Below are 69270 nucleotides of genomic sequence, written 5' to 3' on the forward strand. Positions count from 1 at the left end.
CTCCTCAGAGCCACCTCTCTCTCCCATTAGCACAGCTCTCCTCAGAGCCACCTCTCTCTGCCCTCAGCACAGCTCTACTCAGAGCCGCCTCTATCTCTCCCCTCAGCACAGCTCTCCTCTGAGCCGCCTCTATCTCTCCCCTCAGCACAGCTCTCCTCAGAGCCGCCTCTCTCTCCCCTCAGCACAGCTCTCCGCAGAGCCGCCTCTCTCTCTCCCCTCAGCACAGCTCTCCTCAGAGCCGCCTCTCTCTCTCCCCTCAGCACAGCTCTCCTCAGAGCCGCCTCTCTCTGCCCTCAGCACAGCTCTCTTCTGAGCCGCCTCTCTCTGCCCTCAGTACAGCTCTCCTCAGAGCCGCCTCTCTCTCTCCCCTCAGCACAGCTCTCCTCAGAGCCGCCTCTCTCTCTCCCCTCAGCACAGCTCTCCTCAGAGCCGCCTCTCTCTCTCACATCAGCACAGCTCTCCTCAGAGCCGCCTCTCTCTCTCACATCAGCACAGCTCTCCTCAGAGCCGCCTCTCTCTCTCCCCTCAGCACAGCTCTCCGCAGAGCCTCCTCTCTCTCTCCCCTCAGCACAGCTCTCCACAGAGCCGCCACTCTCTCTCCCCTCAGCACAGCTCTCCTCTGAGCCGTCTCTCTCTCTCTGCCCTCAGCACAGCTCTCCTCAGAGCCGCCTCTCTCTGCCCTCAGCACAGCTCTCCTCAGAGCCGCCTCTCTCTGCCCTCAGCACAACTCTCCTCTGAGCCGCCTCTCTCTGCCTTCAGCACAGCTCTCCTCAGAGCCGCCTCTCTCTCTCACCTCAGCACAGCTCTCCTCAGAGCCGCCTCTCTCTCCCCTCAGCACAGCTCTCCTCAGAGCCGTCTCTCTCTGCCCTCAGCACAGCTCTCCTCAGAGCCGCCTCTCTCTGCCCTCAGCACAGCTCTCCTCAGAGCCGCCTCTCTCTGCCCTCAGCACAGCTCTCCTCAGAGCCGCCTCTCTCTCTCCCCTCAGCACAGCTCTCCTCTGAGCCGCCTCTCTCTGCCTTCAGCACAGCTCTCCTCAGAGCCGCCTCTCTCTGCCTTCAGCACAGCTCTCCTCAGAGCCGCCTCTCTCTGCCTTCAGCACAGCTCTCCGCAGAGCTGCCTCTATCTCTCCCCTCAGCACAGCTCTCCTATGAACCGCCTCTCTCTGCCCTCAGCACCGCTCTCCTCAGAGCCCCTGCTCTCTCTCTCCCCTCAGCACAGCTCTCCTCAGAGCCCCTGCTCTCTCTCCCCTCACGTGACATCAGCTCGGGTTCTCGCCACGGCGGAGCTCCGCCCCTCTAGTGAGTGATCACATGACGCTGACGTCACACAGGTCCTTCAGCCCCAGGAGCGAGTGGCTACAAATCAGGTCCTGCTCGGTATGTATGTTCTCACTATTGTGCAGCTGTCTGCACTGCTGCTGAAGGTTTGCGGCTGCAGTGCGGTTTAGCAATGTCATGCTGGGGCCCCTAGGGGCCAAACAGTAAAATTCCCTCTGGGTCCCCCTGTGCAGCTACATGCAAATATTATGGTTTTTGCAGTTTTCACATTTCCAGCTGCTATATTCTCTATACATGTCAATGGGAAGGTGGCTGCGTCTGTATGTGGCCGCTCCGCAGCGGAGTAGATGGGGGCGAGCCGAGTCGTAAACCGTCAGCGGTGACCTGTATGGCATCCCCTGCGGTGACCTGTATGGCATCCCCTGCGGTGACCTGTATGGCATCCCCTGCGGTGCCATGAATGGCATCCCCTGCGGTGCCATGTACGGCATCCCCTGCGGTGCCATGTACGGCATCCCCTGCGGTGACCTGTACGGCATCCCCTGCGGTGCCATGTACGGCATCCCCTGCGGTGCCATGTACGGCATCCCCTGCGGTGACCTGTACGGCATCCCCTGCGGTGCCATGAACGGCATCCCCTGCGGTGCCATGTACGGCATCCCCTGGGGTGCCATGTACGGCATCCCCTGCGGTGCCATGTACGGCATCCCCTGCGGTGACCTGTACGGCATCCTCTGCGGTGACCTGTACGGCATCCCCTGCGGTGACCTGTACGGCATCCCCTGCGGTGACCTGTACGGCATCTCCTGCGGTGACCTGTACGGCATCTCCAGTCACACGTAACGGTCACGTTATGGCCGACACGCAGCTTTATGGTATAATGTCACCGGTTATAACTCGAGTTTTCATGGCTGCACGGTTTTACAAGTGAGCAGCAGTTTTGCGCATGAAGTGGGATGACGACAGACCATAACCGTACCGTACCGGTCTACGGTAAAACCCATCAGCGCAGTGATCACACCCATAAGGTCTCTTTCACACCGGCGACAGCGATATCACCAGGAGGAAATTGCAGTGATATCACATCTGTGCGATATTGCTGCGTTTACTCGCGGTGATAGCGCATTTTGTAGCGCTCCTTTGCTGAGATTTTCAGGGGATGGGGGAGCTTGAAATATAAGCCCTACCCCGAAAATAAGCCATAGCTGCATTCTAAAAATAACAATACATCATCTGAGAGGCCCTGTCCGCTCCGTCGCCTGTCTGCAGTCTTCAGCCAGCGGTTCCTGGTCAGATGTTTCAAAAACCCTGCCTCCGGGAAACGCTGGCTCTCATTGGTGCTCAAGCGCCGCAGCTCAGCCAATCACTACAGCGCTCAATGAACCAATCACTACAGCGCTCAATGAACCAATCACTACAGCGCTCAATGAACCAATCACAGCCATCGCCTCTTAGAGATATATTGTTTTTTTTATGCATCTAGGGCTTATTTTAGGGCGAAAACAATAGGACTTCCCACTGCAAAAGTTGTATCACTCTGCATGAAAACTGGAAGGAATGGTATATAGGGAAACTTGGGCTACAAAACATCGCAAATCGCGGCTGTATGGAGCATGGCGCAATTTTGTATTCTCGCAATGTAGCAGCCTACAAAACATTGGACCCATAGAAAAGCATGGGCTTCATATACATGCGATTTGTAGCACTGCCGCATCGCAAGAAAAAACTAGATAAAGTAATCAGCAAAAAAGGGCCGCATCCTTAAAGGGGTTAAAAAATCATTTTGCCATATTTCTAATAAAAAAAAATCTTAACTAAAAATCCTACTACATCCATAAAAGTCCGATCTATCAGAGTGACACATTATTTACCCCGCACAGTCAACGTTGTCAGAAATAAAAATATCAGAATTGCACTTTTTTGGTCACCCTGTCTGCAGGAAAAATGTAACGAAAAGTAGTATGTACTTCAAAAATATAGAAACTACAGGACGTCCCACAAAAATTAAGGCCCCACACAACTTAAATAAAAAAGTTATGTTGGCATAAAATGTTTTATTTTATTTTTTTTCGCTCATTCCATTTAAAGATAGAAATTTTTGACAAAAAAAGCAAAATATATTCATGTTAATATTTTTCGATGATTTATGTTTTTATGATTCTTAGAGAGTATATTTTACTATTCTCAAACATTCCTTCTAACACAATCATATCTAATACCGCACTCAGACTTGGCCATGCAAGCTTCCACATGTTTTCACAAGTTTTGACAGATTGAAAATAAATATTTATTCAGTCCACATTTCAGTATAGAAGTGAATAGATGTTTTTAATGAACATATGTGACCAAAAGTAAGCCAGTGAGGTAAAGTAACTTATTATATTGTTATATTATGTAATTTATAGTAGAATCAATAGCCCACCAACTAGATGTCCGGTCTGTTACCAAGAAAGTGTAATTAATCGTTCTGTTATTTAATGGTCATTATAATTTACAACAAAAGTTCATAATTTAAGTCTTATAAGGTTCATATATATTGCAGTTACCTGTTACTGAATAAAACATCTAAAAAAAAGGATTATTCTTATTTTTAGTAAGTTTACATTCAAACACGTCCTGTCTGTTACCATATGGAAAAATAAATTAGGGGTGTTTATAACTAACAGATCAGAACAAATACAAAACAGACAATCTTTTAAGAGTATACTAGAGTTGAGCGAACGTACTCTGCCGAGTATTAGCGTACTCGATGGTGCTCATTACTCGAACAAGCATCACGCTGTGTTCGACCCGGCCCCAGTTTTTGGCTCCTCCCTGCTGTGACGTGCCTGTTTTGGCCTCGCCGCGATGCAGTGCGCGTGTCAATGGCAAATGTTTTGGCAGGCAGGCAGGGGGAGAGAGAGAGAGAGAGAGAGAGACAGACAAGAAAAAAAAAAAGCTCAGCACCCGGCGTCCCACATACAAAAATGCTCGAGTCTCCCATTGTAGTCAATGGGGTTCGTTACTCGAGTAGAGCTCTCAAATTTTACGAAAAGCTCGACTCGAATAACGCGGACTCGAGCATTTAGGTGCTCGCTCATCTCTAGAGTATACTGAAAATAATGCGAAAGAGTCTTGATTATATATTATCTAGGAGAACAGAAATTTTGGAAAAAACAAGCATTCTGCAATTGCTAATCATTTGCATGTCCTGTCTGTTACTAAAAGTAACATGTCATTTACTAAGAGTTGATAGAAAGTTAGGAGGTAGGTATGACATAGATACATTTGTCCCAGTGCATAGTTTAACTACCTATAACTATTTTTAAAGTTTCAGACAAAAATATATTTAAATAAAAAATGTGAAAAAATTTGCGTTTGCGTGTCCTGTCCGTTACCATGGAATGCACCTTTTCCAGATATTTTATATTTTAAAAGTAGTACAGAAAAAAAAATATATATATAAATTTGGTATCGTCATAATCGTACTTACAGAATAAAGTTATCATGTCATTTTTGCTGCAGTGTAGAAACAAGATCCCCCCCCCCCCCCAAAGATGGCAGAATTTCCTTTTTTTTCCATTTCACTCCACTAAGAATTTTAAAAAGTTTTCCAGTACATTATATGGTACATTATATAGTATAAAAAAATACAACTCATCCTGTCCTCAGACATCTCTGTCGATGGATAAATAAAAGAGTTCAGATTTTTTTTACAGTGGGCAGGAAAAAAAAAAGGGCAGCGTACGTAAGGCGTTAAAGGGGTTGTACCAGAATATCAAGTTATACCCTATCCACAACATATTTACAGATAGGGGATAACTGGCTGATGGGTGGGGTCCTTTATCCCCATCCTCCCCATTGTGGGGTTACTGCACCCCATGCGGTGCAGAGGAGACTGAATGGAGTACTGATCACGCACACTCGGCCAGCGATCCAATCAGAGTGCCATCACTGCGGGGAAGAAGCGAACCGCACATTGACAGGAGAGAGGGACGCAAGAGTCCTGTTCTCTAAATCTGAGACCAGTGGTGAGACCCCGACGATCAGGTTATCCCCTGTCCCTGTGGCTTACAGATAGGAAATTAGTGATTAAAATACAGCCATGTGAATGGCATCTTATAGTTCGAGTTCAGCGCATGTTTCCCGGTATCTTGAGACGAATCTGGAATCTGTGACGGAGGTCCCAACGTAGATGGGAAACGGCCTACCACCAATCTCTTCTTCGCTTTCGGGCTGTTTCATACAGCTGTATTGATTATTTCAGTCCATGAATTCGCAGCATATTCACGGACCAAAATACACCAATTCCTTGTGTGTTGCTTCCTATAGGCAGTTTTTTATGTGCGTAGAAAAAAACCCATCAAATCCCATTCATTTTTGTGCGCAAATATGCAGGTTTCCTTGATTTTAACCTCTTTCCAATATAGGGCGTACATTTACATCCTCCAGGGTCGTGGTATGTATGAGCGGAGATCACAGAGCTGTTTATTACAGCTGACCCCCGGTGGCAACAGACCCACTTAGCTGTGCGGCAGAGTGGAGCTATTAACCCAATGTCTGGGAGATCCGCAAATCATGCCACCCATAAGAAGCATGGGCATCCGCAAATTAATTAAAGCGTGCAGATTTGTTTTGTGGACCATTTGGTCCGGAAAACATTTGCACCATGCTCCATTTCTGCGCAGTTTTCGCACGGACGGCTTCCATTGAAGTCAATAGAAGCCGTCTGATGCACAGGCCGCGGATCCGCGAGAAATTGGAAAAAAAAAACGGACTGCTCATGTCTAATGGTGGGCTGTGCGGATCATCCACATTACAGAAAACCCAGAAGTAGAGAGGTCCTCGTGGACTCCACTGCCTACCAGCACAGGTATGCAATGTCCTTGGTCGCGGGCAGGATGGGGTTCTGCTGCGGGCTCCCGCACAGAGAATCCAACCCACCAGCGGACATGAGGCCTCAGGCTGGTTTGACATCTGCATCAGACACTTCAGCCGGATGTTTCATTGCAGATTTGGTTGAAAAAAACAGAAGAAAAAGCTACACGGAAAGCGGACGGACCCCATTATAGTGAAGAGATGGAACCTTTCGGCTGTGGGGATTCCCATTTCCTGCCCCCTGAACAGTGCAGGAAAGCGGAATCCACAATGTAGATGTGAAAGGAGCCTTAGTTGTGGATTATGTTCAGTAGAAGCTTGTGCTGAGCCATCGGACTTCAAGAAATAGATATGCATGTTTTATTTTTTTTTTTTGTAAAGGACAGAGTATAACTGATGCACTAAACGAGGCTGAAGCGTCCTGCACTGTAGTAGTAGTAATGTAACCTAAGAACGAATACTGACTTTTTCTCTATGTTCTATGCATGCTCCAATTAATGCAAAACAAATCTAAAATATTCAATTTAGGGAGAAAATACCCTTCGGCATGGAATGCATCTCTTTATTTATGTTCCTACGTCCCTGCTTAGGTCTTTTCCATATGACCAGTGCCTCCTCCTCTACTGACCTCCTGAAGATGGACAAGGACACAGATGAGAAGGCCAAGAGAATATTAAAGCTTACCCTGGAGATCATCTACCTGTTAACGGGAGAGGTGAGGAATTCTGAAAATTGGGATGTGACCTTTATGTGATGTAACAGGGATAAGAATGGATAGTTGATGGAGTCTGGGAATGTTTATGGCGATTACCGGCCCCTCTCTCAATACGCAGGATTACACAGTAGTAAAGAAGACATCTGAAGACTTTGTGATCCCCAGCAGTTGCTATATCACCGAGTCTCCACCTAACTTCATACATGAGGGGGAAAATGAGCACAAAATCCTAGAAATTACTCAGAAGATCAACGAGCTGCTAGCTGGAGAGGTGAGCGTTTGTCCAATGGATCCGTGTGATTGTGTCGGTTACTAGAACTGAAGGTTGCGGGTTCAATCCCCGTGTGGTTCATGTAGCTGGTCGACCTCAGAAGGATGGAAGGCTCAAGGTTGACTTAGCCTTCCATCCTTCTTAGGTCGGTAAAATGAGTACCCAGCTTGCTGGGGGGGGGGGGGGGGGGGGTAAAAGATGACTGGGTAAGGCAATGCCAAACCACCCTGCAAAAAAACGGCACAATGTGACGTCAGCTGAGGAGTCAGTCATGACTCGGTGCTTGCACCAGGAAGCTTTACCTTTACGAGAAGATTCCTAGAAGTTGTTTACATGTGAATACTTTTTTATGCAGGAAACATCAGACTGTTTAGGAATAGACACAGAAGTCCTGATGAAGTCCAGCAAGCCTTGCAAATCATCAGGTAAGAGGCTTTCCTTGGTTGTAGAGATACGTTTTGAGAATCACTTAAACACCTGAGTCTTAACTCATATGTACGTCTCCTGCAGATAGGCCACTCAAGAGCGCTTCACCAGATAGCTGTCCTAGCCCTTGTCTTATTGAAGATTGTGTAAAGAAGACTCGCAATGGCCCACAGGTCGGTGTAGTTGAAGTCTCTTCGAATGTCAAAGTATATCTACCCCTTGCAGATGAACTGGATAAATCTCATTTTCTCTAACGTATCATTCATTAGGTTATCATTACCACTTCGTTAGACATTATCAAATGGTATTTTTCTGTTTTCTTTTCTCTTAGGAAAATGACCTCTTCATTATTAAAGTTGAAGCTCTGGAGTCAGATGATATGTATCTGAAAGAAGGACAAAGATGCAAGCAGGAGAGCATTACTACTGATAGCAACACAGGTAAGATAAGTGTGCCCAGTAGGTGAGTCAGAGAACATTGGTCCCTACTATGTCTATGGTACACAGGAAGTTGCTGTTGGCGATCTTGCAGAAGGCTGATATCTACTATTCCGTAGCATGTTTCTACAAAGCAAAAGATGTACCAGGCGCCACATTGTGGTGATTCTTTGGCCTGCACAGATGAATGAAGAAAATAAGTCCCTGTTGACATTATGTTGCTCCTAACATACACAACATGCAATTGTACATAAATGGTCCTCACTATGAGGTGGTAGCTAGTTGTGATCTCCCCCCCCCCCCCAAAAAAAAACACCAAACAAGTCTAAATTCCAAGTCCAGTACTCGCTCCAAACTTTTTACAACAGAGCGGTGTTTACAGCTATGGCTGTTTGTGGCTCCAGGAGAGCAAGTGCACATTTCCTCTTCCCTTTTTACATCCACCCACCAGAGCCATTAATCAGTTATCCAGCAGGTGAGCCTGGGAGAATTATACCTTGCATCCCCATCATCCTATCATGGTATTCACATGTGCGCGCCCCTCGTGGATGTCCGTGACATCACCAAGTCAGATATGGAAGCCTTCCGAGCCCAAAACACAGATGTGTTTCGGGAGAAATATGTTTCCCTTCTTCAGGGAAAGTTATAGTCCACAGGGATGCCAATACCCTCTCCCTACTCTCTTGTCCCACTTTTTTATTCTTTCCTCCTTCACTACAGTCCTAACCTTTGAAAGTAACCATATCTAACTGGTGACATGATTCTAACCCTTTCACACCAACCTCCATTTCTGCACCAATCTGTGCTCACACCAATATGCAATTTTTGTCATATGCAAATTTATATAAAACAAGAATTTGTTTATCTATATCTAGCTAGAAGAATAGAATCAGCAGGATATTTATAAACACACAGTGACTTGTTCCGTCATCCCACAACTCTATACAGTCATGGGTTCAAATCCAAATAAATACATTAGTAAAATAAACACACTTCTATAAAAACTCACATTTTATGTACACTTATTGTCAGCACCAATCCCTTCTTTAGGAGTTGTCGGACGGGGGGAAACTTTCTCTGATTGTAATGTTGATATAAGTAACTGATTACAATGTCAGAGCAAAAGGATCATTTATTGTGGAAAACTGACCCCTTGTAGGGAGGCTCTAGTACCCTGTTGTACCGCCTCTAGCTTGGATACAAGATGTGATACAGACAGGCATGGAGGCTCTAGTACCCTGTTGTACCGCCTCTAGCTTGGATATAAGATGTGATACGGGCGGGCATGGAGGCTCTAGTACCCTGTTGTACCGCTCCTAGCTTGGATACAAGATGTGATACAGGCAGGCATGGAGGCTCTAGTACCCTGTTGTACCACCTCTAGCTTGGATACAAGATGTGATACGGGCGGGCATGGAGGCTCTAGTACCCTGTTGTACCACCCCTAGCTTGGATACAAGATGTGATACGAGCGGGCATGGAGGCTCTAGTACCCTGTTGTACCACCTCTAGCTTGGATACAAGATGTGATACGGGCGGGCATGGAGGCTCTAGTACCCTGTTGTACCGCCTCTAGCTTGGATGCAAAATGTGATACAGGTGGGCATGGAGGCTCTAGTACCCTGTTTTACCGCCTCTAGCTTGGATGCAAGATGTGATACAGGTAGGCATAGAGACTCTAGTTCCCTGTTACACCACCTCTAGCTTGGATACAAGAATTGATACGAGCATTCATGGAGGTTCCGTATCGCTCCATATTTGCTTTAACTGAGCCTCTAGATTGTGCAAACGCATAAGATGAAGTTGGCTTCTCAGATGGTCCCATACATGTTCTATTGGTGATAAATCTGGCAACCGGGCAGCCAGGGAAATGTGACAATGTTGTGGGGGCTCCTGTGACCCCCTTGTGTGTGCAGCCGAGCATTATCTTGCTGGAAAATGCCTCTTGGAAGCCGCCATGAGAGGAACACATGTGGCTGCAGGATGTCCTGAACATATCGCTGAGCTGTCATTGTCCCTCGTACCACTACTAGGAGTCACCGACTGTTGTATGCGATGGCCCCCCCAGACAATCACACCAGCAGGGGGCAGTGTGACGCTCCACAGCAAAGGCAGGATTGAGGCGCTGACCCCGAGGTCGCAAGACACGAACACGGCTGTCGTCAGCGCCCAAACTAAATCTGGATTCGTCGCTGAAGACAACTCTTTTCCACTCCGTAGCAGTCCAATTTTGTCATTCATGACACCACTGCAAACTGAGGCAACGGTGGTGTCGAAGGCAGTACACGTAATGGATGCCATGATGTCCTTCAGTCAAGCGCCTGGAAATAGTTCCAAAAGACGCAGGGATGTAACAATGGTGCTATCAGTCTCTGGATGGCAGACAACAAAGCACTTGAAGCTGCTCGTGCTTGTCGAACGATCCTCTCTATTGGTGGCCCTGAACCCAGTCTCCTTGTGTGCCCTCATGCATCCACTGGTCTCAACACCTCCTAACAATCTGGTCAGAATGGGCCGGTGGGGGGCAATTCATTGATACGACCATCCAGCTTCTCCCATCCCAATAATGCGCCCCTCTCAGACTTTGGTAACGGGGTGAAATCTCTTCTCTGCGCCGTAGAGGCGTCTAGTGGTCAACAAGCTCTACGCAAGCGGAAGAGGTCACTACACACAAGGGGCCTCCGAGAGCCTTTTATAGGCCAAGGAGGAACCACTTTTAGGACCTCCGGTGACAAGACTGTTCATCTAATCACCACAACTCTCATCATTTACAGATCTGCCTGAGATGGAACTGCATGCCGAGTTTTGCAGCAAAACAGCAACTTCTGGGAGCGGGACTTTTGTTTTTGACAAAGGATGTAAATGAAGCATTATTATAAACCAGTTTTTTAAAATAAAAAATCATTATTTCCTTTATTATTTGAAAGCACATAATTCCTTCCTTTTGGGGCTAACGTATCCAAATAAAGAAAATCCATCTTACTTCCGTTTGGACTTTTTTTTAAAATAAAGTCGCCACGTCTAGTTCTCATTTGATCTTTTCTATAGCACATGCATGCGTCCCTTCAAGGTGACCTCCCTGTTTCTCAGCAAAGTGCTTGTCCCAGTGGATGCCTCAAGAAGTTTCTTTTAACCCCTTAGTGACTAAGCCTGTTAGCGCCTTAATGACCAGGCCAAATTTTGGAAATCTGACATGTGTCACTGTAACATAGAAAAACTCTGTAAAGGTTTTGCATATCCAAGTGATTCTCACATAGTTTTTTTCACCACATATTGTACTTCATTTAGGTGGTAGAAATAGACAGAATTTGTGTATATTTATTAAAAGTGCCAAAATGCGGAAAATTTTGACATCGACGTGTCATCACATAAACCTGTTTGAGCCATAGCCAGTATTTCTGTATAGTTCTGCTGAAAGCACCTACCTGTTTGTAAGATTCCAAATATTACACAACATAATAGCTACCTTGCTCCTGTTCAATTGATTACCAAAGTACAGAATTCTGATGAACTAGATCATTTAAAATCAAGGATTTTTAAAAAATCTATGTAAAAAGTAAATGTATATAGCGCGAACTAAAATATCTTTTAGGACGACAGTAGGTGAGCAGTGTAATATTTTCTAAAATCCTTGGAACATCCAGTATCAAAATACTTAAGAAAAATGAGGGTCACCTGGGTACGTACCTGTGTTATAGAGAAGATGTATAAGAGCACTAGACGTTGGAACTTCACCTCGCCTCCGCTAAGGACATCTTTTAATGGATTTTTTTAATTTGCATATCTTATTCCCGAGGGGATTGATTTGGGGGATTAAATTGTTTCCTTTCAATTAACATAGGGAAAAAAATATAAAGATTGGTTTATGTAAAGAATAACACAAGACAGGACACAAGGTGGTTGCAAGAGGACCTGGATAAATTGGGGACTTGGGAAGAAAAGAGGCAAATGAGGTTTAACAGTGATAAATGTAAGGTTCTGCACATGGGCAGAGGAGATACATGTCACCATTACACACTAAATGGGAAACCACTGGGGAACATTGACAAGGAAAAGGACTTGGGGATTTAACTGTAAACTTAACTGGAGCAACCAGTGTCAGGCAGCTGCTGCCAAGGCAAATAGAATCATCAGGGTGCATCAGAAGAGGTCTAGGGGCTGATAACGAGAACATTGTTTTTCCTCTTTACAAGTCACTGGTCAGACCACAGATGGACTATTGTGGACAGTTTTGGGCATCGATAATCAAGAAGGACATATCAGAGCTTGAGCGGGTATAAAGGCGGGCAACTGCAAAAATAAACGGAATGGGTGGACAATACAGAGATCGCTCTCATCCTCTATTTATACCCAGGACTATAACAAGGGGGCGCTCTAATAAATGTGTGTGTGTATATATATATATATATCAGGGGACAGTATAGAGATTTCTCCCATCATCTATTTATACCCAGGACTGTGATTCTAAGCAGGGGGTGCCCTCTGTGTCTAGAGGAAAGAAGGTTTCTACACCAACATAGACTATTAGCTGCTTACTGGGACACTGTAGATGTGTACAGAGCCATAAGCTAATTACTGATGATATTTTATCACTAGCTAAGAAGTGGGCGGCCTCTTTAACCCTTTGCAATCCAATTTTGGATTCAAGGTTTCCTAGGCGGCTTTCTCTTTCTGCCATTATACAATGGTGCCATCTGCTGGCAAGAGCCAGTACTACGGTATGGGACATGCTGGAGAGGCCCCAACAACAGAGCGGCCAGTAATATACAGTAAGAATACCCTGCCGGATGTCTTCCAACATCAGAGCTGTACAGTCTTCAATCAGAATGTTTTCAGACGTCAGACAGTGGATTGGAAAGGGTTAAGTTGATTTGTTGGAAGCAGGAAAGAATATCCGATTTAGCCCAGTGATTTCTTGTTTTTAAAATGGAAAAGGCAAAAGCGCACTTCAGGTCGTTTTACATGTGTCATTCTCAACCCAATGGCAAGCGCTGATCAATGAGATTTGCACTCATTTACCTGACCTTCACATAGGCCGATACAGAATGTATGGGGACGAATGTCTGTGAATACGATCATACGTCCCCCATATAGCTTCATAGTGGTCGGCAGCATTCAGGTCTTTCAGTTGGAATAGTATAAAATGAGATCTCTATAAAATAAGCAGAAAATAATAATCCCTTTTAATTTTAGAAGAAAGATGCTGTGAGAGCCCAGAAGAACAGCTTGTAACTCCAGATTCGGAAGCGGAAGATGTTGATATCACGCATGATTCTCCAGGAAAAACACTCTATAACCCCAACACACGTCAAGGACTTTCCAGTCGAGATCTGCCTTTTGATCCTTCTGATTACGAGGAACCTCCTGATAAATGTATTCGAAAAAGTAAAAGTCACAAGGGGGTTGAAATTCTTCCATGTTGCCAATGTGGCAGGTTCTCCTCCTTTTCTTGTTCCAATTGCGGTACACAAGGAGCAACGATTATTACACACGAGGAAATAAAGAAAAAAAAACGTTCATTTTCATGTAATGAATGCAGTAAAACTTATACTCATAAATCCCATCTTGTACAACATCAGAGAGTTCACACGGGGGAGAAGCCATATTCGTGCAATGAATGTGATAAGTGTTTCTCAAGGAAATCGCATCTCATTGAACATCAGAGAATTCACACAGGGAAGAAGCCATTTTCATGTTTGGAATGCGGAAAATGTTTTAGCAAAAAATCTAATCTAATTCAACATAAGAGAAGTCACACAGGGGAGAAGCCATTTTCATGCTCGGAGTGTGGGAGATGTTTCACAGTTAAAGGAAACCTCGAGAGGCATCAAAGAACTCATAGAGACGAGAGGTTGTTTTCATGTTCGGAATGTGGAAAGTTCTTTTCCCAGAAATCACATCTTCTTGAACATCAGCGACTTCACACAGGGGAGAAGCCATTTCCATGTCTGGATTGTGGGAAATGTTTTAATGACAAATCAGATCTTGTTAAACATCAGAGAATTCACATAGGGGAGCAGGTTTTCCAGCATCCCTCTGATGGGATCCTATCCCACCGTTTGCAATAAGTGTTTGCTCCTCACATGGACTATTAACGTGGAGGTAGGAATGCATCCAAAAGTTTAAAGGGAATCGAACAGCTACTTTTGAGCCCTATAAGCTAACCTCATGGGACCAAAGTAGCTGAGCCGCTGGGTCTGGATATGTAAGTTTAATACTTACCTTTCCCACTTTTTCCTCTGTTGTCAGTGTGCAAACTCACCGCTGAATGCATTGAGCGTTCCACTAAATAGTCCTAGTCTACGCATAGAATGGGAGGACTACTTAGTGCATACCTCAATGCACTGCAGTGGGGGGTTGAGTGCTGACAACGAGGGAACAGCGAGGAAGGTGAGTATAAAACGTACATCCCTGGACTCAGCGGCTCAGCTACTCTGATCCCAATGTTCCATCCACAGAGCATTTCTTATTAACCCATTAACGACCACTGTATAGTGTTTTACGACATCTGTTCAGAGTACTTTTTCTGATGTGCTGCCTTTTTACGTCGGCACTTCATAAGACATTAGCAGCACTATCCGTACTGCTGTCCCAGTTTCTAACAGCCTAGGCATCAGGAAGCGATTAGAGACCAATAACGTTGAGCTCCTGTCACTTTAACCACTTAGATGCTGCGGTCAATGCTGAGAATAATTACAGCTATATCTAATACCCTGCACTACAAAAGTCCCCATTTCGGGACAAATAAATATAGTTTTTAAAAAATTATTTCACCTAAAAAAGTGAAAAGAAAAAATGTTACTTTTCTGCTACAAAACAATTTATTACGGCAGAAAGATCCCTTACAAAATTGGTATCTCCGTGTTTGTAACCACCTGTACTGCAAAGTTATGTTATCTATCCCACATGGTGCGCGCTGTAAAAGGAAAAACCATGCAAGAATAGCTGATTTTGTTCATTCCACATCTGATGAAACTGAATAAAAGGAGATCAAAAAGTTGTACAGACCCCAATAAGGTAGTAATGAAAACGTGAATTATTCCAGAAAAGAGAAGGCCTCCTACAACTCCATAGATGAAAAAATACAAAAAGTTATGGCTCATCATTACATATATGTAGAGATGAGCGAGTATACTCGCTAAAGACAATTTCTCGAGCGAGCATTGCCTTTAGCGAGTATCTCCTCCGCTCAAGACTGCAGGTTCGGGTGCCGGCACGGGGGAGCAGTGAGTAGCGGCTGTCAGCAGCAGGGAGCGGGGGGGGGAGAGAGGGAGAGAGAGATCTCCCCTCCGTTCCGCCCCGCTCTCCCCCGCAGCTCCCTGCCCGCTGCCGGCACCCGAACCTGCAGTCTCGAGCTGGGAGATACTCGCTAAAGGCAATGCTCGCTCGAGAAATTGCCTTTAGCGAGTATACTCGCTCATCTATACATATATGTAATGATATAAAAAATATTTTTTTCTATGAAAAAATGCTTTTGCTGTACAAAAGCAGCAAAATCTAAAAAAAACTTTATAAATTTGGTATTGCCCTAATCCTGCCGCCTCACAGAATGAGGTTAACGTGTCGTTTATGACACACAGTAAACGGAGTATTAAAAAAGTCATAGTTGTATTATCATGACACCTCAACTTCCAAAACACTTCATAAAAGCGATCAAAAATCGTATGTACCCCTGGGAGGTACCAATGAAAAACATAAGCTCATCCCACGAAAAACTAAGCCCCACACAGCTTCATAGATGGAAACTAAAAAATAAATGGCTCTTTTAACCCCTTAATGACACGGCCTATTTTGGCATTGAGGACCAAACGATTTTTGGTATTTTTTCTTCTCCATTTTTCAACAGCCATAACTTTTTTATTTTTCCGTCGACACGGCCGTATAAGGGCTTGTTTTTTGTGTGGTGATCTGTACATAGATTACATTGTAAAACTTTTATTATTTTTTTTATGATCGTAGGGAGAGAAAACGCATCAATTCTGCCATAGATTTTTTTTTTTTTTTTTTAAGCGTTAATTATGCAGCATAAATGATACAACACATTTTTTGGGGGGGTTCGGTATGGTTACAACGATACCAAAATTCTTTTTTCTTTGTTTTTCCACTTTTCCACAATAAAACCCCTTTTTTGTGGAAATTATTATTTTTTTCTAAACTCACTGCATTCAAAGTGCTATAACTTTTTATTTTTTCTATGGGCGGAGCTCTGTGAGGGCTTATTTTTTGCAATACAAGCTGTAGTTTTTATTGGTACCATTCTGGGGTACACACGTTCTTTTTTATCACTTTTATTGCGTTTTTTGGGAGGCAAAATTAGCATTTTGCCTCAGTTTTTTAGCATTTTTTTAAACGCTTTTTGCCGTGCAGGATAAAAAGCATGTTCAATTTATTGTACACGTCGTTACGGACGCGTCGATATCAAATATGTGGAATTTTAATTTTTTTTAATGATAATATAAGAAAAAGCATTTTTAAAAAAAAGTTTTTTTTAAACTTTTTTTTAATATTTTTATTTTTTGTACTTTATTTTTCTCTTTTTTTTTTATACCATCTGTGTCCCTCTGAGGGACTTACACTGCATGACTGCAGATCGCTACGATAAGGCATGGCAGGACTTCTCTCCTGCCATACCTTATCGCTTATTACAGCAATCTTAGGCAATGGCATTACAGGACGCCGGTATCTGGCATCCTGTTGCCATAGCAACCAGCGCGCTCCCTCTGTGAACCCTTTTCCTGCCGCGATCTACTTAGATCGCGACAGGGAAGGGGTTAACAGGCGTTAACTGCCTCAGCAGACTGCCAGGCAGCCCTGGAGCCTTTTAGAAGCCCCCCGACTGCCATAACACCTGCACGGCTCCCCCGATCTTTCCGTGGGGGGGGGGGGGCCGTACGGGACCCCCGAACATCGTTCGGGGGATTTAAACGCCGCTGTCAGAATTGATAGCGGTGCTATCTCCCTCCATACACGTCCTGCAACAGCAGCATGTAAAAACACTATTGGGCCGTCATTAAGGGGTTAACAGACTTCTAAAATGCAGCTCTGCATATTTTGAGGGGTTTCGTTTTTAAAATGCGGTAATTTATGGGGGGTTTGTAATATAAAGAAACCTCAAAGCCACTTAAAAACTGAAAAGGTTCCTAAAAAAATACATTTTCGAAATGCTATTGAAAATGTTAAAAAATAGCTTCTAAAGCCTTGTAACAGCCTGCAAAAATAAGGGATCGCTTACAAAATGATGCAGACACAAAGCAGACATATGGTAAATGTTATTTATTAACTATTTTGTGTAATATGACACAGAAGCAGAAAATTTAAATTTTCAAAAATTTTATTTTTTCCCCCCAAAATTCTACATTTTGGACTTTTTATTTTAATAAATAAATTCAAAACATATCAACCAAAATGAACCACTAAGGCTGCTTTCACACCTGCGTTAGGGTCAGTTCAGGGTTTACATCTTTCTGGAGGAGAAAAACAAAAAAGGGATGGGTTTTTTTTCCATTGATTTTAATTGGGTTTCCAAAAACCGGAGAGCCTTCTATTCGCTTCCATTCCGTAAGGTTTTCGGTTTTTTAGACTGAAAAATCACATTGCTGACTGTGCTATTTTTCCGTCCCCCCAAAAATGGGATCGAAAGCAAAACGGAGGTCTCTCCGTTTGCTATCCTTTTTTTTGGAAATTCCATTGAAATCAATGGGTGGGGGGGGGGGCTGGATGTGGGGAAAACTGATCCGTTTTTATTATACTTTATTTCAGTTTCTCTCCTCCAAAAATGGAGCAGAGAGATGAGAACCCTGAACTGACCCTAACGCCGGTGTGAAAACAGCCTCCTTACTTGGATTAGTAAAAGCATTCCAAAGTTCTTACCACATAAAGTGAGACGTCGGAAGGTCAAAAATGCCCGCGGTGTTAATGGGTTAAGCAGAGAGTATGCGTGCAACTGTGATACAAAATATGCAATTATGGCCCTTCCCTCCTTACCGAGGGAAACCTGTATAAAATTGTATTGTGTTTTCCCTTCAGTTTCTTCCCATGCAAGATGTTTGCCATGGTGTGTTTGCAATGACTGGTAAATGTCGTTTTGATGATGCCTATCTCATGTATTTTATATATTATATATTTATCTTGTATTTTGAGGATATGTTTTTAAATATTAAAGGAGAAATACCAAAAGATTTCTAATATATGTATCTTACTGAGCAGGTTTCCTGGTGCTTGTGGTACTTCCAGTTCTAGAAACTCTTTTTACAACTACCACGTCTCCCTGAAAGTAAGACCTGCCCTGATAATACGCCCGACACTGATTTTGGTGGGTAGGCTTGAAATATAAGCCCTACCCCCAAAATAAGCCCTAGCTACACAACATTAAAAAAAAAGCAATACTTACCTAGCAGGTGCCGTCCTGGACCGCTGGGCTCCGGTGCTCTTGCTTCAGTCCTCAGCAGCCGATAGAATATCGCTTCCTGGTGATGGAATTCGCAAATCTCGCCTCCAGCAAGCGATGGTTCTGATTGACTTAGCCGCGGTGCTTGAGAACCAATCAATGCAGTGCTCAATGAACCAATCACAGCAATCACATTGAATGGCTGTGATTGGCTGAGCTGCGGCACTCGAGAACCAATCAGAACCATTGCTTGCTGGAGGTGGGGTTTACGAACTATGTTACCAGGAAGCGATGTTCTGTCAGCTGCTGAGGACTGAATCAAGAGCACCGGAGACCAGCGGGAGGGACCCAGACGGAGCCTGCTTGGTAAGTATAAGACATCCCCTGAAAAGAAGACCCTGTGCCTCTTTTGGGGCAAAAATTAATATAAGACGGGGTCTTATTTTTGGGGAAATACGGTAGCTGTGACTTTTTAGGAAAAATGTTTCCTCATGTACACAAGTAATGCATGGATGAAAGTAGTACCCCAGAATGGACCCCACAATATCTCCATATGCCCTAATGGTTCATACAGAAAACTCCTTTATGTCCCTATGACAGCACTTCCTAACCCTGTGATCTTGTTATCATCAGAGTAAGCCTTGTAGTAATGTAGCGATGTATTTTTTCATTTTACATGTGCTAGAAGAAAATAAAACTATATTATTAGTTGTTGTAATTTTTATAATTTCCTAATTTATTAACTAGCGCAGTACTAACAAGGCGGCCTTCGGCATACCACTATATGCAAAATGAAAATGGTTATCTCAAAAATTTACCGAAAAGCTACCATAAACCTAAAATGTAATATATCTTAATAAAACTTGTATTTCAAATCAAAAGTCCAAAAAGAATCTTGACCACCAATGGAATCTCCCCTCCAATTCCCCCATACATGTGAGCTCCTGCCTATAATGGGACTATCACCGTGATAAGGATGATCCCATGCTCGAGCCTGTGGAAAATAATCTTACCCTAAGGGCTTAGTCACACGGGCGTTTTATCGCACACTTTTTTTGTGCGTATAACTGATGCGCACAAAAAATCGCGTGACCTAAGCAGGCGGCACAGCAGAAAAAAACGCTGTTAGCAGCGTTTATCTGCCCAAAGGGCTCGGTCACACGGGCACTTGTACGCTCAAAAAGAGCGCTGCCCGCTATCCTCTCCCACACCTGTCACAGAGGAACGTAATGTTCTCCCATTGAATTCAATGGAGCCGGCAAGCGCTGTATTAATTTTCGGGGAAGGGCTTCAAATATAAGCCCTTCCCTGAAAACCATCCTTAAAAAGTGTAAAAAATAAAAAAAAATCTATACTTACCTCTCTGCAGCTGCCGGATTTCAGCCGCATCCAGTTGGCTCTTTTCCTGAACTGCTTTCAGTAGTTTTCAGCAGGCGGGGATTTAAAATCTCCGCCTGCTGAATGGGCTGCCTCTGATTGGCTGAGCACTGTAACCAATCAGAGGCAGCTCTCAGCTATTGAATGACAGCAGAGAGCTGCCTCTGATTGGCTGAGCACTGTGACCAATCAGAGGAAGCACTCACCTATTCATGCATTCATTCTAGTTTATTATTAAAGGGGCCGCATCAGATTAGGAAAACATAGTCACTTTCTTCTAGAAATGTAACCACTCATCTGTGAATGGGATTAAGCTGCAGTACTGAAGTCCATGGACAGCAGTGGGGCAGTTCTTGTTAGAAAGTGGCCATGTATTTCTAATCTGATACAGCCCCTCTAACGACATTGCCATTAGGTACAGTCTAATTGTAATTTGTTATGCTACTCTATATTATACTGTGATAGGGCACAGCAAGGTTCCAACATGGGATCACCCTGATCAGGGTGATGGTCCCATTATAAGCAGGTTTCCACATATATAGGCGAATTGAGGGTAGTATTTTATTGCTGCCCTAGGATTCATTTTGGACTTTTGATTATACTTTTGTGAAAGAGTATAAGATATTAAAAAGTTTATGTGCTATTGTAGCTTTTCTGTGAATTCTACTATTTTTTTAGCCTGTCCGTTTACAGAAAATGTCACAGGCTTATAGTGAAGAATAAAGGGACCTTTACAAGGGTTGTTACAGCAACTGTTGCTCCTGCGCTTTCACACAGGAGCAATGGTGGTTCAGAGAATGGAGGCGGAGCTTGGCGGAGAGCTCTTCCTGCCACCCGCCTCTATTCACTGCAAACAGGAAGTCGATCAGAGATTGAGTGACTCCTGTTTACACCGAGTCGTTATTCCGTTTCAGCTCACTGAGCGATTATTCGAGCGACTATCGGCCTATGGAACGGGACCTTAAGACTTATCACACTTGTAAAGCAAACTGAGGGAACTTTAACCTACATCTTTTGGTAGTTCTCCTTTACTGTTTGGGCTTACGTTTTAGTTAACACTTCCATTATAAACAGGAGTGTTCTAATAACACAGATGCTACGCAGGTTATTCAGATTTCACACTGTTGACTGCAAAGACTACAGACTGCCCGTAGTCCATTGTTTGACGCCAGACTACAGGTAGTTATATTTATTGTTATTAATGTATGCCACTAGCTTCATGCATTCTTAGATGAATACTAACACCTAGATTAGTTAGTCTTTCAATACTTTGTATTAGTTCTGCTTTTTACTAGTTGTTTCAGTTGGAGAAACTAGAGCACTGAATGTATATGCTATTTGATGGTCCTCACATTCATAGTACCGTATTTTCCAGCGTATAAGACGGCCTTTTAACCCTGAAAAATCTGCTCTGCAGCCGGGGGTCGTCTTATACGCCGGGTATACAGATAATGAGGTGCTGTTCCAAAAAAAAAAAATCAATACTCACCTCTCGCAGCGCTGCTGCAGGCTTTCGCGCACTCGTGCACGCCGGCAGAGCATTGCTTTGTGCAAGTGGGGCTTGAATGCCCCGCCTCCAGAAAGCTAATGCTCTGATTGGCTAACTTAGTCTGGCGTTAGCCAATCACAGCCATTCATGACGTCATTGAATGGTTGTGATTGGCTAACGCCAGACTAAGTTAGCCAATCAGAGCTTTAGCTTTCTGGAGGCGGGGCATTCAAGCCCCACTTGCACAAAGCAATGCTCTGCCGGCGTGCACGAGTGCGCGGAAGCCTGCAGCAGCGCTGCGAGAGGTGAGTATTGATTATTTTTTTTTCACACTGCATTCCTGGCATATAGGACGAAAAGTCGGGGGTCGTCTTATACGCCCCGTCATCTTATATGCCGGAAAATACGGTACATTAGGGTAGGGCTGGACTAGTCCCAGGCTCAGCAGGAAGCCATCTGCTACTGGCACCTACATTTTTGGCTAATTTTCTATTTATCTGTATGAAAAGTACTTTTTTTCCAGGTGACCAGAGAAGTGCGCTTCTGGAATGATCTAACGCAGGGGTCCCCAACCGCCGGTCCGCGGACCGGGGCCGGGCCGTTGGGTGTTTAGCGCCGGTCCGCGGCACCGCCGGGAACTTTTACTCTAAACACAAGGCCCGCGGGCCGAATCCGGCCCGCTGCCTTGTGCTATGTGGTCCGCGGCGTGCCGACGCCGCTGACCACCGAAGCGATTACCAGCGAGGGCGCCGCAGCTCCCCGCTGGTAATCGCGCTGATGCCGGCGCACACTGACGTCTGTGCAGCCAGGATACTCTTCCCCGAGTCCCCTGCTCATTAGTTCCGCAGGAGAGGACTCGGGGAGGAAGCGTTCCGGGCTGACGTCAGGGCAAGCAGACAGAGAGCGACAGCAGGGAGGAGGTAAGTATATGGGTTGGGGAGCTGCCTATTACTGGGGGGGCTACTTATTACAGGGGAAGGGGCTGCCAATTACTGGGAGGGCTGGTTATTACTGGGGGCTACTTATTACAGGGGAAGGGGCTGCCTATTACTGGGGGGCTGGTTATCACTGGGGGGTGGGGGCTACTTATTACAGGGGAAGGGGCTGCCTATTACTGGGGGGGCTACTTACTACTGGGGGACCTGCTTATTACAGGGGGGACCTGCTTATTACTGGGGGGTTGCTTACTGGGGGGGGGGTGTGCTTATTACTGGGGGGGAGGACTACTTATTACAGGGGAAGGGGCTGCTTATTACTGGGGGGGGGCTGGTTATTACTGGGGGGGGCTACTTATTACAGGGGAAGGGGCTGCCTATTACTGGGGGGGGCTGCCTATTACGGGGGGGCTGCCTATTACTGGGGGGGGACCTGCTTATTTCTGGAGGGGTTGCTTACTGGGGGGGCTGCTTATTACTGGGGGGGGCTACTTATTACAGGGGAAGGGGCTGCCTATTACTGGGGGGGGGTGCCTATTACTGGCTGGGGGGACCTGCTTATTACTGGGGGGAACCTGCTTATTACTGGGGGGGCTGCTTATTACTGGGGGGGGTGTTCTTATTACAGGGGAATGGGGTTGCTTATTACTGGGGGGGCTGGTTATTACTAGGGGGGACCTGCTTATTACTGGGGGGGACCTGCTTATTACTGGGGGGGATTGCTTACTGGGGGGCTGCTTATTACTGGGGTGGGCTGGGGGCTACTTATTACAGGGGAAGGGGCTGCCTATTACTGGGGAGGCTGCCTATTACTGGGGAGGCTGCCTATTACTGGGGAGGCTGCCTATTACTGGGGGGGCTGCTGCCTATTACTTGGGGGGGGCGCTGCCTATTACTGGGGGTGGGGCGCTGCCTATTACTAGGGGGGGGGACCTGCTTATTACTGGGGGGGGGGGGACCTGCTTATTACTGGGGGGGGACCTGCTTATTACAGGGGGAGGGGCTGCTAATTACTGAGAGGTGGGGGCTGTCTATTACTGAGGGATGGGGGCTGTCTATTACTGGGGGGGGGAGATAAATTATATGCTGCCCTATGTGTGTGCTGGGGGGGGGGGAGATTATACACTGCCCTATGTGTGTACTGCCAGGACATTCTAATGTCATAACTAAATAAGAATGCACTAAACTCCAACCCCCTTCATAACCCCGCCCCCTATAACCAAAACCCCGCCCATGTCCCGCCCAACCCTGACGGGTCTTGTAAAAATGGTCTTGCTTGAAGCCGGTCCCTGGTGCCAAAAAGGTTGGGGACCACTGATCTAACGGACTCCTAAGCTAACCTGTCCCTCCCTACAATAGGGTATTAACCCCTTAATGACGCGGCCATTTTTCGTTTTCCATTTTCGTTTTTTCCTCCCCCCTTTAAAAAAAATCATAACTCCTTTATTTATCCATCCACGTCCCTGTATGAGGGCTTGTTTTTTGCGGGACGAGTTGTATTTTTCAATGGTGCTATTTAAAGTACCATATAATGTACTGAAAAACTTTTAAAAAATTCTAAGTGGAGTAAAATGGAAAAAAAACGACATTTTGCCATCTTTTAGTGCGTCTTGCTTCTACGGCACACAAATGTCAACAAAAACGACATGATAACTTTATTCTATGGGTCGGTACGATTACTACGATGCCAAACTTGTTTAGGTTTTTTTTTACTATACTCCTCTTTTTTTTTTTTAAAGACATAAAATTTTTTTCAATTATTTTCTGTCGTCATTTTGTGCGCGCGATAACTTTTTTATTTTTCCGTCGACGTAGTTGAGCAAGGTCTCATTTTTTGCGGGATGTCCTGTAGTTTCTGATAGTACCATTTTGGAATACATATGACTTTTTGATCGCTTTTTATTGCATTTTTTCTTGGAGACAGGGTAACTAAAAAAGTGCATTTCTGGCGTTCTTCATTTTTTGTTTCGGACGACGTTCACCGTGCGGGAAAAATTATGTGCTACTTTGATAGATCGGACTTTTACGGACGCGGCGATATCAAATACATATTTTTAATTTATTATTTAGATTTTTTAATAATAGATATGGCAAAAGGGGGGTGATTTAAACTTTTACAACTTTTTTTTTTTTCAATTAAAAAAAAACTTTATTGATTCTTTTTTTTACTTTACTTTGAAGTCCCCCTGGGGGACTTTAAGATGCGATGCTTTGATCGCTCCTGCAGTATGACGTAATGCTATAGCATTACGTCATACTGCTTTTTGACAGGCAGCCTATGAAGCCACCCCACGGGGACGGCTTGATAGGCAGTCTGCTAAGGCAGCCCTGGGGCCTTTCATTAGGCCCCCGGCTGCCATGATACGTGCAAGGCTCCCCCGATCTCACCGCGGGGGGGCCGCGCGGGACCCCCGAACATCGTTCGGGGGATTTAAATGCCGCTGTCAGAATTGACAGCGGCGTTTAAATGGTTAATAGCCGCGATCGGCCGCGCGGCCGCTCGCGGCTATTGCCCGCGGGTGTCAGCTGTTATAAACAGCTGATGCCCGCACTGTATGAAGAGAGGTTGCCACGCAACCTCTCTTCATACATACCCCGACGCTCCATGACGTACCAGGTACGTCATTGGTCGTTAAGGGGTTAAAGAGCAACCACTACACTTGTGAAAAAAATTGTTAAAATACTATGTGTGACCCTAGCCTTAAGAGAAATGTATCACTTCTTTTTTTTATGGTTGTTTACAGTAAAATATATTTTTGTAATAAATGTTTTTGTATTGTGTATTTCTTAAAAAATCTGTTTATTAAAAGGCCATTGTAAACCAAGCAGCACAAGAAAACATTTCACAGTAACTTTAAAACAAAGGCTAGCTTTACACCCAGTCTGAACTACCGTGTTTCCCCTCAAAGAAGACACTGTCTTATATTAATTTTTGCCCCACAAGAGGCACAGTGCCTTATTTTCGGGGGTGTCTTATACTCACCTGTCCCGCAGCGTCTGGGTCTCTCGCCATTGTCTCCGGTGCTGCGCCAGGCTTCCATGTCTTCAGCCTTGACACAGCCCTGGTGACAGGGCTTTGAATACCCCGCCACCAGCGAGTGAGTGCTGTGATTGGATGATGAGAGCCGTTGCTCAGCCAATCAGAGCTTGATGAACCAATCACAGTAATTTAGTGATATCATTCACTGAGCTATAATATGCAGGGCAACAGGTGTTTAGTTCTATTGCAGCATCACCACTGGTGGACTGAAACAGCAGCACCCAAACTTTTTCAGCCTTGGAGCTCTTTTTGAAGCAAAAGTTTCTTGTGGAGCCCCAAGCGAGATAGAGGGTGTGGTCAAGGGAGGGGTTATGGGTGTGGCTTATCACAACATATGATTTTTACCACCGTTGCTGTAAAAAGGACAGTGCCGTTTAAAAAAAAAACAAAAAAATGGATTTTGCTGGAGCGATGGATGGGCTATTGATATAGATTATATTTAAAATTAACATGCTGCGGAATAAAATCCTGTACATGGCAATATCTACACGGGTTTTGTGCAGCATTTTTCCACAGCATGTGGATGAATTTTTTTTTAAATTATCCACTTTGCTGATACAGCTACTGTGAATTCTACAGCAAATCCATCCCATGTAGTAATAGTGACCCCCTATATCGGTAGCCCCAGTAGTAGTAACATCCCCTATATTGGCCCCAGTAGTAATAATGACCCCACAGTGGCCCCAGTAGTATTAGTGACCCCCACAGTAGCCCCAGTGGTAATATTAACCCCACAGTAGCTCCATTAATATTAACTTCCTCAGTCACATTAGCCCCACAGTGGCCCCAGTAATAATTGTAACCCCTCAGTAATATTAAACCCACAGTAGCCCCAGTAATATTAACCCCCTCAGTAGGTAGCCCCAGTAATATAACCCCCCAGTGTAGTTAGCACCAGTAATATTAACCCCACTGTAGGTAGCCCCAGTAATATTAACCCCACTGTAGGTAGCCCCAGTAATAATACCCCCCCAACCTATATACTTACCTCCTCCTTGCTCTCAGCGCTGCTCTTCCTCTGCTCAGCGCTGATCCCGGGTGCATACTGACATCGGTGTGTGAGCCCAGAACATTTCTTCCCTTGTCCTCTACTGCGGAACTATGGAGGAGAGGACTCAGGGGAGGAGGATCCCGGGTGCACACTGACATCAGAGTGTGTGCCGGGATCAGCGTCACTGCATGATTACCATTGGGGAACTGCGGCACCCCGGCTGCTAATCACTACAGTGGTGAGCTGCTGCCAGCGCACATGCCAGCAGACAGGGCTCTGTGTGCCCTCCCCAGTACGCATGCCATAGGTTCGCCACGGAGCCCCTGACTGTCGCTCACGGAACTCTTGGGGCTCCACGGAGCAAAGTTTGGTTTAAAAAATAAACAATGTTGAACAATGAGAACATTGATGCTGACCCCATGCAGAGCCTTATCAAACAGCAGACAGAAAAAAGTTCATAAGCCCCGCAGTTCATATATGAAAGCGGTCTATAGGTGGAGGTCATGCTTTCTGGTAGGTTTGGAGCTGGGGGGCTGGTGACTCCAAACTCGAACCCACCAGCAGTGCTAGTGGCAGGTAGGGCTTCGCTTAACCCAAGGTTAAGATGCTTGCATTACCACTCGCAGACCAAATTCTGAGCCATACCAGGCCCTATCACAGGAGTGCATCGCAATAGACAGTAGCTTGCGGCAAATAACATGCAAGAGGATTGACATCTTGCTTTTTAACTTTAATAAGCAGTGACACAAATAACTGAAACAGTCTCTAAATCTGCTTTGTACGTCCGATAGTTCAAAAGGTATGTCCTTACGATAAACAGACAGTTGCAAATATAACTAAGCGTAGACCACCGATTCACGAAGGATTACTTGGCAGCGATCGGAAAAGGATTACTTGACAGCGATCGATTGGTCAATTGGCAGCAACAAATGTGACACGGTTTTCACAACCACTTAGAGACCTGTCGGATTTGTAGCGACATGTGAAGATGTGCTGTCCAGAGAGATCCATCAGTTGTGGTGTAGCTTCACATCCCTCTGGCTGGCATATTGCCAAGGCACCCTCAGGACTTATAAAGTCATTGATTTTGAAAAAAGTAGTGACGAAAAAAGAAGGGAATGGAGCTACTCCAATGAGCTCTAGTGATGAGGTGGCAGGGGGTTATTTTCTCCTTGAATGAATTGTTTGGTATGTGGTAGAGAAAGTGGGCATCAAATTTCGGGTGCTGCCAGGCCAGTGACTGTACAGTAGGCTGGATGATGGTGCGACCCTTTTTAGAAAAATGTGCACTTACTCAAATTTAAAAGAAGGTGATTTTTTTAATTTGATAAGGGTCGGGAGGGGTAACGTCACTCCTTAGGGAGAGCACCAAGAAGGTGAGTGAGGAGACTTAAGGCCCTCTTAGATGGGACGAATGTTGGGCAAACGATGCCCGACACTCGTCCCCGCATATGCTAGTATCGCTGGCTCTCGTGCTCCCCCATCCCTCTCCATAGACTTAACATAGAGGCCTTCAATACTGAAAGGCCACTATTTACACTGAGCGATCAGCGTTCAGTTCATCGCTCATCATTGTGTAAATAGCAGCCATTTAGTACTGAACGGCCGCTGTGTTATGTCTATGAAGTAGGCGGGGGGGGGGGAGTGAGGAGAGAAATCGCCTGCCCTGCTTCGCCCCCCTGCTGGCCACTCTGTGGAGAGCCAGCTCTACTAGCCCTCGGTGACTCACAGGACTCACGGGGACGAATGTTGGACATAGTTTACCCGACATTGGTCCTGTCTAAATGGGGCTATATGATGCCATCCATGCTCCTCTGGGTAATATGCAAATAAGGGAGATGGAACAATATCTCTGCAGCGCCACCTATTGGATGGCAGCATTCCTTCAAATCAATGCTTGACCCTTTATACAGGTCTGTAGAGCAATAAATTGGGAATTAAAAACCAAACCAGAATCCATACAGACAGCTGTTACGGGGGTTTTGCCCCTCCTCAGTGTGCATTAGGATCCTGGCTTGGCTCGTAAGAGGCCTATGATGTGGATCGGAAGGAGTAACATCACCCCTTAGGCACCAAGAAGGTGAGTAAAGAGACTTATACGGTCACCCATGCTCCCCTGGGTAATATACAAATAAGGGAGATGGAACAATACCTCTGCAGCGCCACCTATTGGATTACAGCATTCCTTCAAATCAATGCTGCCTCATTGGGTTTTTTTTTGCCTTCCTCTGGATCAACATTGGAGGTAATAGGCTGAACTGGATGGACATGTGTCTTTTTTGGGCCTTACATGCTATGTTACTAGGGTTGAAGCGAAAGCCGCTGCTCCAACGCCTGTGTAGTGGCCGGCGCTCGTTATTGCAGGCAAGGCTCTCATTGAAATCAGTGGGACCCCCAGGCTGCAATTTCATAACTCACAGAACAGGCAGCGAAAAATGCACCATCTGATAAACTGTAGGGCAGGTTCAATCACTTATAGAGCCTGGTAGTATGCAGAAAGCCACAGTGCAATATAAGCAAGCTAAAAGTTCATGTGCAGACTAACATGCAGCCACCCAGCCCAGCCCAGTTTAAGGGAGGGGTAACTGCTGACAAACATAGTCTCTACATATGAACTGATACCAAGGATGTCAGCCATGGATCACTACCCTCTCAGATGTTGTCGAAGGTGACATTTTCTGTACCTTTTTACAATTTCAGACACGTTTCGGCCTCCATAGTAGTTCTCTTTTTAAGTACTTCCAACTTCGTCACGCCCTCAGAGCCCAATTTGAATATCCCCCTCATCTTGATGCGGCTAGAGGAATTGGCACAGATGGCTAATATCCTGAAGCTGCTCTCCTTTTTCTATAGACAGCTGACGCGTAGCCTTGCTTCACTGGGAGACAGGGCTCTTAAAAAATGGGGCTTAGATATACTGGACCTGGACTCAGATGACCAGAGAGTCCTTTTGGCAGACTCTGGGCCTCCCTTAGTAAGTAATAGAGACGGGCTAATACAAATTAAGTTTCTTTATACAGTCTATTATACTATGGGCTTATCTCCTAGTTCAGACTGCCCAAGGTGCTTGATGGATACAGGCACACCTATGTTCTGGGAGTGCCATGTTTTACCAAATTATTGGAGGATGTTCTTGAATTTATGGAGATGCATCTGGAGCACCACATATCCTGCACCCTTAGGTCTATCTCTTTGGCCTTGTGGAAGACATTCCAGTCGATGCGGCAGCACGCACCCTATACAAATTACTTTTTTTCTATGCTAAAAAGGTAATATTACTTAATTGGAAACATCCCCCCGCCTCCCCCCCCCCCCCCCCAAAAAAAAACAAAACACTAGGGGTGCCTGGTTGCATGAGATAAACAGTGTTGCGCCTCTATATAAAGTGACTTATATGGCTAGGGGCTCCCTTGCCAAATTCACCGAAATATTGGGGCGGTGGGGTGACTGCCATAATACTGCGCTGGACATATCTGACTAGCTCTTCTTTTCTGGGGAGCCTGAAGGTATATTCTTTATTGATTTTTGTGACTCACGTGGTCAGTAGGTATATACAATATTGGTAGTGGAGCTGTGGGTTTAGTTTGCAGTTGTTAGTTCTTTTTGTTGCGATTCCCCAGGTTGGGAATCTTAATCTCTTTTGTTATAATGGCCAAAGTTGTTTTTTTTGTTTGTTTTTTTAAAAGTGGGCATTATAAACTTTAAAGGGAGTGAGAAAAATGTACTGCCCTAATTCTGTGAATTACTCCTGATGACTCTCCCTTGTTGTTTTGTATGACATGCCCAATAAACGTTCCTTTGAGAAAAAAAAATAGCCATAGATAAGTGCGCCACACCATACAGGAATGCAACCCCTACTGGCAAAGCAGTGGATTGCCCTGTATCAACAAAGTGTGCCACACTGGCATAACATCCCAGGCTCGACAAGCATCTATAGCACACTGCATGCGAAAAAACACACTGATAAATGCAGATGTTAGTCTGCATTTTGGGCCAAAACACATAAGCTGACAGGCCACGGTAAGGCCACCCCGCGTACGTCAAAACCTATGCTATCTCACTGTTAACTAAATTAAAATCACAAAAGTGAGAGAAAAAATGTACAAAGACACAACTCACAGAAAAGGGAGCCAAAAATGCACCATCTGATAAACTGAGGGCAATTTCAATCACCATAGACCTTGGTAGTAGGTAGACGTCTTGATGGAAACACCTAAATACATTGTAGTCAGTTCTCCCAGCAGGCCATACATCATATATCCAGTAATGAAGACACTAGAATGTAGTGATGCAAAGTGCTGCGGAATGTGTATGCCCCATATAAATGAAGTCTGTACTTTTTTGTGCTTTTTATTTTAGGGCATTTGCCGATTCTTTTTTGACCTCTCAGACAACCCCTTTACCACATGTAACGCACACACGGTATGCATTTCACACTTCATCGCTAGCGGAGTTGTATCTTATTTATGTTTCAACGGTTTTTATTGAATTATAAATGTAGTGTTGGCAACACTCTGCCGCATTTACCCCTCGCAGGGGGATTGGGTTTAAACATTTGGTTGTAGAACAGAGTTATTGAAATTTTTAACACTTTATTAGCATAGCAACAATGTAACATGATAGAACAAAACACAACAGGGTATATACCGATTTTGCGTATTGTAGGGTTGTTTCAAATTATTATAGATTATAATAATAAATCTCACGTAATTTTTTTAGGGAGGGGGGGGGGGGGGTGAGTAGGGAATGGACCAGATCTCAATGTTTTCCATGCCCGAACTCGTACCGTTATTGTGGTGTGGGTTGATCTATCGTAATCTAGCTTTAAAGTTATGATGGTTTTGGGCACTGTGCTTCAGTCTTCCACTTATGTTCTCGTATGGTTGAACAGGTTGGGGATGTTTATATATTCAATCCAGGGGTTCCATACCTTTTCAAGTTGGATTATTGTATCTTGGCATATGGCGATGAGTTTTTCATTCACGAAGATTCTATTAATGCGAGTTATACAATAGTCAAAGGGCAGTGTGGGCTTCCGCCATTGTTGAGCTATTACAATGCGAGCTGCCATAGTGATGTACTGGAGTAGTTTGAAGGTTGGATTGCGTATCCCAGAGGGTTTATTTCCTAGTAGGAATATGAGTGGATCTAACCCAAGTCCTATCCTTGTTACCAAGGTGATGAGGTGGGATCTTTCTCCAGAAGGCTTGTGCCATCGGGCATGTCCACCATATATGGATGTGTGAGCCAATATCGCTACATCCTCTGAAACATTGGTTGGAGACTTCTGGATAGATGACATTCAATCTCTCCGGTACCAGGTATGCTCTATGTAACACCTTTAATGCAGTTTCGGTTAATGAGACTTGCCAGCTGTTTTTGCTTAAAGTCTCGCAGCAGTGGTGCCAGCGGCTTAATGATAGGGTGGTGTTGAAGTCAGCTTCCCACCGTAACATGTATGGTAATTTGGCGTCCGCCATTGCACCGTTCAACATGGCATAAAAGTGGGAGAGAGTGCCTGGGTGTGTTGGGCAAAATTTGCACATGGCTTCCATGCGACTTAATTCAATCTTTATCGTTGGGGGTAGCATTGAGGACCAAAAGTGGAAGACTTGTAGTTTTCTCCATTCTTCTAGAGGTGGTGGGTTATGGCGGTTGATAAATGTAGGCATCGACATGAGTTTACCATGTATCAAGAAATCATAAAGTGAAGTCAATTTATTTGCTTTCCACCATGTGAATTGGGACTCTACCAGCCCAGGTGGGAAATCAGGGTTATAAAGTAAGGGTGTCAGTGGTGATGGAGTGGGGAGCGGGTTTAACTTAAATTTAGTTTGTCTCCAGAGCAGGATGGAGTGGAGTTGTATCTTATTTATAGTGGTGTCACTATTGAGGCTGGAGTTTAAATGTCCCCAAGACCGGGCTCAGTAGTGATGGAAAAAAGTTTCTCCGCGCTCCGGGATTGAAGGATTAAATAGACCAATGGTCAAGCCCCTATGTAGCACACCTGTAACCGGGCTCAGACGTCCGTAAGTAGCAGCGTGCCGCGCACAAGTACACATTGACATACGTACGTGCTGCCAATCCCCACTATCTTGGCATATATGCATGTGTAATACGAGCTAAGATTTTTTTCGCACAAGTAATATGTGTAAAGCGCAAGTGTGAGCGGCCAAATAGAAATCAATGGACTATTGGCATGGCATTTTGCACGCAACGCGCAATGACAACGCTCATGTGAGAGAAGCCCAACACTGTCGCTGCTCTGCAAGGCTGGTCGTTCCATCTGTCAACAGCATTCTGGATAGGAGGATAAACCAATAAGACATCTATGGAGAAAGGCAGAAAAATACTCAAGACTTGACTTCAAAGAAACGCCATGAAGCAAAAGCATGTGATAAAAGTTAGAAAAAAAAACTCCCCCCCCCCCCCCAAAAAAAAAACACATTTTGTAATGTATTTCATACAAAATTTGGATGTTTTTTTTTTTTGCCACAAAAAACCGCCTGCTAAAAAATGCAGCTTTTTGCAAAAAAAGACTGTGGGGTAGCAGCTTACCTGCATCTTCTTACTAGATCTACAAACTATTCATACGGCATTTTACAATATAGCTGGGGTCACACGGGTCGTATGCTCGGTGGAAATCCTGCGGTTTTGCCACAGCGAAAAACTGCGAGATTTCTGCTGGGAAAGCGCAGCTTCAAAACCCGGGGCACTCAGCCACGGGTTTTGGAGTAGCTCCGCCGTATGCCTTTCTGTTGCGGCCGGCTCTCCCATAGAGAGAAGCTCGGCCGCAGCAAAAAAATAAAAAAAGACATGCTGTGTCCTGGAAATCCACACCGCAGCGCCGGCTTTGCTGCAACGGAGTCGTTGCCAGGTGTGGACGAGATTTTTGACAAATGGCCAGATAACGACGGGATTAGCGGCCGCAGGCGGATTTACTGCAGCGAAACTCCACGGCGCATCCAACACGTGTGAACCCAGCCTAAAGGGTTTTTTCAGGCCGCTGTTATTGATGAGCTATCCTTAGTCATCAAGAGCTGATTGGCTGGGATCTGTTGCTCAGAACCCCAACTGATCAGCTGTTTCGGCACTCGCTGGCACAAGCAAAACACTGGGTACAGAGTGGTACCGTGTTTCCCTGAAAATAAGAGCCTATCTTATATTAAGTTTTGGCCCAAAAGAGGCACTAGGCTTATATTTACTTTGCAGGTTCGGTCCAGGTCCCTCCTGCTGCTCTCCAGACCTCTGACGCACTTTTTGAAGTCCTCAACCGCCCACAGAAAATCACTTCCTGGTTACAGGATTCATAAATCCCACCTCCAGCAAGCAATGACGCTGATTGGTTCTCGAGCGCTGCTCAGCCAAGTAATGTAGCGCTCGATGAACTAATGCGACGGCTGTGATTAGTTCATAGTGCACTGCATTGATTGGTTCTTCAACTGTTTTTCAGCCAATCACAGCCATTGTGGTGTGGAGGCGGGATTTATGAATTGGCTGAGCCAAGGGCATTACCGAGCCTGCTTGGTAATGTATTCCTTTTTTTTTTAATGTAATGCAGGTAGAAATTATTTTCAGGGTAGGGCTTATATTTCAAGCCTCCCGGAAAATCCTGAAAAATCGTGGTGGGGCTTATTTTCAGGATAGGTTTTATTTTCAGGGAAACAGGGTAGCAGATTGCACCAAACCTGGTGTAGTGGCCACCGTTGGTAATTAAAGGGGGAGATTTTCATTGAAATCAGTGGGACCCCAGCCTGCAATTACCAGCACCGGCCACCACACAGGGATCGGAGCAATCTGCCTCCACTCTATACCGTGTGTTGTGACACCGACACCCAAGCAGCTGATTGGTCAAGGTCCAATAGGTGTTATCTTCAATTATAATCCTGCCTGATAGGACAATGGACTGTCAGGTCCTTGGAGGGACTGGCCAGTGAAGTTTTCTTCTAATAAACTCAGGAAATTATTTAAAACAATAAACGAGCCAATAATCACCCATTTAGTCCTGTCGCTCTGGACTCTGCTTGCTTTAGGGCAGCTGATCATGTAATGGCTGCAGACAAACACTGGGTACCCCAGTGATTGACCACAGTTTTCACTTGCTTAGAAGTCGTGTGACCTGCTGCTTGGAAGCAAGCAGAGTCCAAAGCGACGGGACTAAACGGGTGATTATTGGCTCGTTTATAAACTTAAAGCACCCTCTAATGGCGATAGCTAGGACGTATGGGCTCTGGAAGTACACAAGACAGCAGGTGACAAGGAGGCAAGACGAGCCATATTGTGAACTAATGGCATTAGTGTGGTTTCAACTTTTCATTCGTCATTCATTTTATGCAGGCGTAAAAATCATCCTTGGTTCATTCACTCATCATCCAGTCCTTCTCATCACTTATACAGCGAATGTGAAAGACTAAACGGTTCTCGTTTGAATGGGTCAACAACGTATCTGTCTGACTAAACAGCCTGCACGAGAGCAAACAAGCTAGCAATGACATCATTCACTCGTTCAAACCATAACCGGCTTATCTAAAAGGAACCTTAGATGCCGCACCAAATCATCACCCCCGGGTCTGCTATTAGCGCAATGGAGACCAATAGGTATATCAGGGTTAGTACAAGCTGCTCAGAGAATCACAAGTCACACTGCATTTGTGCAGATGATTCCGTTTATTGTAAACCAGACCAAATAAACTATAGTCCTTTAAAACAAGTACATTGAAAGGTCACCTGACTTTGCATACAGTTAGGGCCAGAAATATTTGGACAGTGACACAAGTTTTGTTATTTTAGCTGTTTACAAAAACATGTTCAGAAATACAATTATATATATAATATGGGCTGAAAGTGCACACTCCCAGCTGCAATATGAGAGTTTCCACATCCAAATCGGAGAAAGGGTTTAGGAATCATAGCTCTGTAATGCATAGCCTCCTCTTTTTCAAGGGACCAAAAGTAATTGGACAATGGACTCTAAGGGCTGCAATTAACTCAGAAGGCGTCTCCCTCGTTAACCTGTAATCAATTAAGTAGTTAAAAGGTCTGGGGTTGATTCCAGGTGTGTGGTTTTGGATTTGGAAGCTGTTGCTGTGACCAGACAACATGCGGTCAAAGGAACTCTCAATTGAGGTGAAGCAGAACATCCTGAGGCTGAAAAAAAAGAAAAAATCCATCAGAGAGATAGCAGACATGCTTGGAGTAGCAGAATCAACAGTCGGGTACATTCTGAGAAAAAAGGAATTCACTGGTGAGCTTGGGAACTCAAAAAGGCCTGGGCGTCCACGGAAGACAATGGTGGTGGATGATCGCCGCATACTTTCTTTGGTGAAGAAGAACCCGTTCACAACATCAACTGAAGTCCAGAACACTCTCAGGGAAGTAGGTGTATCTGTCTCTAAGTCAACAGTCAAGAGAAGACTCCATGAAAGTAAATACAAAGGGTTCACATCTAGATGCAAACCATTCATCAATTCCAAAAATAGACAGGCCAGAGTTAAATTTGCCAAAAAACACCTCAAGAAGCCAGCCCAGTTCTGGAAAAGTATTCTATGGACAGATGAGACAAAGATCAACCTGTACCAGAATGATGGGAAGAAAAAAGTTTGGAGAAGAAAAGGAACGGCACATGATCCAAGGCACACCACATCCTCTGTAAAACATGGTGGAGGCAACGTGATGGCATGGGCATGCATGGCTTTCAATGGCACTGGGTCACTTGTGTTTATTGATGACATAACAGCAGACAAGAGTAGCCGGATGAATTCTGAAGTGTACCGGGATATACTTTCAGCCCAGATTCAGCCAAATGCTGCAAAGTTGATCGGATGGCGCGTCACAGTACAGATGGACAATGACCCCAAGCATACAGCCAAAGCTACCCAGGAGTTCATGAGTGCAAAAAAGTGGAACATTCTGCAATGGCCAAGTCAATCACCAGATCTTAACCCAATTGAGCATGCATTTCACTTGCTCAAATCCAGACTTCAGACGGAAAGACCCACAAACAAGCAAGACCTGAAGGCTGCGGCTGTAAAGGCCTGGCAAAGCATTAAGAAGGAGGAAACCCAGCGTTTGGTGATGTCCATGGGTTCCAGACTTAAGGCAGTGATTGCCCCCAAAGGATTCGCAACAAAATATTGAAAAAAAAATATTTTGTTTGGGTTATGTTTATTTGTCCAATTACTTTTGAGCTCCTAAAATGTGGAGTGTTTGTAAAGAAATGTGTACAATTCCTACATTTTCTATCAGATATTTTTGTTCAACCCTTTAAATTAAACGTTACAATCTGCACTTGAATTCTGTTGTAGAGGCTTCATTTCAAATCCAATGCGGTGGCATGCAGAGCCCAACTCGCGAAAATTGTGTTACTGTCCAAATATTTCTGGCCCTAACTGTATGTATAGCTTGTTACGCCTCTTTATTACCTATGGGTAAACGTAGTATGTGCAGTATTGTCGGTCTCTGGGTGAACGTCTTCTCTCTTGGTCATGTGCTGTCTGAGATCGTTGATTGGTAATCTATAAATACTCCTAAGCTTAGTTAAGGTTTATATATGTATAGACCAGCGTTTCCCAAACTCCGGTCCTCATGGACCCCCACAGGTCATGTTTTCAGGATTTTCTCACGGTTGCACAGGTGATGTAAATATTGTCAGGTGTTCTTACTATAGAATATCCAGATGATAAAGAGTTCTATTTGCTAGCACATTTTTAAGACGAAGTCCATATTTCGTCGGCTGTCTGGACACATTTGTGTGAGCGAAGGTCAATTACTAAAATATCGGAATATGTGTCAAGAAAGTCAATCAAAATACAAGGAAACGATGGGGTTCAGCAGACATTATGGTTTCTCTCACAGTGGTCTATCAGGCCCGACGGAGGCTGTCATTGAATAAGATAACAGACAGCTGCAATAACACTGACAGCAGTGCAGCAATCAGCTGATCAGCAGTGATCACGGGGAACGGGCCTCCTCCGATCAATTATTCATGATAGGTCATCGGTAGTAAAAGTCCTGGACAACGCCTTTAACTATTTTGTGGGGTATTATTATCTGTGTTAGGGCTCCTGCCCACTGGCGAAAGACTTTCTTGCAACGCGAGAGCGAGTGAAAACGCATAATTATGAAACCAATGATTTTCAATGGTTTCATTCTCATTTGCGATGTCTTCACTCAAGCCTCGCAGAGCTAAGAAAAATCGACCATTGTCTTCAGATCACATGCCTTCTAAGCAAGTGAAAACTGTGGTCAGTCACTGGGGTGTAAGCTGTGCCCTTTATCGGAGCTGTTAACCCTTTTAATGCTGCCGTTGATTCTGACAGCAGCATTTAAATACCTCGACCGATGTTCGGAGGCCCCACACTGCCCCCCGCGATAATATCGTGGTTTGTTGTGCAGACGCCATGGCAGCCTTTTGAAAGGCTCCAGGGCTGTCATTGCAGATTGCCTATTAAGCTAGGACTGTGGCGTGGCTTGATAGAATGTCTGTCAGATTGCAGTATAATGTAATGCATCACAAGTTGTTGTCCGCTCTGGGGGCTAAAAAGAAAAAAGTGAGAATAAGTTTTAAAAAGTTTTACTAATTTAAAAAAAAAAAAAAACCTTTTGCCATATTTATAATGAAAAAATCTAAATCATAAAACGAAAATACATATTTGGTATCGCTGAGTCCGTGAACGTCTGATCTATCAAAGTTACAAATTATTGACTCCGCACGGTGAGCGTAGTCAGAGAAAAAATAAAGAACGCCAGAATTGCACTTTTTTGGTTACCCAGTCTCCAAGACAAAATGTAATAATAGGTGATCAAAAAGTCGTATTTATTCCAAAATGGTACCAACAGAAACGACAGGACATTCCGCACAAAACGAGGCTCGCACAACTACGTCGACGAAATAATAAAAACGTTATGTCTGTCAGAAGATGGCGGCAGAAAATAATTTGAAAAAAATGAAATAAGTTTGAAAAAAAATACAAGTACTACAGCAAAGTAAAAAAAAAAAAAAAAACCACCATAAGTTTGGTATCGTAGTAATCGTACTGACCCACAGAATAAAGTCATTTCTGTTGCAGTTTGTGCGCCGTAGAAACAGGACGCTCCAAAAGATGGCGAAATGTCATTTTTTTCCCCCAATTTTCTCCTCTTAGAATTTTTTTTTTAAAGTTTTTCAGTACATTATATGGTACATTATATAGCACCAGTGAAAAATACAACTCGTCCCACAAAAACAACCCGCCCCTCAGACAGCGACGTCAATGGATAAATGAAGGAGTTATGGTTTTTTAAAGGGGGGAGGGAAAAAAAAGAAAATTAAAAAAAGCTCCGTCACAAAGATCCTTTTTCGCAGACACTAAGCAACTAATAATAGGTGGTCTAAAGTTAGACTGGACAGATTTATCATCCAGCAAAAGTACTGTGATAAATCTAGAGTATTGTGAAACGGTCTAGTCCACATGTGTCAAACACAAGGCCCACTGCCTCATGTTATGTGGCCCGCAGCGTGCTGACGCCGCTCACCACTGAAGCGATTACCAGCGGGGGTGCCGCAGCTCCCCGCTGGTAATCGCGCTGTTACCGCTGATCCCGGCGCACACTGACGTCAGTGTGCAGCCGGGATCCTCCTTTCCGAGTCCCCTGCTCATCAGTTCCGCAGGAGAGAACTCGGGGAGGAAGCGTGCCGGGCGCACACACTGACGTCAGTGTGCATCTGGGCTCAGGGGGAGCGGCGCCGACAGCTAGGAGGAGGTAAGTATGTGGGATAGGGGGAACTATTATTACTGAGGGGGGCTTATTATTATTACTGAGGGGGGGGCTTATTATTATTATTACCAATGGGGGCTTATTATTATTACTGAGGGGGGTTAATATTACTAATTGGGCCACTGTGGGGGTCGTTATTTTTACTGGGGCCACTATCAGGGCTCGTTCACATGGGTGTAATTGTATTTCGGTCGCACAAATAAGCTGCGTATTTGCGCAATCGAAAATCCCTTATGCCTGTATATTTGCTTACGCAAAAAAGAACACAGATGGGCCCCTGAGATGGTGCGCAAATATGCAGTGAATACATAGGTTTCCTGCGCATTCACCACGTATTTGCGCGGCCCATTCACTTCAATGGCCTATTGGGGTGCGCAGTACGCAACAGAATAGGTCCTGCTGTGTGACAATATACATCATGTGAATGAACTCATTGACATCAATGGCTTCTATTCACTGCATAGTATGTACGCAAATACGCTGGTGTGAACTGGCCCTGACTGTACTGCCTTAGGCCCCCTGCACACAGGTGGAAATTCCGCAGCGGGATTTCCCGCAGAATTTCCGCCCGTGGAAGCTGCAATTTGTCCGCATGGAAAACAGAGCGTGACATACTCCGTTTCTGTGCGCAGAGCCCCGCACAGAATTGTCACTCCCCGGCCGCTGGCTCCGCTCTGCGCATGCGTTGGCTGGCCAGCAGCCGGCAAATCCCAGAGCCGGAGGAGCAGGTGAGTGCCGCGCTGGTCCCTGCAGGGGCTCAGGTCGGGTCCAGCTACGAGAATTCTCACAGAGGGATCCGACCCGGCCGTCTGCAGGCGGCCTTACAATCGGCCCTTTGAAGGTCACCATTAGCCTGATGTGGCCCTCGGTGAAAATGAGTTTGACACCCCTGGTCTAGTCTAAGGCCTCATGTCCACGGGCACGCACAGTGGAATCCGCAGCCATGAGGTCAAAAATGGCAGCAAACTCACCTGTCCGGACGCTGCAGATCTGCACTCCATCGCGGCCGGATCTTCTTTCTTCGTCCCGGCAGATTCGCCCGGCATGCTGCGCACATTTTTTTTTTTTTGAAGCCTGCTTTCCCGCGGCACAGCACAATAACAGCTGCGGGTGTGCAGCGGGACCGGACGGCTCCCATAGGCTTCAGTGGAAGCAACGGGACACCCACACGAAGATGGAGCATGCTGCGGGGGTTTTACCGCACGTGTGATCCGCGCCAGGGAAAAATGACATCAGCAAGTAGTTACTTACCTGTGGGTGTACAATGCACCCCTATGGGCGCGGCTCACGCGTGCGAGACACCCGCACGGATCTGAGAATTCTATTCTGCCCGTGAACATTGCGCCTAAGTCTGCGCTGTCTGACTATAGGGTAGTTTATACATAGCGGAAATGATGCAGAATGGGACATTCAGCTGCAAAAAATGTGGCATCAGCAGCCGCACCGTCAGTCTGATTCGGGATCCGCTGTGCTCCTGACGCTTCTAGTTTTCTTTATTTTTATTTGTAGTGCGCTGCGCCTCTGCTTGCATACTACCAGTGCCTTACTTACTAGATCTTTCTCTCTTTTTTCCTTTGGACTACTGGCACTTCCCAGCGTGACGCAGTGCTTGCAGCTAGACAGTGCTTGCTTACTAGAGGCCGCCATGTTTCCCTTCACACAGCACTTTTCCCCCATGGTACCAATGCTGCAGCTCTCTCTCCTCACACACACCGCTCTCCTCACAACCTCCCTCCGCGGCAGTTTCCCCGCAGTTTCTCTCCATACAGCTTCATTAGAGATAAGCTCCTCCCATTCCAGTCATGTGACCTCCACCTGACCTCAACTCATAGAATCCCTCCGCTCATAGCGCTGCATTGAGGAAGCCAATCACATGCAGCTAGTAAGTCACGTGTACGCGGCGACGCCAAAGAACCGGAAGTAATGGTATTGGATGGCAGAATCACTTCCGGGGCGGAGTACGCTCGGCTGTTAGTGAAGATAAAGGGTCAGATTTAACGTGACGTACGTAGGTGTTGTGGTGTCTGCTGGGCGCAGGGTGGCACGTATCGGGTGGCTGTGGGGAGACAGGGGCTGGTTGGTGGCCTGGAAGCTGCTTGGGGCTTACAGTGAGTTTCTGGTGGTTTCTGAGCTCCCTTGTGTTTGGGACGTTCCCCTCTTAAACCATTATGGGCAGGAATGTTCTGATACTTGAGGGTTTCCCCTCTGGGACCTTCAGAATGGGGTCCCCTGCCTGTGTTGTAGGGGACAGGTGTCCTAGAGGTAAGTGTCCCCAGCGGTGGGGTCAGACATCCGTGGACGTAACTGGGAGGGTTTAGTTTTGGCGTTCGCTGTGTGGGATACATAATGTGAGAGATTTCTAGTCTGTTGTCATGGTTACAGCGATACAGATTATGGGGCCGATGTACTGGTCCTGTCTGACTACACTGCGTACACTTACAGTCACCTACCTGTATCCCCATCAGCTGAGCTCATGGGCTGAGAGAGTCCGGGGGTCTAAGGGTTACCAAGTAGTCCGCCTGTTCTAACTTTACAATGGGAGGACTACTTGGCAGTGCCGCTCGATGTACTGCAGCGTCGGCTTCCAGCGCTCACACCGAGGGAGGTAAGTATAACGCATCCCAGGACTCAGCGATCACCTACTGTCAAGCCCAGAAGCTCAGCTGATAGGACTAAAAGTAGGGGACCGATTCCCTTTAAAGGGAGCCAGTCATCCTCTATGAGCACCAAAAACATACAGAGACTGTCACCATAAGGTAGTGACGGTCACCCTGATCACACTGATATGTCTGATGTGTGGATCTGTGCAGGACTTTTGGAGAAACTTGCCTTTTTTCAGGAGTGGCATATGCATAGAGGACTACAGGAAGTAGTCCTGGATATTCATGAGCTGCAGGCTGGTGCAACTGACAGCTGTCTGTTACTGTACATAGAGAGCTGCCAGTCATTGGCTGGAGGGCGGTGTGGGCGTGGCCATCTGTAGCTCATAAATATGCAGGACTACTTCTGTGTCTGTCTGCTACTAATAAAATGCAAGTTTCTCCCAAATTCCTGCACAGATCCACACAGCAGACATATCACTGTAATCAGTGTGACAAGCGCCACCTTATGGTACTCCGTGAGGGCTGCAAAAAACCCTTTAAGTCATGGCTGTCATAGTCCAGGTCCCAAGGAGTCCAGGGATGTGCTTCACATACTTACCCGGCGGCCCATTCACTTGCTGTTACCCCTGGAAGTCGTCGCTCGGTCTGTGGCTCCTGTTTTCAGTGAGTGCACACTCTCCCGTAGACAACCGTGCGCATTGACAGAGGAGTCACACAGACCGAGCGCCGACTCTCGGGGGTGACAGCGAGCCGGGTAAGTACGGCGTGTGAAGCACATCACTAGACTCCTTGGGACCTGGACTGTGAGAACCATAGCTTGGCTTATTGTGCGCATAGGTGAGGACCGGTTCCCTATAAAGGGTACGTGACAGCATGTGTGAGCACTATGTAATGAGGTTCAAAGGGCAGGGGGTTGGGGGAGCAGTGCTTCCTACTGGGGTCCGGGGAGCTGTGCTTCTTACCGGCTCCCCTATTCCAGCGCTGTGCTCCCTATGCACAATGTCCACGGGCTGATCTGATTTGCGGCATCAGTGCGGGTCTCCCGCAGTTCTAGCCGCCCTTAGAGATGCATTGGGCATCCGCACTTCTTCATTTATGACCTGCAGGTTTGATTGTAAATGATTTACGGATGCCCCACGCAGATAATAAATCGCATCATGCGCCATTTTACCGCTGATCTGGCTCCATTCGTCTCTATGGGGGCTTGGGATCTGCAAATGCATTTGTGGATGCGCTGCGAATTTCAAGCTTTGAAGCAATTAGGTAGGTGGGTAAAGCCTGGGAGGGGGGTTGTGGATATTTACGCAGTACATCTGCGCAGAAAAAATCTGATCTATCTAAACTATTTTAAGATGACCCGCAGTGCATCCGCTGTGGAAATCCGCATGAAATATCCGCTCGTGCCGTGGACATGAGGCCGTAGTTTATGAAGCTGAAAGTGCTATCTGGTTTTCTTCAATGGTTGTCTCACTTCTAGTTGTTTAGCTACAGGAAGCAGATGGCTCTGTACGTTGCGCAGTGGTCCTGATTGGTAATGCAGGCTCAATCCTATTGAAGCAAACGGGACTCAGCCTGCAGTACCAACCCGGACCACTTGCATTGTACATTTGCTTCCTGCAGCTAGAATTAGAACCATGCTGTCTAAACATGTAATGCATTTCTCCCAGTGACCCATGCTGGTTGATACGTTGGGCGTGTCTTTAGTCTGGATTTTTGTGCCACAATTTAGGCGCACAGTGCTGCATTCTAGGCTATGCCAACTTTCTGCGCAGCCACACTCCTTTGGCAATGAGCCACGCACTCCCTTGTTACGTGAAGCTCAAAGTGTCTTTAAACACATAATATAGCTAAATTCCCTGCCCAATATCACGCTCGCCAACGTGCGCTGTTCATTCAAAAATGCCTTGCGCCGCGTCTGTGAAATTGTGATCCTCAGGCCCGTGTTTCACGCGTGTCGGAGGATCGCACGTATTTTCCATTTATTTCAATGGAAACATCACATTGCACGCCATGCAAGTGCCACGCAATGTCTTGAGGTCCTGTTAAAAACGGGGGATGTGTTTTGCGGGAACGTATAAGGCCTCATGTCCACGGGGAAAATCAGGCCCGCCGCGGATTCTTCATGTAGAATCTGTAGCGGGTCCGTCCTGCCCCGCGGCAGGCCTTTTACATGAGGCCTAAAAATAAGAATAAACTCACCTCTTCGGACGCTGCAGATCTCCCTCCCTTCCCTCCCTCCCTCCCTCTAGGGGACTTCACCTGATCGCTGGTATAGTAACCTGCAATACTCCTATATTGCAGTGTATTATGCCTATCAGTGAAAAACTGATGAGTATAAAAATCAGAGAGCTTCACTAGGCCCCTGTCTGCCAAGGAGCCTGCATGCTGTGCTTTGTTGTCCGGCCTCTTACAGAATCTGCGACAGAAGCCTCTAATGGAGCCTCCAATGCAAGTGTGTACCCCGCCCTGCTGTATGGTCTTTGTGTGATGTAGAGACTTGAGGCTGTCAGACATGTTTAGTGAGCCAGGCCCTAGCTGTGTCTCAGCGTCTATTTTATGTTGGCCCCAGTTGGGTCTGACTGTATAGCGGCCATTGTGTGTAGTAGCTAGCATTTATAATTTGTCAGGACCCTTGGAAAGCTGAATGAACTCTATGTTCTAATCTCCCCTTCCTCCTTCGCAGCTGTCCAGGAAACCCTTTGTTCCACTGGCAATAAAGCTAGCTAGTGACAGATGCTAACTGACCCCCTGACGGTGTGGGTTGACCCCTTAGATATTTCCCATAGACTTCCTGACTGCGCAATTCACCTCAGAAGGAAATCCTTTAATAAAGAATATTTGGTCCTGTGAAGGTCCCAGTCGGATATGAGGTATATTTTCAGAATCGGGCAGCTCAGCTGAATAAAACGCATCCACACACATTGAGGCCCAGAACACCCTGAATGGCGTATCTGCATACCTGGGCCTAACTTACCATACTTAGTATCTATGGATTGGTAAATTCCTGATATGAAATATGGTGGCTATATCTTCCCGATTGGAGTGTCTCTTGGTCGAAATATTGAATCGAGGTTTCCTATAGATCTTCTCTCCATATACTAAACCCGAGTTGATTGCGTCAGGAAAAGGCCGGTGGGGTGTAGTTCTGCAGAGGCTTTAAAACTGAGTGGGTTCTTTATCCAAGTTGTTGGACCACAGAGATATGCTGTGGCATATGGACTGTCCTGTATTGTTTCTAGGAACTCCACCGAACAGACTGTTTTTGTTTATCCCTAAATTTGGTAACTTCCTTTTAATTTCTGCCTGTTTATTTTAAAATGCTGTCTTGTTGTGTATTAATATGGTATTTCCTTATATGTAGTAAGCTTTTTTTTGTATATCTTTTGTACATATCTAGGTTTTACACTGCTACTCCTTTTTCTACAATAAATCTGCAATTTATAAGTCGGCCTTGTCCGTTTTAAGCAAATCATAACTCTGAAGATTGTGTTCATAATTCGTAAGTCTGGGTCCCGGCTTCCCTTAATAGTTGGTGGTGGCGGCGTGTATGTGTAAGTATTGTAGTGTGTGGGAACGGATTAGGTTGTGATTTGAGCTCTTGCTTTGCATGCGTGCAGAAGGTCGGGAAAGCTGGGTACAAATCGGCCTGCATTCTACCAACTCCAAGTTTGCAGTTACCGGTAGAGTGATTGATTGAGGCTTGGCCGTGACAGTTGGCAGCGGCGAGGCGCTCGGAATAGTCAGTCAATGAGTAATTGGGAACAGATGCGCGGGATCGATGGGTATCGTCCCCTCCTGTACGTTACACACTCTGCATATTGTATGTATCTGTCACTAGGATTATCAGGGTGCTGTGCCCTCATAGGATATCGCTCTGGGGGATGGGGATAATAGAAGTTGTTCTGTAAAAAAACAAGGTCTTATATGGCTGCGTTGACAGAAATGGTTATGGCTTTTAGAAGGTAGGGATGCATGAAATGAAGTCGCAGCCAAAAGGCGTCTGCAGAATTTATCATTTGTTTTATAGGTTAATTTCTTCACCTTTTGGTAGCAAAAGCTCTCATTTCCTTCTATGTAGCTCTACAGACATTAAAACTCTTTAGCAGGAAATGAGGATGAGGACTCAAGCGCCAATAACAACTAGAAATTTTTATTGAAAAGTCACATAAAAACAGTAAGGAGAATTTCATACACGTTTCAACTCTCTAGTCATGACTAAGGCTCTGAGTTAAAACGTGGAGTGAATTTTATACATATGCACATTATTCCTTACGGATTGTGACTTTTTTTTTTACTACTTTTATACACACAAACTTTTTGTGTTGCAACATTCAAAGAGCCATAACATTGTGTGTCGGTTTGGTTTTCGTGAGATTATTTTTAGTTTTAATTGGTAGTTTTTGGGACATACAAAAGGGGAAATTCTCACATAATTTATTTTATTTTTTACTTGGCATTGTTGTGTGTGTGTGCGTGCGCAAACTTTCATGCATAATACATATACGAACTGGGTTATTACAGATAATCTTCCCGATGTGAAACCTCATAACTCTACTTAATGACACTTAGATGCAGAAATTTGATATCAATGGAAACAACATGAAACATTAGCATTTAGTAAAGCTGTCTAACAGTAAGGCTGCCTGTCCACGGGCGATGATCCACTTGCGATAAATCGCTCCAATGAAAAGCTTTCCATAGGCCAACTATGGAAAGCACAGCCCAAAGTCCATGAGCGGAGAATCGTAGCGATTCTTTGCTCGTGGGATGGAAATCGCGGCATGCTGCATTTCGCTGCGATTCCCCATGGTGAGCCTGTCAGTGCTCCACCCTCCTCCCCCGTGGCGGAATATCGCTAGCAATGTCCCGGCCGTGGACAGGCAGTCCAAGACGGTCCTTGTCGCCCATAGCAACCAATCACAGCACAGCTTTGACTTCTTCTTTTAGTGAACGCCTTCCTTGGCCTTCGCAGACCTTATACCTTGTGATATCTTCCTCTGGGGGAGTGTTAGAGTCTACATGCCCCCCTCACCGCCCACCATGATCTGCAGTATCCCAGAAGTCATTGCATCAGTTAGTAGTGATCAGCAGAAAAGTTGCTTTTTGTATTTATTACTTACATACTTTTCTTCTTTCCCTATTCTAATTTCACGAGGGGACTTGACCGTGCGATCAAATAATGCCTTGTATAAGCTGGCAGACCTGGAGACCTTGTTGGCTTCCAGCTGCCATTGGCTCCCCACAATCCTGCCAAGGGAAAATCTAAGACCTTAAACAGTCAGGATTGGCGTTGTCTCTGATCCCAGCTGTTGCAGCGGGAGCACATCTGTATTTCAGCCAGATTCTGCTGCAGATGGCAACTGTCTTTAAAGTGACTCTGGTGACACAAAGATGGCCGCACCACTTCTCTGACTACCTGATGCACACTGTGAATAGTATGCATCAGTAGTCTAAGACACTGCATGCTGACTGGCCGGCGTGGGTCATGTGGCCTGCAATGGTTAAACGGAGCACGTGTAGTGTCTTAGACTGATACATACTAATACACAGTGTGCATCAGGTAGTCTTCAGGCCAGGCCCAGGGGGTCGCTCTGACCTCCAGGCACCAGGGCTGTAAATGTACAGTGGATGGCGCTTAAGGGTTAGCCTTCTGTATGAGAGAAAGCTCTGACATAATGAGATGTTTTTTGTTCTCTTTCCCCCGTTCAGGTGCCTTTAGTACCGGAGCCTCATAGTCTTGTATTCTCCGCAAGACCATGGTACTTTCCCCAGCTGACCCATCGGGGATGGAGAGGGACAAAAACGACAAGATATTGAAACTCACCCTGCAGATAATCTACCTGGTGACCGGAGAGGTGAGCAATGCTGCGTCAATTGGCCTGAAACTATAAATCCCTATTATTAATTAGTTATTTATTTATGCTCCAAAAGTTTCTTAATCTTCTTATTTATTTTCTAAAGGCTATTTTGTTTTACATAAGGGAATTCCATAGGCCTCCTGCAGACGGGCGGATTTGCATAGCGAAATCCAGAGCGGCATTCCACCTCCGGATTCTGCAGCAAATGCAGCCCATAGCATGCTATGAGAAAACGTGATTTCCTGCCCACTAGTGGAAATCTATTGCTATTTTTCTGCTCAAGTGGGGGGGGGGGGGGAAATCGCAGCATGCTGCGATTTTGTGCGGGCTACGCATGGCCGGCTTCCATTGAAATCAATGGAAGCCACCTGTCCTGTGACCATTCTGCAATCCTCATTGCAGAATGGTCACAGGAGCCATGTCATCGACGGAGCAGCGTCCTCTCAACTGCATATGTGCCAGCTGGCACATTCGCAGCATGGGAGGCCGCGTCATCGCCATAGCGACAGTTTGGAGTCTTCTGTGCTGTGCATGTTACGGCCAGTGTTCCAGCCATCACATTCACAGCAGAGAGGATGGTGGAGAGTTAAGCTGGGCTCACTAGGTCGAACTCCTACACATGCGGGGCTCGACCCACCCGTGTGCAGGAGGCCTGAATATGTAGTGATTATCTGAGTTGCACAGGACAATTAAAGGGATCCTGTCGGCACCTTTAGGGCCCCTAATTCGCCAGCATGCTGTTATGTAGCTGGGTTTCGCTTTCTTATAGATGCCCCTGTGACAAGCAGCCATCTTGCAATTATCTATAAAAGTGTATTAAAACCTACCAGAGATGCGTCCATGACTTCTACACTGGTATCACAGTGAAACAAGATGTAGTATCCCCAGCTTCATATGTTCATGCGCCCAAACCTGGTGAAAAGTCCTAGATTCGTCTCCAGTAAATTAAGAGTTTGCTTTCTAGCTATTGCTGAGATGGCCACGTGTCCCAGGGACAGCTTTGGAAAGCTAAATCCCAGCTATATGATGCACAAAGGACTGACAGATTTTGTTTAACCCCGCCCACAACAGCCTTGATTAGAGCTCCAGCTGAGCACTGCTGTTAACCCTTTAAATGCCACTGTCAATTCTGACAGCGGCATTTGACCCATTAAGGTCTAAGCACTGTAAATTTACGGCCCTTGGTCCTGGGCTTTAAACCCAGCCGATTGTAAAAAATATGGCGGGGGTTTAAAGACTCTGCTTCTGTAATCAATCAGAAGCATGTCAGATTGTCAGCTGTTAGTCACAGCTGATAACCAGGAGGAGGAGGCAGGAGGAGTTTTTAACCATTTCTGCTTTCCACTTTCAATTTTTAGTACGTAGCACTCATTGAGCGCTGTGTACTCAGGAAAGGAGAAGTATAACTTCCACTGCGAGCTGGCAGTCAGTGACCGCTGGGTGCCCTCTGTCACAGCAGAGCTACCGGGTATTTTCAGACCCTGATCAGTTCTGCCAGTGACTGTTTCTTTTTGCAACTGGGGCTCCTATGGATGCCTCAGCTACAGTGGAAAAGTGTCAAAAAAAAAATGTAAATGTCCCCCAGAGGTCTTCTATGACTTCATGGGGGACATAGATAGCAAAAAACATAATTTACATAAAAGGGTAACACAACATTACCGAATAAAATAGAAATTATATACATAAAAAGGAAAATAACCCGAAAGCTGACGCCAACCAAAACCGTCGCTGTATGCGCTCTGTAATCCAAAGCCAACATATTAATAATATTTATCAAAACATCTGAAACAAAATGAGGAACCCATACTTTGTTTTTTTAAATTAGTATATTTACTCTAAAATAAACTATAAATGTAAAAATCATTTTTTTAGCCTGTTCCTTAAGGGGTTAACACCCTTAATGGCTAACAAAAATACATGATGTTATAGCGAGCTTTCGAACCTACTCGGGGTTCTTTCTCAGGCTTAAAGCCTTTAGCTTGCTGTAACAATCACTTGGGTTCTCTTATGGAGAACAATCACATTTAGTTTATGCATGCATAAAAACCGATTGACTACCTGTTTATACAGGCCAATTGTCATTCTATGAAAGACGGCCTGTTGACTGTGAATGGAAGCGGGCAGGCCGGAATGATCCCCGACCAATTCTGTCTCCATTCACTGACCAATGAACACTATGTAAAAGCACAGGAACAATCACTGCTGGGACGACTGTCTGATGCTTTGCACCCGACAGGTCATCCTGTGTATAAGGGCCCTAAACCATATGACATGCTTATCAAAACGGAAATAACTGTATGGGCGAAAGAGCCTGGCAGTAATGTTACGCAAATTCAGAGGTGAGCGATTCTGAGAATATTTGATGTCTCTCTTATATAGGATTACATGGTAGTGAAGAAGACATCGGATGAATGCGAGACCCCCAGCAGCCCTACTGATGACTCTGAAGGATACAGCAAGACCCAGATTTCCATCAAGGTGCCACCTTCGTATTCAATATTACATGAGAAGGATAATGAGCAGAAAATTTTGGACCTCGCCAACAAGATTATTGAGCTTCTGTCTGAAGAGGTGAGCACTGCTGGGATTATACAAAAACATAGAGGGTGGTGTCCGAAGTATGGCTCTACCCTTGCGTATGGTGGGTTCCCATAAAGGGGTACATTGTCTATTTTATTCCATGCACAAATATTTTATACAGGGCGAAGATTTTTTAGAAGAACGTGAAGATTTAGAAGAACGCGAAGATTATTTAGAAGACCACGAGGATGTGTATCAGAATGTCACCATGGAGGACCAACCAACGCTGATATCCTCAGGTACAAGGAGTTTTTCTTTCATTTATTGTTGGCCATTTTTCAGGTCATTCTCATATTATGAACGGTATATGGAGAGAATGCCATCAGTCACTGTTTGTGTTTCCTACAGATGGAACCAGTGATAAATTACCACTAGAGAGATGTCCCAGTCCTGCTTATTCCCAGGATGGCCCAGAGGAAAATGATACAGAAGACAATCAGGAAGATGAAGTTGAGGTCTTGCGAAGTACCAAAGATCTACTCTAAGGCCGCCTTTACACACCGCAAATCTGCTGCTGCCAAATCCATACCTAAATGGTGCGACTTCTACTGCGGATCAGCAACAGATTGTAACCCTTGTATTTCAAGGGTTGACATCTGTGCTATAATCAGACTTGCTGTGGACTTCAAATCTGCAGCATTTTGCAGAAGCGCTGCAGATCTGTTGTGGAAAGTATCTGCATCATGTGAAAATTTATGAAATCTCCTCCTTCACATGGCTCGTACTGTGGAATCTCCACTGCAGCATTTACACTGTGTGTGAAGGCGGCCTAAATGTTCTGTAGATAAACTGTGCAGATCAGGTTTACAAATAGAAAGCAAAATACATCCCGCTATATTATTTTGTTTTCAGGTTGGGGACCTTTTTATTATTAAAGTTGATGAAATAGAGGACAACGGCATGTATGTTGTTAATGATTATCAGGAGGAGAATGCGGAGAAGACTTCGACACCGAGCCTATCAGGTAAGATGTTGTACATGAAACAGGATAGTTGCGAGGTGAGAACAGGTAATCCTACTCTTACTGGGTTACCTACATGCTGATTGACGTTGTCTTGGTATAAGTAGTGGGGTCAGTTTTGGGCTACTGCATCTTGTCCTCTGCTTTACATTGGACTGCATGGTTTATGGTGGCTTGAATGTTCCCCTACATGTTCTTTTGAGCTTGACATATATACAGTGTTTCCTGGAAAATAACACCAACACGATAAGCCCTACCCTGATTTTTGGGAGGTAGGTTCTTGAACTATAAGCCCTCCCCAAAAATGAGCCCTAGCTACACTACGTGAGGGGAAGAGAAAAAAAAAAAAGCAGTACTCGCCTAGTAGATGGCACTCAGGTCCCATCGACAGCATTTCTTCCTGGTAGCGGAGCTTAAATACCCAGCCTCAAGTAAGTGATTGCTCTGATTGGCTCGCGCAGCGCTTGATGAATCAGTCAGAGCCAGCGCTCTATTTAACCAATCGCAGTCATTCAATGAATGCCTGTGATTGGTTAATCGAGCACTGGCTCTGATTGGCTGACGCGGTGCTCGATGAACCAATCAGAGCAAGCCCCACTACCAGGAAGAAATAATCTGTGCATTTAGAAGTACACGAAGGCCTGCAGCAGTGACTGAGACCAGCGCGAGGGACTGAAGAGCCGCCTGCTAGGTGAGCATTATAAGACACCCCTGAAAATAAGACACCGTGCCTCTTTTGGGGCAAAATTTTATATAAGACATGGTCTTATTTTTGGGAAAACATGGTAGCTGAAGTATGGGGGTGGTTTCATCCTACATTATGTTCATGTAATAAATTCGTCTTTTTTTATTCTTCAGTCTTTTCTTACCCACTTTATGGTTTTCCTTGTCCTCTAAGTCTCTTGTTTGTTTTTCCTCCCAGATCCAGAAAGGAGATATCCATGCATGCTTTGCAGCAAATCTTTTACACGAAAATCGCACCTTGTTGAACATCAAAAAACTCACACAGGGGAGAAGCCGTTCATGTGTTCTGAATGTGGGGACTGTTTTACACTTAAGGGAAACCTTGAGAGACATAAGAGAATTCACAGAGACGATAGGCCGTTTCAGTGTCAGGATTGTGGGAAATCCTTTTTTCAGAAATCTGATCTCGTGGAGCATCAAAGGATTCACACAGGGGAAAAGCCGTATCCATGTTTGAAATGTGGGAAATGTTTTATAAAGAAATCGGCTCTTGTGAAACATCAGAAAACTCACACAACAGAGAAGCCGTTTTCATGTACCGAATGTGGGAAACGTTTTAGTCAGAATACAGGGCTTGTAGAACATCAAAAAATTCATAGAAATGAGAGGCCATTTTCATGCTCATATTGTGGGAAAAGTTTTACCCACAAAGGAGGTCTTGCCGAACATCAGAGGATCCACACAGGAGAGAAGCTTTTTTCATGCTCGGAATGTGGGAAATCGTTTACAAAGAACTCTGCTCTAATTATTCATCAGAGATTTCATACGGGAGAGAAACCATTTATATGTTCAGTATGTGAGAAAGGTTTTACCCAGAAATCTGATCTTGTTAAACATCTTCGAATCCACTCGGGAGAGAAACCGTATTCCTGCTCAGTGTGTGGCAAGGGTTTTACCCAAAAGCCAGATCTTGTTGAACATGAGAGAATTCATACCGGGGAGAAGCCGTTTAAGTGTTTGGAATGTGGAAGAAGCTTTACCCACAGATCAAACTTTGTAAAACATCAGGTTCTTCACTCACAGTAAAGTATTACAGTCCTTGTTTGGGGTAGGGTAACCCTTGATCTCCCAGAAGCTGATAGATTTACTTTCCTTTAATTCAAGCATACTATCATGAAGGTTATTGACATTAGGAAGCAGGGAATGAAGTTGTTTTGCTTCACATACAAGGGGCGTTCATTAAAGATTTTCCCTGACTCACTACTAATTATCGCAGGATGCTGAAACCGCACATATGTTTTTATATAAGTCTCTATAGGTTACGTGCCGATTTGTAACTATGAACTGATAACTGTCTTTTGCTGCTGCTGAAGTGGTGTGATGTCAGGTAATGGAAGCGGTGGAATACAGAGCAGTCATCAAGTTCCTTTACTTGAAAGGCCACACAGCAAGGGAGACATTCAATGAGATGAAAGGGGTTTATGAGGAGAATTCCCCATTATGTGATGTAGTCAAGAACTGGCATCGTCAATTCAAATGTGGTTGGATTTTGGCGAAAACGGCTCCAATTCCACGGTGACCCCACTCCACTATCTATGAACACACCATACAGCAAATCTCGTCCAAGACCATCTTCATATGCATAAGTATCCGTTCGCTGGGTTCGCCGGCTGCTAACACCTTACCAGACGCAGGAACGAGTCGAATGCTCATGGCTCTTTTTACTATGTGCCATGGAAACCATGGGGACCTTTTCAACAGACTGATGAAACAGGATGAAAGCTGGGTCCATCACATTGATCCAGAGACTAATGTCCAGTCGACGAAATGGAAGAATCCGGATTCGCCGCCTCCAAAGAAGGCACCTGTCCAACCATTGTCAGGCAAGGACATGCTAAGTCTCTTGGGACCAGCACGGAGTACTCTTGATGGATTTTCTAGCAAAGTGTACCACGATTACTGCGACATACTATGTTTCACGACTGCAGGAGGCCATTGAAACCAAGAGACATGGCATGCTCAACAAAGGTGTTTGCCTTCTGCTAGCCGATGCCCCAGTTCACAACTCACATGTTGCCCAGATGGAAGCACGGTATGAAATTCTACCGCATTCCCCTTATTCTCCTGACCTCGCACCATCGCTCTTCCACCTCTTTCCAACAGTCATTTTTGAAGAGCAAGCGCTTTCCAGATGAGACTCTGAATTCCGAAGTGACAACGTGGCTGTTGGACGGACCTGTTGACGTCTACAAGCGAGGTGTTTACAGTTCCGTAAAGAGATGGTAGAAGTGTGTCCCTAGGTGTCATCCATATAGAGTAGGACTAATAAATGGGCCAAGGTTCGTTTCTCTCAGTCCACAGGAAGTGGGTCAGGGGAAATTAATGAATGCCCCTCGTAAAGGACGTAATGGGTTTTAACAGAATGTTCTTAGTCTGGACCCTGCCTCTAATGTTTACAGAAAACTGAGGGGGCGAACTAAAACCAGGAAGAGGACGCCCCTCCATTTTATTTCACAAAGGGGTTCTCCATTTTTATGTAGGTAAATCTTATTTCTTCCCGTTTTCAAGATCTATACTTGCATTCAGGGATTGGAAACATTTCTTTACATCAGAAGGCTGAATAGCTGCCATGATCCAATCAGAAATGAAACGGGCATCTCATATGTTTAAGTAGGAAATCTTGCTACACTAATAAGACCTGCATCTGGGTCAGTTGCATATACTTAGGATTGTTTTTATATTGAATATACAGTCATAAGAAACTATGTATACCTTCTTTGGTTTCACGTATAATAATTAACATTAAAAACAAAGATCATTGCTGATGGCTTTCCTCCCTAGCAAAGTGTTAATGCACTTGAATGCTCCAGATCAGCAAACTGCCACAATTTTTTTTTATTTTTTTTTTGTTAGAGGTTGTCAAACTTTCTCATCAGTTACTCATGGGCATTTAATTGGCAGCACCTGGCTACTACTTACCCTCTTAATTCCTATGGAAGCCGTAAGGGTGTCTAAACGTTTCACACACTGCTTCTGCCCTAGTCTTTATTATATAGATAATGACAGTTTGTTGTGGTGGTGTTTAAGGTTGTATTTGCACAATTCTTAGAACTTCTAAGGACCAGGGATTTTATGTCCCTATACGTAAAACCATAGAATTCATAGTGTGTGTACTTCGTTTTTCTTATGCCTGTAGACTGGAATCTTTTAATTCATAAAGTACTTGTCATTACAGAAGTAGTCTTATGGCCTCCTTAAAGGGGTATTCCGGTGATTCAAAGTGAAACTTATAGTCTCCGTAAGACTACAGCACGTACCTTATTTTTCAGACGCATCCTATGTTTAGAAAGTATGCAGAAATATTTCATACTAAGCTAAATGTTTCTGAGACTCTAGCAAAATAAAGGGGATGCGATCATTAACTTTGGTGTTATTATATAGAAAGGGGGTTAACGGTGCATTGTCCGCTCCTATTAAACCTAACGTGTCCATTCAAACAATGGCGCAAACACATATGTTCACATACACAACACTACTGCATGCACTATACATGCACTCAGCACAGACATAGCTCTGCAGCATACACAAAGCCACATGCGCACAGCTGCAGCAGGCTTTAGAAAGTGATTGTATTACCACTAAGGCCTGACGCAGGCATTTGTAAAAATGCTGCGTTTTACATTAAGAGCAGCATTTGCCTGCGTGTTCTTTTTTCTTTTTTTTTTTTTTTTTCCTGCATGTTTTGTGCAGGAAAAGTAAGCTGATGAGGTCACTTTTTTCCCCTCCCATAGTATACAACGTTAAACCCTGTGCACAGTGTTTTTAACACCCCCCCCCCCCCCCCCCCTCTCTTCCATTCATTTCAATGAGTGAAACCTAGCATCAGATATGTGAGTAATCTCCAGTGTTATCTACTAGAGAGGCAGGGAAAGTGAAGACTGTGTAGCTGTGGTATGTATGGCTGTAGAGTTCTCTCGCTGATAGGGCAGTGTGCTGTATCAGCGGACTGCCAGATCATTAAGGCAGCAGTCAGGGGTGTCTGGATCTATCAGACCCCCATCTCTGCTTCTGGACAATAAGGCACAAACTCTTTTCAGCAACATTTTCACGTGTTGAAAACTGGTTCTTATAGTCAGAAAAATGCGGTGACTTTGCAATATAATGTTCTAACTCTTGTTACAATGCTGCAGAGCTTTAACCTCCCCATCCTGTAACCCCCCCCCCCCCCCCCTCCGCTTAGTTCTGTTTACTGGTCAGGCATGCTCAGTGCTTTCAGATTCTGTAATGACAGTTTGTACAGCTGTGAATGCGCGCTCCTCAGAAACTGGCAGTAGGGCATTGAGGTTCTGGAATTCAGTTTGATTTTAGTTGGATGTTTAGAATAATGGCCATAAGTGGAAACATTAGGGAAATGTTGACTGTTTTGCCCACCCCCGGAATACCTCTTTAAGCATCTATGTATTAAATGTAGTACAGCCATATACACTGGTGGAAACTGAAAGTGTTACACCCAGGCAACTGTAGAAGATCTATGAAACTTGGATCAAAGTAAAGCCTGGTTTAGACACAATGATTATTGCTCAAACAATCTTTGATAATCATTGTGCTTTTTTTTTTTTTTTACAGCGCAAGGTGATTGCTCAAATGTTTGTCTTCTGCATCCATCTGTTTTTTGCTCGGAGCGCCTAGCTGTTATACAGCTGAGCACTCCGAGCGGGGGATGCAGAAAACAAGCAGGGCCCGCTTGTCTTCTGCATCCAGCTGTTCTCCACTCGGAGCGCCTGGCTGTTATACAGCTGAGCACTCCGAGCGGGGGATGGAGAAGACAAGCAGGGCCCGCTTGTCTTCTGCATCCAGCTGTTTTTTGCTCGGAGCGCCTGGCTGTTATACAGCTGAGCACTCCGAGCGGGGGATGCAGAAAACAAGCAGGGCCCGCTTGTCTTCTGCATCCAGCTGTTCTCCACTCGGAGCGCCTGGCTGTTATACAGCTGAGCACTCCGAGCGGCGGATGCAGAAAACAAGCAGGGCCCGCTTGTCTTCTGCATCCAGCTGTTTTTTTGCTCGGAGCGCCTGGCTGTTATACAGCTGAGCACTCCGAGTGGGGGATGCAGAAAACAAGCGGGGCCCGCTTGTCTTCTGCATCCAGATGTTTTCTGCTCGGAGCATCCAGCTGTTATACAGCCGAGCGCTCCGAGCAGGAGATGCAGAACACAGCGATTATTGCCCAACAGATGGCTTTGAGTGACTTTTGAGCAAAAATTGTTGTCTAAATCAGCCTTAACTCCATATTATTGTAATTGGATGAAGTCCATGTATTAGTATGCAAGTCTGGAACACTTAGTTATGCAAAATGCTACATTGTTTTTGTTTTGTCATAAATCGTTATGTAAGAAGGTCCTTTTTTATCCAGATTGTTGGTGACCAGATAAGCCAAATTGTAGAGTTCGAACTTCATACACCCAAATGCCAAACTTTGAGAGAGGTCTGATAATTGACATGTTCGAAATGGGGGTAGCATATTGTGAAATCTTCCCAAAGAACTGGCCGTAGTGCATTATCTGTATAGAGTGGTTACTCGGTGAACACAGGAAGGTTCCAGTATTTGCAGACTTGTCCTCACGTGTGTACCTATGCCACCTCCACACAGACCGCCAAATTGTACGGGTGGCAGGTTGAAGCTTGGTTGCATTCCCTCCCTCCCCTCCCAATTGGAGAACTCTTGTGTTTAGTGATTCCATGTGCGGCAAAGTGATCATCAATGTATCCGTTAGTGTTTTAGAGAAAGGGCCCACCCTTCTGTGATTTCCGAGCACCACACAGGTCCAACCCGTAGAGCCATGGTTTAGAGGGGAATCCGTTATGACAGCAGGACTGGGTTGGTGGTGGTTGAAGGCACAGTGACTGCCCACCGGTATGTGGACAGTGGTACACCCTGTTGTAATCCCCTTATTACCACTATGCAAAATGGTATCTTCCAACAGGATAATTCTAGTCCACATACTGCAGCTATCACAAAACACAGCTTACAGGGTGTCTCAACCATGGATTGGCCTGTGCAGTCCACAGATGTATCCCCAGTAGAGCATGTCTAGGACACCATAGTTGGATGCATTGTCACCTGGCCACCCACCACAAACTGTAGAAGTTATGAAGGCATGAAGAGACCCAAGTAAGAGATCTGAACCTGCAAGGATCCAACTGTGTGTAGAGGTGCTCACGGTGGGCACTTCTTAGGCCCCCTGTCCACGGCCGAGGCGGAATATCGCTAACTATATTCTGCCGAGAGGGGAGAGCTGCCAGGTCTCAGTGGTGAGCCTATCGAACAGATGGGTTCACCGTGGAGAATCGCGGCATGCCGTGATTTAGATCCCGCGAGCGGAGACTCGCTATGATTCTCCGCACATGCATGCTGGCACATTGCTATGGAAAGCTTCACACAGTGTGATCGCCAGTGGATTCTTGCCCGTGGACATGCAGCCTAACTGACAGCTGTACCGATGCTTCATGGGGGGCACTTCTTACTGAACCCTGTCCAGAACAGGAATAAACTGTCTGATTCTCGCTAATTTGCTATAATTTATTCTGGTTGACCTCTGTACAGATCTACCAGGTTTTGTGAAATTCACCCAATTCCTCCCAGGTGTGGCCTTTCCACCAGTGTATTTGGCTCTTCTCCTCTCCACAGTCTGTGGACCCAGGGAAGTGAGCCAGATGGGATTATAAATTACCTTCCTTTTCTCCTATGACCGGAGCCTCGCACGAAGTTTGAGGTGTGGCATCTGCAGTATCGTCCCCTTTAGCTCAGGGCTCCCACACCCTTGCATCTTGTCAATGCTGCCGGGTCTTTTGCATTAAAAAAAAAAAAGGCAATGGGACTTTCTAATGTTAAAAAAGCATCACCAGTGGGTGGGAGCCCTCGCTGTCGTGTGTTTGTTTCTTTCTTGTTTGTTTTCTGCTGTGGATTTTTGGAGGAAAAAAAAAAATTTGAAAACTCTTAGGCCTAGTGCCCAAGGCTGTGACGGGCTGACCCAAAGACCCCATACTCTCCTCCGGATCCGCTGCCCGACGTTCCGCATCTCGTGCCGGCAGCATCATGTGACACGGGGGTCTGTGGGCGGGGAAGCATTTTCACGCTATCTTTTGCTGTGTTACAGCAGAAGATAGCTTGACGGACGGCTTCCATTGACTGCAATGGAAGCCGTCCACTCGTATGCCCGCGGCAAAATAGAACATGCCGCAAGTGAGTACGGGTGATTTCATGGGGTGAAATTCCGCGATGGAATTCCGCACCGTGAGCATTGCGCTATTAGGTTCAATAGAAACTAATAGCTGCGGGGCAGCGCCGCGGATTTACGCCGCATGATACGTGGTGGAAATCCGCCCGTGGGAGTTAGGCCTTATTCGCTGGATTGAACAGCAACTCTACTTGCAAATTCCTTAACTAATTCACTGGCGTTAATCCACTGCAGAAACAAACGTTGTGGATTTTAACCCCTTCCTACTGCAGCTAAAAAAATTTTTTCTTCCTCTCCACCTTCAAGCAAATCCATAACTTTTTTTTTTTTCCCTCTGGTGACATGGGCTACATGAGAGCTTGTTTTTTACAGGTCGAGTTGTATTTTTTCAGCGTTACCACAGGCCAGTTAAAATCACATCTCTAGGGGCCTCGTGTGGCGCAGAGTGTTATGCTCTCACTCACGACCTGAAGGTTGTGAGTTCAACCCCCGCTCAGTTCAGGTAGCTGGCTCTGCTTGACTCAGCCCTCCATCCCTCCGAGGTTGGTAAAATGAGTACCCAGCTTGCTAGGGGGGTAATAAATAAATTACCTGAAAGCTCTGCGGAATGAGTTGGTCGCTATACAAATAGGTCCCCATCTCTATTCTGTGGATCAGTGTTTATATACTTTTATTTACTACAACATAAACAAAATAGCCTACTTTAAAAAATTGCTTTCTGTCGCGACCTCTTGACCCGCAACCTTTTATTATTCTGTTGTTGCAGCTGTGTGAGGTTTTTTTTTCTTGGAGATGGGGTGACCCAAAAAAAGCACAATTCTAGCATTCTCTGTGCAGGATAAATGTGATATATTATTAAATCAAACTTTTACAGATGCAGCAATATAAATGTGTTTTTTTTGTCTTTTTTTTTTCTTCGACAACTGGAAACCGCTTTTACGCTTGTCTTGCGGGGGTTTTTTTCGGTTTTTTTTTTTTTCTACCCGATAGAGGACATGAGCTTGCAATTGTTTAATTTATACTGTATAAGGCAATACTGTAGTATTGCATTATACTGTGTTTTTGACCAGTGTTCTATTAAGACACACCACAGGGACGTCTTAATAGGCAAACATCCATGGCAGCCCTGGGGGCTTTCAGAAGGCCGCAGACTGCCATGACACCTGGACGGCACTCTGCTTTCTCATCGGGAAGGACTGTTTTGATATTTTTATATACCAATGAATTGACAGAGGTATTTAAATAGTTAGCAACCGTGCTCAGCGTTATCTGATTGTCAGTTATCAGACGACCAAAACCCACTCTGTATGGAGCGGACTCCGCTCTGAATCCATACCATACAGTGACACCTGACGTCTGCCATACATATGCGGCACACGTTGAGAAAGGGGTTAATATCTTTAATGCATTCGTGTTTGGTTTTTTTTTTGCATGGATTATATCCAAAGCATGTGAATTGGGTTTTAAAAGATTCCATTCTCTTTCATGGCTTGTGGAGTGTTAGGCCTCATGTCCACGGGGAAAATTAGGCCCGCTACGGATTCTCCATGGAGAATCCGTAGCGGGTCCCTCCTGCCCCCCGGACATGAGGCATAAAAATAAGAATAAACTCACCTCTCGCCCGCTACGGATCTTCCCTTCGCCGCGGCGTCATCTTCTCTGCGTCGCGGCCGGATCTTCTTTCTTCGGCCCGGCATTTTCTGGGTTTTTGTTGTACTCGCCCGCTCCCTGGTTCCTGTGGCGCACGCCGCTTTAGATCACACCAACAGTGCAAATCCCACTCTTTACACTGCCATGCACTTGCTGTCCCACAGGCTTGGATGGGAGAGCGCATGGCAGTATGAAGAGCCGGATTTGAGGTGGCCGCGCGATCTTCAGAGAAGGACCCTGCTAGATTACACGTTGGCATTGGGGGGGGGGGGGGCATGAAAGGGTAAATTGTGAAAATTTGGAGAGATCTTGCAGGCAGCACTAAATGGTGCGAAAGATGTCGTGTTCCACTAATGTATATGACAAAAATTTATATATTCAAATATGTGACTCATTTATATGAATGTAGATGCTTTACAATGAATAACCCTCTAGGGTATGGAAGATGAAGTGCAGCGCCTATAAGTATATGTACATGTACCTTACATGGGTTTCATTATATCATGTCTGTATGTCACACAGAGAACAGGCCGCACTCTGATATGTGGGCTCTGGGCAGGGAATGGCTCCCTTTTTACTATTTATTCACCTTTTATACCCCGTGTGTCCGTGTCTCGCCTCTGAACATTTTCTCTGCCCATTTACTTTTCATTATAGTGCATTGACAGCTGTTGGTGCATGCGGTCTCATTTAATTCTGTATGTGTTCTAATTAGAGATGAGCGAACGTACTCGTTACGAGTACTTACACACCCGAGCACCGCCATTTTCGAGTACAGCAGTATTCGCGCGTAAAGTTTCGGGGGGCGCCGTGGCGGCACGGGGGGTAGCAGTGGGGGGGGGGAGGGAGAGAGAGAGGGCTCCCCCCTGTTCCCCGCTGCTTCCCCCCCCGCCGCGCCTCTCCCCGCCCCCCGAATCTTTACGCCCGAGTACTGAAGTACTCGAAAATGGCGATACTCGGGTGCGTAAGTACTCATTACAAGTACGTTCGCTCATCTCTAGTTCTAATGCATCACAAAAGAGGAAATATAAAAGAAAATTAAAAACAGTCACAGAAAATAGCCGTATACTTACTGAGTAAGGTGTGCATATAGATGCATCCTCCTCTCACCATGCAGGCAGCTGACTACCAAATGGAGGAGCCAATAACACCTGTGAGGACACCGATGAGATAGCCACTCATACAGATATAGAGGGGGGTGGGTGCTTGGTGTACACTCCCACACATAGTGGATACAGGGTGCCAGACCATTCTGTTATATGTAGGTCACCATGCAGACCAGCAACCTATTAATGACGCCATGATAATTCGGCTGGTTGCCCTGCATTTCCATCAGTGAACCACATTGGTACTGCCACCCTGGGCTCCCCCTGGAGTCTCAGTGCCACACTGCATGTGCATGATAGATAATAAATTTGTCCAGGTCCACAAGTGAGAGAGTCACTTTTTTTTTTTTTTTGTGGGTGTCTTAAAGGGGAGGGGGAGATATATTAGTGAGGCAATTTTTTTTAGGGATGTATCCAATCACATCTCAGTTGCAATAAACTGATACCAGAATTTGTTTTAGGGAGGAAATTCCTTTCCAAGAAGTCAGTTTGTCAAAATGTTGTTTTTTTTCTTCTACTAGAACGGTCCATTCACCCTTATAATGTAATGATATGATTATGGTTATACAGTGATTCTTAGAAACTTAGAAACTTCTACTTTCTCCCATAATGCTATAAAAACTGAATCTTATAAATACATTCTTCCTTCTCACTGCCAGGGGGTAAGCTAACTGGCTGTAGAAGGGGCCTCACCACTCTTCCCTGTCCACAGTAGGACCCAGATCACTCAGCCAGGCCTTTTCAGCCCCCTGTGGTCGCTGCAGGAGAACAAGTCCGTTTCAGGAGTATGCAAAAATCATGCAAACAATGAGAACACGTTTTTTTTGTTCTATATTAAATTTCATTATTCACTTCTAAGTTCAATTTTCGTTTTAAAGGAGCTATCTACATGATGGGTCATACAGAGTAGATCAGTAGAGGCCCATTGCCTGCGATCACCAAAGATCAGCTGTTCGCCAGACCCTTGTTCACATGCACTGAACTGATTTCTGGAGGAAGCATACAGCTCTGTTATCATTGCAGTGGCCGGGGTTGGTATTACAGGCAAAGTTCTCAATTTACTATTGGTGACGTGTCTAAAGGATTAGGCCAGCAATAGTTGACAACTGGACAACCCATTTTAATCAGTGTAAACTGTTTTTATGCCATCCTTCTTTGTGTACTAATTGTGTAAGTATCTGCTGGGATCGTGTACAGGAGGTATCCAGCAACACCAGTGTCATTGAAAGCTGCATGTGGTTTGTGTTGGCGTGTTTCTTAGATTTGCAACGGAGCTCCACCTGAACTAGCGTAAAAGCATATAATTGTAGCCCGGTACATACAATAAATATATTTTTAATTATCTGTGAGTGGTTATTTCTGCTGACTATGCTTGAATATGGTACTGGTGCATTATGTCTCCACAGGATGTATGTGTGGAGACATGAAATGGGAGCCCTGAGTTAGAGGGTCGCCTAGGTGATGGGTACAGCTGCGGATTGGCTGCCACACACACCTCCCCACATGTACCGCCCCTACCCCTGCCAAGCTCACACATCTCCTGGCCGGACTGGCATCTCCGCTTCGTAGCCCCTGGCGCTGTGCTCCGCCACAGCACTCACATATCTCCCTGCCAGACTGCCCTGTCAGCTCCTGATCCCCCATGGCTGCAGTAGTGGGCCCCACTGTCACTCTCCGCGCTGTGCTCTGCTCCCGTACTATGCTGGCACTGGGGCTGCCGCCACCACTCTCGCCGTCCATGGCGCTGCTGGTGGCCAGCTCTGCTGAGCAATGACAGCTGCTTTTCGGCCAGAGGAGCAGCTTAACTACAGCATCTCAGCCTGTGCTGTGCTGGCCAGCTCTGATAAGGACTGACAGCTGCTGTTCGGCCGCAGCAGCGGCTTGCCTACAACCTGCGGCTAAGAACAGCCGGGACCTGATATGCTCTCTGTGGGGGAAAAGACGGCCATAAAGGGTAAAACAGCCAGGACCTGAGATGCTGTGGGCGGGAAACAGCCAATCCACAGCAGGGGTGTTATCTGCCCGTTCCCTGTTACTGACCCAGGGCACCTCATGTCTCCAGCCCTAGTTCCGCTGGAGACATAATGCACCAGTACTGGAACTTGAACCAGAAAAGAGTTGCCACTATGATAATGCATTATCCTTCACAATGGTGACCACAGGCCATGGCAGGACCTTCACGATTATATAATGTAGGGTTGATGACCTAATAAAAGGCGCTTGCTCCCTCTGCGAACCCTGCACACAAAAGGGTGTCACAGGAATGCCTCCACTACATTGCCACACTGCCATAGGCAGCTCATGGAGCCACGCATAATTCAGCCTACAAGCCACCGCATGCCATGACAGCGGCACACTGTTCTGTACGAGGCGATGGAGGGAAGCCTCCCCTTGGTGGGCACAGAAAGGGCAGTTGCAGTGTTGCTGCATTATGGGCAGTAGAGGGTACTAGCATCAATCAGTCTAAGGCCGACTGCAGACGGCCAGGTCGGATCCCCTGTGAGAATTCTCGCAGCAGGATCCGACCCGCGCCTCTGCAGGGACCTGTGCGGCTCTGTGATGTGCCGGCTGCCACCCAGTCGGCGCATGCACAGAGCAGAGCCGGCGCATCGGGAGTGACATTTCTGTGCGGGCCTCTGCGAAACCCGCACAGAAATAGAACATGCCCCGATTTGTTTTCCGTGTGTATTTTCATGCGGACGAATCGCGTCCGTCTGCATAGGATTGCGTTCTGTAATGCAATCCTATGCAGGCGGGCACGGGCGGAAATTCTGCAGGAAATCCCGTTGCAGAATTTCCGCCTGTGTGCAGGGGGCCTAATTCATCCTCCTTATGCCTGCAGTGCTTTGGTCAGTCAGAGGTTACCCTGATCTGCCTGCGTCCTGCACTGCCACATGCAAAGCTGCTATGGCTGCGGTGCTGGGTGCTTGCCGTGCAGAAGAGGACTACTGGCCAATGACGGAATCCTCACTGGTCAGGGCTCTTGCATACTTGTGTTTTTCTTGCGCATTTTTCCCCGCAATATCGCTGCATTTTTCTTACGCAAATGTCAATGGGTCGTTCTAATGTTAAGAACGCATCGCTCAAAAATCTGAAGTTTGAGCTTTGCGATTTTTGTGCAATGGGTTTTTAACATTAGAAAATCCCATTGACATTTGCGTAAGAAAAATGCAGCGATATTGTGTGAAAAAAACGTGCAAGAAAAACGCAAGTGTGCAGGAGACCTGATGCCTCCTGCACACCAGTGAGAGCGATTTGGGGATGTGATTGACGCCCTTCTTGAACCCTGGATGCAAGGCGTTTTCGCAGGGAAACAGCCTCCCGTCCCAGCTGGAGCAATCTCCGGGTGTGGCGGTCACGGCAGGGGATGGCGATCTTCTGCCGTGGATTTCAGTGAATGGCTGAGCACTGCCTCTGATTGGTCAATTGATATTGCGTACAGGCCAAAGAAAAGCAGAAGTTTAAATAAAAAAAATAATCTGCACTGCACATGTCTGATGGCGAGCCGTGCGGACCATCCGCAGTACAGAGGAGCTGGAAGAAGACCGGTCCGCACGGACGCTGGCGAAGAAGACAACAGAGATGCAGAGTCACCTGCCATGTGCATGAGCCACTAACACAAGGAAACCTGCTGCCCTGACTGTGTGCTGCACCGCGCGGTCACAGGGCTAATCTTCATCCAAGGAAGCGGAGTTGTGAAAGGGCCGGTGCCTCTAATAATGTGTCCATTCAATGTACTGTAAGGCTGGGTTCACACGGGGCGGAAACAGCCGCACCGCACAGAAATTCTGCAAGATTTCCACAGCAGAAAGGCTGCATAAAACCCCGCGCCATTTGGCAATTTTAGGTCATGGGAATGCCTCAAAATGATGAGTAACTTGTATCTGTGGGTCCGTTTACACGTGACGCCTTGTTGGGCGCTGAGGCTCTACAGGGCGGCCCAGCGGTTACCGTTCTGGTGCTCTTACACAGGAATGAACATCGCTCAGTCAGCTGCTCTGTGTAGTGCACGGCTGCTGAAGGCAATCCGCGTGCACGCTGTGTAGTCACATGGTGCCGAAGAGCCAATCAGGTGGCTCTAATCAGCAGCGCTGCAGAACTGCGGCTGAAATCCTAAATATGCGACCTGGAGGCTGGAGGGAGAGCCCCCCCCCCCCACCTGATCACTGATCACATGATGGTGACATCATCACAGGTCCTACAGCCGCACGGCAGCTGCACATCAGGTATGTCTGAGCTGGAGGCTGGAGGGAGAGCCCCTCACCTGATCACTGATCATGTGACATCACCACAGGTCCTGCAGCTGCACATCAGGTATGTCTGACCTGGAGGCTGGCGGCTGGACGGGCAGTGCAGCTCCTGATCACTAATGCTGGACGTCCCCTAGAGTTCTCCCGGGACTGAATCCTGTGTCAGCGCTATAGACGCAGCGGCCGCACCTTTGTATCTAGTGTATAGTTGGAGCGTCCCTATAGACGCAGCGGCCGCACCTTTGTATCTAATGTATAGTTGCGGCGTCTCTATAGACGCAGCAGCCGCACCTTTGTATCTAGTCTATGGTTGGAGCGTCTCTATAGACGCAGCGGCTGCACCTTTGTATCTAGTCTATGGTTGGAGCGTCTCTATAGACGCAGCGGCCGCACCTTTTTGTATCTAGTGTATGGTTGGAGCGTCTCTATAGACGCAGCGGCCGCACCTTTTTGTATCTAGTGTATGGTTGGAGCGTCTCTATAGACGCAGCGGCCGCACCTTTTTGTATCTAGTGTATAGTTGGAGCGTCTCTATAGACGCAGCGGCCGCACCTTTGTATCTAGTGGATAGTTGGAGCGTCTCTATAGACGCAGCGGCTGCACCTTTGTATCTAGTCTATGGTTGGAGCGTCTCTATAGACGCAGCGGCCGCACCTTTTTGTATCTAGTGTATAGTTGGAGCGTCTCTATAGACGCAGCGGCCGCACCTTTTTGTATCTAGTGTATAGTTGGAGCGTCTCTATAGACGCAGCGGCCGCACCTTTTTGTATCTAGTGTATAGTTGGAGCGTCTCTATAGACGCAGCGGCCGCACCTTTTTGTATCTAGTGTATAGTTGGAGCGTCTCTATAGACGCAGCGGCCGCACCTTTTTGTATCTAGTGTATAGTTGGAGCGTCTCTATAGACGCAGCGGCCGCACCTTTTTGTATCTAGTGTATAGTTGGAGCGTCTCTATAGACGCAGCGGCCGCACCTTTTTGTATCTAGTGTATAGTTGGAGCGTCTCTATAGACGCAGCGGCCGCACCTTTTTGTATCTAGTGTATAGTTGGAGCGTCTCTATAGACGCAGCGGCCGCACCTTTTTGTATCTAGTGTATAGTTGGAGCGTCTCTATAGACGCAGCGGCCGCACCTTTTTGTATCTAGTGTATAGTTGGAGCGTCTCTATAGACGCAGCGGCCGCACCTTTTTGTATCTAGTGTATAGTTGGAGCGTCTCTATAGACGCAGCGGCCGCACCTTTTTGTATCTAGTGTATAGTTGGAGCGTCTCTATAGACGCAGCGGCCGCACCTTTTTGTATCTAGTGTATAGTTGGAGCGTCTCTATAGACGCAGCGGCCGCACCTTTTTGTATCTAGTGTATAGTTGGAGCGTCTCTATAGACGCAGCGGCCGCACCTTTTTGTATCTAGTGGATAGTTGGAGCGTCTCTATAGACGCAGCGGCCGCACCTTTGTATCTAGTGGATAGTTGGAGCGTCTCTATAGACGCAGCGGCCGCACCTTTGTATCTAGTGGATAGTTGGAGCGTCTCTATAGACGCAGCGGCCGCACCTTTGTATCTAGTGGATAGTTGGAGCGTCTCTATAGACGCAGCGGCCGCACCTTTGTATCTAGTGGATAGTTGGAGCGTCTCTATAGACGCAGCGGCCGCACCTTTGTATCTAGTGGATAGTTGGAGCGTCTCTATAGACGCAGCGGCCGCACCTTTGTATCTAGTGTATAGTTGGAGCGTCTCTATAGACGCAGCGGCCGCACCTTTGTATCTCGTGTATAGTTGGAGCGCCTCTATAGACGCAGCGGCCGCACCTTTGTATCTCGTGTATAGTTGGAGCGCCTCTATAGACGCAGCGGCCGCACCTTTGTATCTCATGTATAGTTGGAGCGTCTCTATAGACGCAGCGGCCGCACCTTTGTATCTCGTGTATAGTTGGAGCGCCTCTATAGACGCAGCGGCCGCACCTTTGTATCTCGTGTATAGTTGGAGCGCCTCTATAGACGCAGCGGCCGCACCTTTGTATCTCGTGTATAGTTGGAGCGCCTCTATAGACGCAGCGGCCGCACCTTTGTATCTCGTGTATAGTTGGAGCGCCTCTATAGACGCAGCGGCCGCACCTTTGTATCTCGTGTATAGTTGGAGCGCCTCTATAGACGCAGCGGCCGCACCTTTGTATCTCGTGTATAGTTGGAGCGTCTCTATAGACGCAGCGGCCGCACCTTTGTATCTCGTGTATAGTTGGAGCGTCTCTATAGACGCAGCGGCCGCACCTTTGTATCTAGTGTATAGTTGCAGCGTCTCTATAGACGCAGCGGCCGCAACTTTGTATCTAGTGTATAGTTGCAGCGTCTCTATAGATGCGACTGGTTTAGCCTCTTTCCCCCAGCCTGCTGATATGTGCATGTAGAGAAGCATTGTCTCCCCTGGCCTGGAACAGAGCTGTGCGGAGGGGTAACTTCTTCCTCCCCCACCTGTATGTGTTGGGTGGTGTTACCATGAGGATACAGACCATGCATTTGGTAATTAAGCTTTAGAAACCCATTCCTCTATTCAGGGGCCAGACCCTTCCCCCCTGCAGACTGGCTGGGGGCGAGAGAACTCATATTGGGGAAATCTTCAATAAGAATATGTGAATTGTATTTTCAGAATCGGTTGGGCCCACTGAACGAAACGCATCCACTCGGGTGGTGGTAAGCACTCAGGTGGTGGTAAGCGCTCAGGAACCCCTCAAACTCCATAACCCCATCCCTGGTTATGATTTCTGCGTCATGCGGGATATCCAGGCGTAGATAAAATCATGACATGAAATATGGCCGGCATATCTTCCCGATCGGAGGCCCCCCCCCCCCCCCGCTGAGATATGACCAAAAATAAAGAGTTATGACTTTTCAGAGTTCCTACAAGTCCAACCCTCCCTTCCCTGTATGACCTCAGAGGGGGCGGGGAGGAGGTGTGTACTGAGGGACCCTTTACAATGTGGGACCCCCCAGGGTCCACTTGGTCGATCCACGGAGCTGTACTGCAGTATACGGACTTTCCTCTGTTCCGGTTCTCCGCTGCCCAGCCCCCCCCCCCCCCCTCTCCTGTGTTCAGTATGGGACAAATTGGTGTGCAGGGCCAGGCAGATTGCTCTAGAACTGTGGCTGTAGGTGATGGTCGCTTGTCCGGTGTCTTGGAAAGTTTGGTACCTGTTTCTCCACAATCTAAGCCTTCCACTCGCCTTGCTACATGACACAGTATACATATATAACTATACCAGTAGGAAGCCCGTTCCAGGACCACACTCCATATACACTCTCTGTCAGTAACATCCCTCCGCTAGGTGTGTGTGTGTGTGTGTGTGTGTGTGTTACACTACCGTTCAAAAGTTTGGGGTCACCCAAACAATTT

At 46.0% G+C, this 69270-nt stretch overlaps 2 protein-coding genes across 2 annotated transcripts; both read left to right on the forward strand.

Moving 5' to 3' along the window:
• The first annotated feature begins 1281 nt into the window (after window positions 1–1281).
• Window positions 1282–56296, forward strand: LOC136588451 (zinc finger protein 271-like). The gene is made up of 8 exons (XM_066587664.1): window positions 1282–1376; window positions 6725–6849; window positions 6968–7120; window positions 7476–7545; window positions 7631–7719; window positions 7878–7986; window positions 13177–13991; window positions 51966–56296. Exons 2-8 carry the CDS (start codon window positions 6736–6738, stop codon window positions 52728–52730), a joined length of 2115 nt encoding a protein of 704 aa, XP_066443761.1. The 5' UTR covers window positions 1282–1376; window positions 6725–6735; the 3' UTR covers window positions 52731–56296.
• On the forward strand, window positions 40894–50895 carry LOC136588450 (oocyte zinc finger protein XlCOF29-like). Its single transcript, XM_066587662.1, has 5 exons — window positions 40894–40962; window positions 47271–47416; window positions 49799–49990; window positions 50121–50238; window positions 50348–50895. The coding sequence occupies exons 2-5, from the start codon at window positions 47318–47320 to the stop codon at window positions 50482–50484; spliced, it is 546 nt and encodes a 181-aa protein (XP_066443759.1). The 5' UTR covers window positions 40894–40962; window positions 47271–47317; the 3' UTR covers window positions 50485–50895.
• Window positions 56297–69270: the final 12974 nt, after the last annotated feature.

The sequence above is a fragment of the Eleutherodactylus coqui genome, chromosome 13, assembly GCF_035609145.1.
Source record: "Eleutherodactylus coqui strain aEleCoq1 chromosome 13, aEleCoq1.hap1, whole genome shotgun sequence".
NCBI classification, from domain to species: domain Eukaryota; kingdom Metazoa; phylum Chordata; class Amphibia; order Anura; family Eleutherodactylidae; genus Eleutherodactylus; species Eleutherodactylus coqui.

Bases quoted from the DNA above. Each gene is read 5' to 3' on its own strand.
- LOC136588451 (XM_066587664.1), top strand. From the start codon at position 6,736: ATGACCAGTGCCTCCTCCTCTACTGACCTCCTGAAGATGGACAAGGAC. The intron at 7,121-7,475 runs GTGAGCGTTTGT...TTTTTTATGCAG, and splicing joins ACGAGCTGCTAGCTGGAGAG to GAAACATCAGACTGTTTAGG. The intron at 7,720-7,877 runs GTCGGTGTAGTT...CTTTTCTCTTAG, and splicing joins AGACTCGCAATGGCCCACAG to GAAAATGACCTCTTCATTAT.
- LOC136588450 (XM_066587662.1), top strand. From the start codon at position 47,318: ATGGTACTTTCCCCAGCTGACCCATCGGGGATGGAGAGGGACAAAAAC. The intron at 47,417-49,798 runs GTGAGCAATGCT...TCTCTTATATAG, and splicing joins TCTACCTGGTGACCGGAGAG to GATTACATGGTAGTGAAGAA. The intron at 50,239-50,347 runs GTACAAGGAGTT...TGTTTCCTACAG, and splicing joins ACCAACGCTGATATCCTCAG to ATGGAACCAGTGATAAATTA.